The sequence below is a fragment of the Hippocampus bargibanti genome, linkage group LG08, assembly GCF_051943395.1.
Source record: "Hippocampus bargibanti isolate YZ-2025 linkage group LG08, ASM5194339v1, whole genome shotgun sequence".
Lineage (NCBI taxonomy): Eukaryota > Metazoa > Chordata > Actinopteri > Syngnathiformes > Syngnathidae > Hippocampus > Hippocampus bargibanti.
The window spans coordinates 13,394,957-13,467,045 of NC_142741.1; the positions used below are offsets into that span (position 1 = coordinate 13,394,957).

At 42.7% G+C, this 72,089-nt stretch overlaps 2 protein-coding genes across 3 annotated transcripts; one reads left to right on the forward strand and one right to left on the reverse strand.

The window, feature by feature from the left end:
- Positions 1 to 5,010: 5,010 nt before the first annotated feature.
- LOC148894582 (uncharacterized) lies at positions 5,011 to 37,398 on the reverse strand. Of its 2 annotated transcripts, XM_089002885.1 has the most exons (9): positions 37,296 to 37,398; positions 35,909 to 36,100; positions 20,488 to 20,766; positions 8,975 to 9,205; positions 8,724 to 8,894; positions 8,481 to 8,612; positions 8,235 to 8,401; positions 7,855 to 8,121; positions 5,011 to 7,464 (listed from the first exon to the last, which is right to left on the reverse strand). In XM_089002885.1, exons 1-9 carry the CDS (start codon positions 37,330 to 37,332, stop codon positions 7,288 to 7,290), a joined length of 1,653 nt encoding a protein of 550 aa, XP_088859011.1. In that variant the 5' UTR covers positions 37,333 to 37,398; the 3' UTR covers positions 5,011 to 7,287. The 2 variants fall into 2 exon arrangements, with proteins under 2 accessions (XP_088859011.1, XP_088859010.1); XM_089002884.1 differs by lacking the exon at positions 37,296 to 37,398 and having other exon boundaries at positions 35,909 to 36,739.
- Positions 37,399 to 38,082: 684 nt separating this feature from the next.
- On the forward strand, positions 38,083 to 56,487 carry ttll4 (tubulin tyrosine ligase-like family, member 4). Its single transcript, XM_089002715.1, is given in 22 exon segments — positions 38,083 to 38,206; positions 41,854 to 42,420; positions 43,540 to 43,555; positions 43,558 to 43,962; positions 44,037 to 44,163; positions 46,374 to 46,453; positions 46,562 to 46,625; positions 47,872 to 47,990; positions 48,877 to 48,987; positions 49,063 to 49,139; positions 49,224 to 49,415; positions 49,497 to 49,579; positions 50,264 to 50,392; positions 50,493 to 50,615; positions 51,492 to 51,590; positions 52,918 to 53,052; positions 53,296 to 53,433; positions 53,512 to 53,608; positions 54,158 to 54,368; positions 55,723 to 55,790; positions 55,873 to 55,943; positions 56,018 to 56,487. Coding segments are annotated over 21 exon segments (3,024 nt in total). The 5' UTR covers positions 38,083 to 38,206; positions 41,854 to 41,880; the 3' UTR covers positions 56,157 to 56,487.
- The last annotated feature ends 15,602 nt before the right edge of the window (positions 56,488 to 72,089 follow it).

Below are 72,089 nucleotides of genomic sequence, written 5' to 3' on the forward strand. Positions count from 1 at the left end.
AAAATATCATACTGCGTGTTTTGGGTATTTTAGATGCTATAAAACGTTTTTTTGATGTCAGTTAAGAAACAGTTGTCCTTTAAACTAGCACTATAAAAATCAGAATGTATTGTATATGAGATTGCAGTAACAAATTATCTAGATACGGAGACAAAGACACACTTCACTGATTGCGCTTGCTGATTAATCTACAGATCAAAACGCATCCCTTGTGTGTATGTTTTTGCATGTATACCAGAAAAGTAGCCGGTGTCTTTCAGACCCACAGGCTAAAACACACACACACACACACACACACACACACACACACACACACACACACACACACACACACACACACACACACACACACACACACACACACACACACACACACACACACACACACACACACACACACACACACACACAAATGCACACGCTCGCACACACGCACACACACACGCACACACACACACACACACACACACACAAATGCACACGCTCGCACACACGCACACACGCTCGCACACACACACACACACGAGCCACTTTAACTGGTGAGGCGTACAGTCCTTTGATATCAGAGATGAGTAGAGAGACTTCCTTTCTCACGACGAGGTGCCACACCCAAGTTCTTTGTTGTGCCGAACTTGTGACCATGCATGTAAACTTGATGTCAATAATCAGGACTTTCACCACCAAGTTTGATCAATTTACCCTGGTCAGGCCTCTGAAACAGTAAGTTAAACTAAAATAATCATAGTAGGGCTGCAGAATGTTGCCCTACCACTATATGTTCTCATCCTAGTACAGTGGTACCTCGGTTCTCAACTATAATTCGTTCCAGGACCCTGTTCGAAAAGCGATTTTTTTCCAACACCAAAACCATCTCTTTGCTCCAGTCACTTGTGAGTTGACAGCAGGGGAGGGGGGGCGGTGCTGCCTCTCCCGGTCGTTCTCCACCCGCTGGCAATTCTCTAATCACGGACACGGGGCATTTATACGGTTCACAATCACCTCGCCAATGCCAGGTGATTGACCCAACTCACCACCATAACCGGACTCTTCCTTTGATCAACGAGTGTATCCTGTCCCATAAATTTATGTCATCTTCCAGGATTGCATCATTTTGCACCCTCATATGCCATTTGCTTTTTGGCGTAGCAAGCAGGTAACAAATCGCTACAAGCCACGTCAACTCCACTTTCTCAGCGGGATTCAAAACTCTGAAGTACACTTTTGAGTCAGGGTGTAATCCGAAGCATGCTTCTGATTGGCTGCCGGTGCCGAGTATGCAAATTGCCAAACGAACATTCGTTTGGCTATTTGCGAGAGGATTTAACAAACATTATGTGTCATAACACATCTTTCGCGTCTTCGAACGTTCGTTTGGCAATTTGCGTACTCGGCACCGGCGGCCAATCAGAAGCCTGCTTCGGACTACACCCTGACTCAAAAGTGTACTTCAGAGTTTTGAAAGCCGCTGAGTCAGGCAGGCAACACAACGCAAATGTTGCATGCACGCATGCACGCACGCACGCACGCACGCACGCACGCACGCACGCACGCATTCATGCACGCGCGCACGCATTCATGCACGCGCGCACTCATTCGTGCACGCGCACACGCATTCATGCACGCGCGCACGCATTCATGCACGCGCGCACGCATTCATGCACGCGCGCACGCCTTCCCCCGCACGCGCCCACGCCTGCCCGCACGCCTGCCCGCGACAACAGTTGGGCACGGAGAGAGCAATACACCCTGCCCCACTCCCCTCTGCCCACCTTTGCGTATGCACTCATGCGCTTATTGGCGTTCGTGATGTTCGAACGCCAAAGCAAGAATATCTCGAACAATATTCGAACCCCGATTTGTTCGAACTGTGAGGCGTTCGAGAACCGAGGTACCACTGTATTAGTATGCATCCGCGTTCATGAAATACCTTAATAACATAATCTGGGTCACCGTCAGTGATTAGTTACCCTAGTCCCAATGGATAAGTAGGCTATGCGTGTGTCCATGTGAAAACCCTTCATCTTTTCATCGGCCGCTGTTGTAAACATAAGACAAAGCTCACTTCACCTCCAGTGTCAGAATACATCAGCTGCCACAGTCACATGTGAGTGTATGATCGCACATAGACTGGAAGTAACCGTCCTCAAACTGCCTTAAGACCGTTGTTAATCATGGCGAAAAATAGACAGGTGGTTAGACTTTTTTTATTCAAAAAAGTCCCTCTTGTTATTCTTGGCATCATCCATTTCTAAACATCTTCTTCGCCTTCATCCCGAGTGTTGGCCCAGACAGTGGCAGACTTCTGCTTTTATTAATTTATAATAAAATCGCTTGAAGTCTGCATGCGCAAAGCATTTTTGCCTGCACTTTTTTCTTTCCACTTTATTTGTTTGTTTGTTTGTTCTTTTTTTGTTTGCTTGTTTGTTTGTTTGTTTGTTTGTTTGTTTGTTTGTTTGTTTGTTTTTTAACCATTTCCTGGATAGCAGCTACTCCAGTGGATAGCCTATTATGTTATGAGGTTACACCAAGGGTGTCAGTAATTTTTTTGCCGCGGGCCACATCATAGTTACGGTTTACTCTTGAGGGCCGTTATGAATTTGGGGAAGCCATTAGAATGTTTAATCCCTTCCCAATATTACATATACACCGCACAATAAATTAATGATCACTAGTTTTCAAATTTGAAGTTAAAAATAATGACTTTTATTGTGGTTAACATATGACAATTTTAAATTTTGATTCGGACTTTAGCAAGCAGCATGGAACTTGACATGCTTGATTTGCTTTCGCGGACCGAATAAAATAATGTGGCGGGCCAGATATGGCCCCCGGGCCTTGACTTTGTCATCAGTGGGTTACACGGAGGATGAAAGGTTGAATACCTTCATACAAAATAAATGGATAATTGAACATGCACGTAATCATATCAGACCACAGCTGCAGATGGGTAATTATGGGGTAATTCGTGGCTCGTCCTTTAATTGACCATGCCACTTCTCTTACCCGTGTGCTTATTCTGTCGTTCTCGTCCTAATTGCTCACAATCTATTTTTTTTCTGAGGATGTTTCTCGTTTTCATTCATTATTCCTTGGAAAGGAGAATTGCAGACTTGGTAGTCTTGAGTTTTTTTCCCCTCATTGTCTTTTGTGCGCTGCCCGCTCGTGTGTGTTGTACAGGGAACTACAATTGACATCCAAAAATCCAAATTCATCAAAGCCACAAAATATTCATCAAAGCCACAAAACAAGGTTTCATATCTAGCATCGCCGCCTTTTGTTATTGTGTTCTTTTGCATTTTCCTGGTCTTAGTTTTGACCAGCACATTGGGTTTCTATTTTTGAGGGTGCGTTTTTTTTAAATAAACATTTTTGTAACAGAGCTCTTACTGGAGTCTGCTATTTTTGGGATCCAAAAACATTATTTGCTTCAATTGACAAGAAGCTAATAGTAATTGGCCTGTTCATATTAAATGTAAATATACAGCTTCATATTCCGTTCATTTTGGGTATGTGACAAATCATCTTTATCATACACTGTATATAATACAGTACAGTGAACCCTTGTTTATCGCGGGAGATAAGTTCCAAAAATAGCCCGCGATAGGTGAAATCCGCGAAGTACAAGGTAGTCAAAAAAAAAATAATATTTTTTTTTTACAATGCAAAACTGTACATACTGCAAAATGAAACAAAAAATAAAACCTGTTTTTTCATTGTTTAAAGAACGGTTTTGTAAAACAATATTTCGCGGCTGCGCCTATTTGCTGTAGCGTCTTTGTCTACTGAAAGAGTCTTTCTCTGAGAGAAGAACATTGTTATCGGCAGTTGTTGGCACTCTTTGTTTTTCTTTTTTTGGAGAATATAGAACAACCAGTGTGTTAGATTTTATTCTGCTTTGTTTGCAGTGTTGTATGCAGTGTGGTTTCTTTTGCGTTGTGTGTTTGCACATTTGCATTCCATTAATAAAAATAAAAATAAAAATAAAAATAAAAATAAAAATAAAAATAAAAATAAAAATAAAAATAAAAATAAAAAAGAAAAAGAAAAAGAAAAAGAAAAAGAAAAAGAAAAAGAAAAAGAAAAAGAAAAAGAAAAAGAAAAAGAAAAATAAGTGAACCGCGAAGTAGCGAGTGATCACGGTATACTGTTTGAGGCAGATATTGTTTGAGGCAATACCAATCTAATCGCAAATGGTATCGATCTGCAGTTTCAAGGATCTTTTCGGAATTTGGCAATCTCTTCTCTTCAAGATTTTGCATGAATTAGACTCACTAAATTTGGTAGCGTTGGTTCAAACAGTCAAGCCACTCATTATTTGCTGAGCTGGTTGTGTTACTTGGTCTTGTTTTGGTAAAAACATCATGGATGGGCCATGAGTGCTGGTGTCAAAGGTTAGTATTTGGAGTAAAACTATATGAGTGGCCTGAGGGTGGGTCTGACAGAGACAGATGGTGCGTTGCTGTGAGAACATTATCTCAAAGGGACCTCGCTAGAAAAACACAAGCAACAAAAAGTTTCCCTTTTTTGTGGTAATAACCGTATGCATGGCAATGGACCATCAGCCAATTTCTAATATGGTTTCCAAACCACAGTCTGTTATTACTTTAAGTTTATAAAACTGTAGTCTATAAAATGAGAGTGACCTAACAAGAGTGACCAAACAGTATTGTTGGAGAAGCCATGTTGGAATTGTGACCAGTTGAAGAACCACAAGCTCTTTCCAATAAACTCAATCATGAGTCCCTGACTGGAAGCTGTCAGATGCCAGTGGCCAGATCAAAGGGATTTGACTCAAGCAATTATGAGGAAAATAAAATAAAAAAAAATAAATGAAAAATCAGGACCAATTGAGTATGTACAAAACAAAAGTCCTGTGCCCAATCAGAAACAACCATCAACGTTCAGATGAGGTAATTCCATTAAGTTCCATGCTTGAAGGAGACGATGAAAAGAATGGATATTGAACAAGCCAAGCGCAGACATACAGGGTAAGTTTCTACCAGATCTTTATTGACTACATTCTGTGAAATACTACATGCCACTATAAACATTTCTGCAAATTTGTAATTTATAGTTTGTACGCGAATTTGTGAATTGCTTACACAGAAACTTTCTGGGCACACTCTTGGTGGATGGTCCAGTCTGTCAATCTACAGATTTGGGAATGTTTTCCGAAATGTTATGTAAACATACATCAACGCAAAACAGAGGAATGACTCTTAATCGATTAAATGTGCTAGGCGGTATGACCATCTCCCAGTGCACAGGGCAAGGTGCTTAGCCATCACAGATTGGGATGAAAACAAAATCTCATACAAACCTTCCCAAAGGACTTTTATACAAGTCGTTTTTTTTCCTTTTCATTTCTCATGTGTCATATCACTTTTGTATAGGTAGTGCATGTTGTTTCTTGTGGGTTGAAAGGTTGGCAGGTCAGGTCAGGTAGACAACAAAACGATTAGACAACACATTGTCAGTAATGAGTTATTTGCAGAATGTGTTCATGAGTGATTTGTCATTCACACACACACACGCACGCAAACACACACGCACACACGCACTTGCACAGACAGGAGCAGCGCCCTTATTAAAAAGCAATGGCCAGCCGGTGTAGAAGTGAGGGCAGTCTCAGTGCTTCATATCTTAATCATGATCATTGCAGGCCAATCTCAGCTTATCCTTCCATGTCCTTCGCATCCCCTCACACTTTTTATTTTATTCACAGAACCACTCCTCCATGTTTTCAAAATCTGAGATGCAAGATGCCTCAAATTATACGTTATTTTTGACTTATCACTGTTGTTTTTTTTAATAATTGATCAAACCGGAGGGAACTCTTTTTTTAGTTTTTTTGTTCCTCTTGATACATTCATATTTCAATTTCATTGAAAATTTATATTTTCATAACATGGTGAAACCAATCATCCAACTGATTTTTTTAACCACGGGATAGAGTGCACCTTTTTCTCTTGGCCAGCCAGCTCGAATTCGAGAACAACAAATTTCCTCCAGTCGTGGCGGTCCCACTGGATGCCATATCCCAAACATTCACGGCATGCTTCATCAACATAAAATAAATGACCCCGCTACAAAGGTGTTTTTTTTAACCGAAGAATACAAACAGGAAGTAATTTCTGAGAGGTCGTGACCAAAGAGCTCTATTACTGGCGTCACAAAAAATACATTTCAACTCAGCTGTTTTCTTCCCCTCCAGTGTTATCACTTTTCTATAAAGCATTCATACAGTGCTGTTGGGATTCATCACAGACATCTTCATGTCAAAACATGATGCCTTTTATATTGGTGAAGGGTTAAAACAATAAAAATAAAAATAAAAACACATGAAGTAGTACATTCAGGAAATGGGCAATGTGAGCAGCCATGTTGTCATGGCAAGTTGCCTTGCCCGAACTCTTACTTCTCTCACACACCCAACGACACCACTGTTTTTTTTTTGTTTTTTTTTTTGTAGACATGCTGGTTTGCTACAAATGAAAGATAAAAGTGAACGAGTGAAATCCAACTCCTGTAAACATGAGTTCCCCATGGATAGTAAAAAAATATCTTATGCAATGTGGAATCAGTGTTGCTGGGGAAGGTTAGGACCCATCCTCCCATCTGATTTTTGCAGTGTGTTCACCAGTGATTTGTCATTCACACAGGTACACCTAGGTACAATCCCTTTCAATAACATTGAAAAATTACAGGAATAATGAGCAGATGATTGTGCTGAGGTGAGTGTGCGATAAAAGGGTCACTGGATGAGGTTATGAGCGAGGGGTGAGTGATGAAGAAAAACAAGAAGCAATGAAATATAAAAGAATATGCAGACTAAAATAGGAGTGATGATTGTGAATGTTGAACACACGCACCCACACACACACAAGCTGTGACCCAAGTGGCTGTCCTTTTGCTGAACCTCCACACACAAATGGCGTTCAGGTTCAGGACGCTCCCTTGGGATGAGCTGTCATCGCCATGGTTGCAGTCCAAGTTCAACGTCAGGGCAGAAAATACACATACATACATACTCGTACGCAAAGACACATTAACACACACACACACACACACACACACACACACACACACACACACACACACACACACACACACACACACACACACACACACACACACACACACACACACACACACACACACAAACACACATTGCAACTACTGTCCATCTACACATGCATGTGATTAGCTCTAAAATGTATGGCGGAATGAGGTGTTTTCTTCTCTCGCCCCTTGTCTGGTCAGTCATTTTGTGTCTCTCTCCCTTTTTTAGTTGCTGCTTTGGTACTTCCTGTGCCAGAGTGCGGTCGGCAAGTTCTGGCATCCCTGGTACCATCGCCTCATCTCGCTGTCCGTTAGCGCAGGTGTGGCGTTGCACGGAGCTCCTGCCACAGTGATGTTTAAGAGGCCGGCCCACTGGTCCAACGGGTGGGAATCACCCCCACTCTGCAATACAGTAATAAGGTTGTTCCGATTTTTAGTTAGAAAAGTCAACATTGGAGTAGGGGTGCTTGAAATTGTTGCAAATTTTTGTGTTGTATATTGCAGGAATGCAGAGAGTCTGTCATCAGGCCAAACAAATGACTTAATGTTAATAGATCAATGAATATTATGTTGAGTAAAAACACAAATAAATAAATAAATAAAAAAGGTAGTCATCGGAGTTGGAACAGTAGAAAATGAGCTCCTGCGTCTTCTAACTCAGTGTTGTTAGTGTCTCAGGAGAGATTTAATTTCATGTATAAAACAATAAAAACAAACAAATGTTTTCCTTTACTAAATGTGAATTTGTTCAGAGACGGTGTAAAACTTTTAACAATTAAAAAATAACTTCACCAGGTAGTCCAACAAGCATGTTGATGGACCAATATGAGCCCAGCTGCTGTCCTCCAAGCTCCTGCTCACAGGCTGGTTCTGGTAGTTTTGAGTCAACAATATCTGGTTTGAGATTAGAACTACATTGAGATGTTTCTGGGAGCCTCTCAGCCGTTTGGACAGAACGCCACTGTAGCTCTGATCCACGAACAACAAAACACGAGTTGCCCTACAGCCGGCCAGGTCAGTCAAAAGTTCATTGACTGAGTAGCGCTCCTTCAGATCAGCCTAAAAGGAGAAACAACTCCTTTAGAATTGTATAGTCTTCACCCGATTTGCTCAGTGCTCAGCCTCAATCTGATCAACAACTGTATCTGGTTATGAGTTTCCCCCTATCTTACGATGCCATTGAGGTTGCCGTCCCACAGAAGCATAGTCCCATCATTGCGGGTGGGCGAATTAAGGTAGATGACCAGTGAGTCGGCGCAGTGTTGTTTCCTGCAGATATATGACACATGGTTACGGATCACCGCCTTCTCCGTGGCTGAGTAGGCGCCCTCCAACTCCTCTGCAGTGGAAGAAAATGGACAAAGAAGTTACCTACGCTGTCCAGTTTAGAATTGCCATATATCTTTTGGGAGTCCTACCTAGACCGTGCCCACTGCTGGCAAAGAAGGTCTTGATGTGATCTTTGTGAAAACCATTCAAACGCAGCATTCTGTAGAACATCTGCAGATTCTGCACATGTCGCTGAAATGTCATCTGCTGCCGCCAGCCGCCTGACGCAAACAAACAAAGCTGTTCAATAATCATGCTTCCGGCAACTGTTGGTCATTGAGACGAAAAACCGTTTGATTTTCCAGCAGTGTGTAGGCTAGTTTGCATCATACCAGAGATAAGCACTGCATGGTCACATGTCTGGTAAAGACGGCAGGAGAGGTGCGTGGCTAGTGGCTGCTGGTAACAGCGTCTCGTGTTTTTGTTCAGCTCACAACTCGAGATTGGCAAACTGGGGGACCCCATGGGCACCATTTGCGGACACCTGGAAAATTCGGTGTGATCTGTCGAAAGCAATCGTGTGAGATACCTACAGCATGACACATCAACATGTCCTCAAATTGGGCTCAGCTTTGAAACTTACCTACACATCTGAGTCTTTGGGTTCGGTTGCTGTCTCCGACTCCAACCACCAAGGGAAGAAAATGTACCTCGCAGGGCCGTCCACTGACCTGACTGCTAAAGGTACCTCTAGGTGGAGCTCCTCTCATTCGCCAGCTATCCCCGTGTTCCATAAGCCTAACGGGCCCGGCCTGCCAACGCTTCAGTTGGTTCTGACACCGACCTTTCAAGGCCTGAGTCAAACACTCCTCTCCTGAAGATGGAGATGTAGAGCACTGAATTGCCATCCAGAATTTCTCAAAATGATCTTAAAATATTTATAATAGGATGTGACAGTGGCGGTCCGTGCATTTCACACCTAGGCCTTCAGTGAAGTCCTACTTAGTCCGACTTGAACAAATATCCCTTGTAATACCATAATTTGTGACACAACGGCTGGAGATATCACTTACAAAAGCACGCGCATGCAGTACTAGGCGTGGCATCACCTTAATCGTCTACAACACAGGCTATTTTCCGGAGCAATTACACATCAATAAATCTGCATCAGCAATTAGAACTTGTCACTATACGTGATACTGCAAACACTTAAAAATAAAAGGAAATTTAAAATCATTTGTCCACAAAGTTTTATGAAGTCCACCAACAATATGCAATCTATAACAAGATTTTACGCTAAATTACAAAATGTCAGTTTAATATAAGAAAAACAACAAGACGTTCACAAAATGAACTATTTGTTGAAAATAAAAGTAAACAAATATTTTTCATTTGTTCTTGAGAATAGGCTTACCTACATGCGACAGCGAGTTGTCCTCTCCTTCAGCCATTGTGGGTTAAAAAAGCGAATAGATATACTTGGTTTTTCTGCTAAAGTTTCCGGGTCTGATCTGTTGTAGCTTGGTTGATTTGCATAGCGCTGCCTCCGCTGAGGGCTGAGGTAAAGTGAGTATCCAATCACAGGACGCGTACATGTCATGTTCAACGCGAGGCCCTCTAGCTGGCCTTACTGTGCCAACTCGTGATATCTGATTGGCTATCGCAACTATATATCAACTACATGTGCCCGTTCATGTACAGCGCACAGACGCCCTCACTGTTGATTCTGAAGGCGTCGGTCAGATTTCATACAGCCTGGCGACACAAGCTAGCTGAATTCTGATTGGATTAAAAACTCTGACCTAAAACTACAACAGTGAAAGGAGCATAACCAAATGGATATAATATAACATCAAGAAAACAGTATGTAGAATAATTACATATATATTTCGAAAAAATACTTTTTTAATGAAATTGACTTTTATTATAATTATGATAATGATGTCTGATTATGTTAGGCCAGCAGAGAAGGCCTTGCTGGCTCTGACTGCCCACCACTGGGATGTGAGAATAGGGGAGGCCCTGAGTCTTTTGCGTGTCAATCTCACAGTGCAAAGTCATGGATTCGATCCCGGCCCCGGCCTTCCTGTGTGGAGTTTGCATGTTCGCCCTGTCTCCGGTTTCCTCCCACATACCAAACACATGCATGGCAGGCTGATTGACCACTCCAAATATCCCCTTGGTGTGAGCGTGAATGGTTGTTTGCTTCTGTGAGGCCTACGATTAACTGGCCATTGGTCCAGGGTGTCGCCTACCTACTGCCAGAAGACAGCTGGGATAGGCTCCATCATGCCCTCGTGAGGATAAAGCAGCTGAATGGATGGATGGGTGGATGGATGGATGGTTGAAAGGATGGATGGAGGTATGTGAGAAGAGTTGGGTTTGAAAGATTGAATCTCACTAAGGACAAATGACTTTCTCGTCAAAGTCACACAGGTTCTTGTTGAAGTCTAGCGTGATACATCATTTCTTCTTTATTCTGAAAAGTTTGCACTGAGGAGCCGACATTAATTTCACTTGACATGCCACCAATGCATTCTAGTTGGTGATGATAGATGTACAGTACTTTGGCTTCGTCTTTCCATTCAATCACTTGTCCAATTTTCTTGCCCACTTATTCTGCTCAGGGGTACAGGAGCCTATCCCAGGTGACTTGAAACGGGTAAACCCCATTTCCAATCAGTTGGAGAATGCTTGTGAACCTACTTAGACAACCACTAGAACTACTGTACCTGGACTCTATAACCTTATCCAAGATCAAATTATTTTGGTCAAAGGTTGTACATTTTTCACTATCTGTATGAATTTGTTTCATTCAAGACTACAAAGGGACATTCTTCTGAAACCAAAACATTCACTTTTTGGTGATGTTTGCCTTGAAGACTTTTGTTTTGGACAATAATTGATCTTTATAATATGAAATCCAAAATCTATCATCACATTGTGTGTATGCATATGTGTGTGTGTGTGTGTGTGTGTGTGTGTGTGTGTGTGTGTGTGTGTGTGTGTGTGTGTGTGTGTGTGTGTGTGTGTGCGTGTGCGTGTGTGTGTGTGTGTGTGTGTGTGTGCGTGCGTGCGTGCGTGCATGCATGCGTGCGTGTGTGTGTGAATAATTGACTGATGTGGCACACAGGTAACCTTAACATCTGGTTGCAACCCGTTTTACAGTGGGGGTCAGCAATTTGCAGTTTACCACTTTCTTTTACTGGGATTGCGAGGATCGGGTGTTCACATCCTGTTCCCTCCGACTATTATATGCTTTGAAGCACTTTGTTCGTTGTCCCTGATCCCCCTTTACCTATCTTTCTTTTGCTGTGACGTGTTGTTTTTCAAACCCACAAAACGTTTGCAAGATGTCACCCCATCAGCGACTTTTCAACATGCCTCAAATGAACCAAGATGCTGTTGATGTTCACAGAATGTAATCAGTGCTTTGACATTGTTCGGAAAAAAATACTTTTACAGTGATAAGAGTCTTAATAATACTTGGTAACGACTAGTAACCGTTCGTTGTACAAGCTGCAAACTAAATGCTGTTGATGTGAAATTAAGACCTGTTTAAAGCTGCATTTTTGATGTCTTGCATCAATTGATGATCTATAAAAGGGCGCTTTCTGACATTTTCATTGTCTCTTCTGCTTCGGTTATAGACAAAATATACTGAGACACACAAAATAAAATAAACTTGCTAACCCGACCATGTTTGGAAAACCACAATTACTGCAACTATTCCAACAATTTAACACTCACAAGACTTAATGCATGACCTATCTTCACTAAGAAATAGCACCATTACACCAGAAAGTAGAACTTCAAAGTATTATTACTCAGAGTGGATGTATGATTTAGTCATGCAATTATGAGAGTTGGTCCCGCTCTTTCTTTTATTCGTATGATTTCATTCATTTTGATGACCAATGAAACCTCGAAAGTTGAAGACATTAAGCCCAATGTTCCTGCTCAGTACAAATCCAATGCAGGTTCACAGTGTGCATGTGTGAAATGTTATTTCTTTTGGTGTTTTCCTCGATTCGCACAGGTGGAAGATGCTCTATGCGCCATATGACGTGCGATTGTGAGATCAAAAGTAGACAAATTCTGTCTGATTGCGGAGGCTCCCCTCATGTTTCTTTAAATTAAGGGAGTTGATCGTCTAATTTTGCGAGATGCCCTTGGGGCATATGATCCAATACGCTAGATCAGTGGTGTCAAACATACGGCCTGCGGGCAGGAAACGGCCCCCAAGGAGGTTCGATCAGGCCCGCAGGATAATTTCAAAGTGGAAAAAAATGCATAAAAGACATGGAATTAATATTTTTAATTCGCTGCAATTCATGGATTATCCGCTAAGGGGCGCACTCTTTCCATAAGAGTAGAAGACAAGCCGCATCACTGAGACAGACTGAAAACAGCAGACGGTATCAATGCGCCATCTGCTCCTTGTTACGACATTGTTAATACCTTGATCTTTACCTCTTCACTACACCCTCATTAGCCAAAATGCCGTTATCCAAACGGAGAAAAGTAGATACGAAGTGTAGAATTTTCAAATAAAAAATGGACCACGTCCTATTTATTTACAGAGATGCGCGGAAAACCTTTGTGCTTGGTGTGTTTGCAACAAGTTTTGGTATTGAAGGAATATAAACAGCTTTTAACAGAATTTAAACAGCTTCTTCCCCCAAGCCATTAACTCTTTGAACTCTTTCAACAGTAGCCAAAATGGAACTGTATAGTGCCACTTAGCAGTTTTTTTGACGACGATACTAGTGCAGCGTGTTCTACCGGAAACAAATTCCTTGTGTGTCCTACATACTTGGCAATAAAGATGATTCTGATTCTGATTCTGATAATATTCGACGGCACTACGAGACTCATCACAGCGAAAAATATGACGGGTTGCAAGGACAACTGAGAAGAGTAAAGATTAACGAATTGCTGGCGGGTCTGAGGAAACAGCAGTCAACTTCCATCCGGAACTGAGAAGTCAGTGAAGCAGCGGTAAAAGCCAGCTACCTCTGCCCACCACTGGGATGTGAGAATAGGGGAGGCCCTGAGTCTTTTGCGTGTCAATCTCACAGTGCAAAGTCATGGATTCGATCCCGGCCCCGGCCTTCCTGTGTGGAGTTTGCATGTTCGCCCTGTCTCCGGTTTCCTCCCACATACCAAACACATGCATGGCAGGCTGATTGACCACTCCAAATATCCCCTTGGTGTGAGCGTGAATGGTTGTTTGCTTCTGTGAGGCCTACGATTAACTGGCCATTGGTCCAGGGTGTCGCCTACCTACTGCCAGAAGACAGCTGGGATAGGCTCCATCATGCCCTCGTGAGGATAAAGCAGCTGAATGGATGGATGGGTGGATGGATGGATGGTTGAAAGGATGGATGGAGGTATGTGAGAAGAGTTGGGTTTGAAAGATTGAATCTCACTAAGGACAAATGACTTTCTCGTCAAAGTCACACAGGTTCTTGTTGAAGTCTAGCGTGATACATCATTTCTTCTTTATTCTGAAAAGTTTGCACTGAGGAGCCGACATTAATTTCACTTGACATGCCACCAATGCATTCTAGTTGGTGATGATAGATGTACAGTACTTTGGCTTCGTCTTTCCATTCAATCACTTGTCCAATTTTCTTGCCCACTTATTCTGCTCAGGGGTACAGGAGCCTATCCCAGGTGACTTGAAACGGGTAAACCCCATTTCCAATCAGTTGGAGAATGCTTGTGAACCTACTTAGACAACCACTAGAACTACTGTACCTGGACTCTATAACCTTATCCAAGAGCAAATTATTTTGGTCAAAGGTTGTACATTTTTCACTATCTGTATGAATTTGTTTCATTCAAGACTACAAAGGGACATTCTTCTGAAACCAAAACATTCACTTTTTGGTGATGTTTGCCTTGAAGACTTTTGTTTTGGACAATAATTGATCTTTATAATATGAAATCCAAAATCTATCATCACATTGTGTGTATGCATATGTGTGTGTGTGTGTGTGTGTGTGTGTGTGTGTGTGTGTGTGTGTGTGTGTGTGTGTGTGTGTGTGTGTGTGTGCGTGTGCGTGTGTGTGTGTGTTTGTGTGTGTGCGTGCGTGCGTGCGTGCGTGCATGCATGCGTGCGTGTGTGTGTGTGTGAATAATTGACTGATGTGGCACACAGGTAACCTTAACATCTGGTTGCAACCCGTTTTACAGTGGAGGTCAGCAATTTGCAGTTTACCACTTTCTTTTACTGGGATTGCGAGGATCGGGTGTTCACATCCTGTTCCCTCCGACTATTATATGCTTTGAAGCACTTTGTTCGTTGTCCCTGATCCCCCTTTACCTATCTTTCTTTTGCTGTGACGTGTTGTTTTTCAAACCCACAAAACGTTTGCAAGATGTCACCCCATCAGCGACTTTTCAACATGCCTCAAATGAACCAAGATGCTGTTGATGTTCACAGAATGTAATCAGTGCTTTGACATTGTTCGGAAAAAAATACTTTTACAGTGATAAGAGTCTTAATAATACTTGGTAACGACTAGTAACCGTTCGTTGTACAAGCTGCAAACTAAATGCTGTTGATGTGAAATTAAGACCTGTTTAAAGCTGCATTTTTGATGTCTTGCATCAATTGATGATCTATAAAAGGGCGCTTTCTGACATTTTCATTGTCTCTTCTGCTTCGGTTATAGACAAAATATACTGAGACACACAAAATAAAATACACTTGCTAACCCGACCATGTTTGGAAAACCACAATTACTGCAACTATTCCAACAATTTAACACTCACAAGACTTAATGCATGACCTATCTTCACTAAGAAATAGCACCATTACACCAGAAAGTAGAACTTCAAAGTATTATTGCTCAGAGTGGATGTATGATTTAGTCATGCAATTATGAGAGTTGGTCCCGCTCTTTCTTTTATTCGTATGATTTCATTCATTTTGATGACCAATGAAACCTCGAAAGTTGAAGACATTAAGCCCAATGTTCCTGCTCAGTACAAATCCAATGCAGGTTCACAGTGTGCATGTGTGAAATGTTATTTCTTTTGGTGTTTTCCTCGATTCGCACAGGTGGAAGATGCTCTATGCGCCATATGACGTGCGATTGTGAGATCAAAAGTAGACAAATTCTGTCTGATTGCGGAGGCTCCCCTCATGTTTCTTTAAATTAAGGGAGTTGATCGTCTAATTTTGCGAGATGCCCTTGGGGCATATGATCCAATACGCTAGATCAGTGGTGTCAAACATACGGCCTGCGGGCAGGAAACGGCCCCCAAGGAGGTTCGATCAGGCCCGCAGGATAATTTCAAAGTGGAAAAAAATGCATAAAAGACATGGAATTAATATTTTTAATTCGCTGCAATTCATGGATTATCCGCTAAGGGGCGCACTCTTTCCATAAGAGTAGAAGACAAGCCGCATCACTGAGACAGACTGAAAACAGCAGACGGTATCAATGCGCCATCTGCTCCTTGTTACGACATTGTTAATACCTTGATCTTTACCTCTTCACTACACCCTCATTAGCCAAAATGCCGTTATCCAAACGGAGAAAAGTAGATACGAAGTGTAGAATTTTCAAATAAAAAATGGACCACGTCCTATTTATTTACAGAGATGCGCGGAAAACCTTTGTGCTTGGTGTGTTTGCAACAAGTTTTGGTATTGAAGGAATATAAACAGCTTTTAACAGAATTTAAACAGCTTCTTCCCCCAAGCCATTAACTCTTTGAACTCTTTCAACAGTAGCCAAAATGGAACTGTATAGTGCCACTTAGCAGTTTTTTTGACGACGATACTAGTGCAGCGTGTTCTACCGGAAACAAATTCCTTGTGTGTCCTACATACTTGGCAATAAAGATGATTCTGATTCTGATTCTGATAATATTCGACGGCACTACGAGACTCATCACAGCGAAAAATATGACGGGTTGCAAGGACAACTGAGAAGAGTAAAGATTAACGAATTGCTGGCGGGTCTGAGGAAACAGCAGTCAACTTCCATCCGGAACTGAGAAGTCAGTGAAGCAGCGGTAAAAGCCAGCTACCTAATTGCTAGCGAAATAGCATTAGCATCGAAGCCGTATTCCGACGGTGACTTTGTTAAACTTGTAACTAAACTTGCTAAGTCATTTATTGCATTTTCCGTGGCAATTGACGAGAGCACTGACATCACAGACGTGGCCCAACGGGTCATATTTATTCGAGGAGTTGATGAGACATTGACTGTTACTGAAGAGTTTCTTGAGTTGGTCCCAATGACTGCATTGGACAGAGTTGGAGTGGACTGGTCCCGCCCTGTCAGCCTGGCTACAGACTGCGCGCCATCCATGGTCGGAAAGAAAGCAGGTGTCGCGACAAAGTTCAAAGACAAAGTACAAGCCCTTAATGGAGGAGATCGTTTCTGGACATTTCACTGTATTTTGCACTAGGAGGCATTGTGTTACAAGTCGCTGAAAATGGACCACGTCATGGAGGTGGTTGTTCGCACTGTAAATTTCATCAACTTCTCAGCGACAGCAACATTACCCACAGCCTGCCATACCACACTGAAGTGAGATGGTTAAGCCGAGGCGCTGTGCTGAGGCATTTCTTTGATCTACAAGAGGAAATTGGACAGTTTATGGAGAAAAAAGGAAAACCGGTGTTGGAATTACAATCTCAGGAATGACTACGGGACCTTGCATTGGTTGATATTACTGAACACTTGAACAATCTGAACAAAATGTTGCAAGGCCGCAAAAAAGTTGTCACGTAGTTTTCTGACAACATACATGCATTTAAGTTGAAACTAACTTTGTGGGAGATGCAACTGGCAAATGGTAACCCTGCTCATGTCCCCTGTCTGAGAGATGTGTGTGTGTGACCAGACCTGATGCGGACATGAAACGGTACAAAGACAAAATTGCAGGACTACTGCGGGAGTTTGAGAAACGTTTTCAGGTATTTTGTGAACTTGAGACAGAATGTTCAGTTTTTCAATCACCTTTCAAAGTCAAAACTTCTGATCTGCTGGTCGAAATTCAGCTCGAGATAATTGATTTGCAGTGTGATGCAGATTTGAAGGGCAAATTTGCCTCTGTAGGTCTGGACAGATTTTATCAGTATCTACTACCAGCAGTGGCGGGCCGTGGATTTCATCACTAGGCCTTCAGTAGTGCTATGTCCTGTGACTGTAAAGTGTCCTAGAGAGTTTTGAAAGGCACTTAGAAATTCAATGTAATATTATTATTATTATTATTATTATTATTATACAAAAAATACAAAAAATACAAAAAAAAGTGGTGTGATTTACTACAAGTCCACTAGAGGGTACCATTAGCCAGGAAACAACTGATCGACCTTTCTTCATGAGGAAAATCATTACATATTTTTTTCTTGAAAAGTCTGTCTTGTAAATGACTTTAACTATAAATCTCCAACCAAATTTATTTCTTCTCCTCCTTCAGCCATTTTGGGTTGACAAAACTGCTATTAAATTAACACAATATATTTATGCAGCTCGCTGCCGATACAGTGTGCTAGCTCTTGCCAGTATGCTCTTATCACGAGCCGCTTGTGATCAGAGCAGTTTGATTGGCTAGTCTCGAGCCAATCATAGTTTGTGAAAACTCTGACGTTGATCAGCGCCTGGAAGAAAGCGTTCGTACCCCTTTTGGGTTGCCAACTCGAAATGGGATTGGTTAGACTAGAGCAACAGTTTGATCGACACCAGGGGCCTGCAGAAATGATTGTAAAGGCGTCCAAGAAGATTTCTGACCCTAGTAACAAATGATGGCTGGAATGTGATTGGTTAAATGCTTAAATACGAAAACACAGGTCAGGAAGCAGCACAACAGGGGAAAAGAAATGAAAAGAAACTGAGAGACAATTTGGAATTATTGAATTAGAATTTATGGGAAAAAATATAGTTAAAATCAGACTGTGATTCAGATATTTTTAGGCCAGCAGAGAAGGCCTTGCTGGCTTTGACGGTCCGCCACTGACTACCAGGGTACCCCAAATTAACAGGCCTGGCTGTTAAAATTTTGTGCATGTTTGGGACAACCTACCTTTGTGAACAAATTTTCTCAGTGATGAATACCAATAAAACAAAAATGTGTTCAATGCTCACAAACAAGCACTTAAATGACATTCTGAAAGTGACAGCTAGTCAGGACATGACACCTGGTATTGATGCACTTGTACAGGCCAAAAGATGCCAAGTTTCAGGAACAAATACAAGTCCAGACTAGAGTAACACCTTTCAAATGCTGCCTTAGAAACGGTTTGCATTGAAAGAATACAGCTCTGCGAAGATGAATCCTTACTGTTGCGATTTAAAAAATGTGCACTTTCATGTTAGTCAGCAGCTTCAAAACAAAAGTTGTGTGATGGAATTTTACTGTTCATACAACTCCATAAATTTTCAGTATGTATTGTATGTGTATGTATGTTTCATTTATGAAGTTTACAGATTTACAGGACGGGCGAACACTTTCTTCATTACACATTTAAAACCACTCTCCTTAGTTTGTAAGATGTACGGAGGGATTACATTTACATGCGTATGTGTAAGTGGTTTAAAAATTCGTTTCTTTAAAAGTCTCATTTAATCTTAAAGTGCATTACTATATTTTTCAGTACCAATTAAAGTTTTGTGCCTTTGTACAATCAGTGGGATCAGTTGCAATGCATATTTGTGAATGATAAAAGTAAATTGCACATTTGTCTAAGGAAATATGAGGTGTTTCATGAAATGTTTTGTAAAAGGATAGTTCATTAAATTTCAATATTTTCCTAATGTTCTTGTGCTTCTTTACACCAAAACAAAGCAAAGACATGATATTTTTGTTATTTTTAGCAGAGTATGGTATAATTTTAATGGTCCGGCCCACTTGACATCTCCCGAGGCCATATGTGGCCCGCGAAGCGAAATGAGTTTGACACCCCTGCGCTAGATCGTCTCCCGAGGCGCAGCGCAGTCTCCCAAATCCACAAAAAAATGCTAATAAATTATTGCCCCAACTTGAAAATTAAGATACACCTATTTTTCCATTGAGTGCAGTCTGCTTTGTGTCACCAAATATTTTGGTTTGCTTGTTGGCGGAGATGCTCCTTCCACTCAATGTTGTGCACCTATGAAAAAAGACTCACTCTGTTTTCTGTAATTCTTTGATCAATCTCATTTGAAATCTCATGCCAAAAAGTTAGCACCCGGGCAGACAACTCTGAAAAGTTGCCTGCCCCATTTTTCACAACTTGAAACACAAAGACGACTAATCACAAAACAAACAAAAAATATTGTTGCGGAAGTATAAAGGGTTTTTTTAAATTAAGGAAGTATCTACCACAAATGCTCCCTTGCTTAATTTATGGTAAATATCCCTTGCTGAAGATTTTGCTCCAGTTGTCATTTGTCGTCGTAATGCACAATGCAATGTTTGCGTTGCGTTGTCTGCTCAAAGCCACGTGGACTTCAAAACTCTCAAGTACACTTTTCAGTCACAGTATAGTCCGAAGCTTGTCCACTTGGCTTGTCGTGGGTTGCGTGTAGCTTTTTCTTAATTGAATAAAACAAATGTTTGATTTGAAAAAAATCGCTTTTTTTCTTGAAGAAGTTGACGGCCACCCAGGCCGAGACGTTTTGAAAGTTGTACACCCCGGGCCACCGGGCAGACGCTATTTCAAACACTGATTATACCCAACCACCAGTATACATTAACTTACCCATGTATCATAAAAAAAAAACACACCCACACAAAAAAGCTGGTCACTCTTTGAACAAGCCTGACAAACATAGTGGAGAGGGTAGTTGCAGTCATCTCATAGCATTTCGTAAGGAATTTGAGATGAATGGAGCACTGTCATACACACCAAATGATCCTAGCATGTTTTATGTCAATTATTTTTTTTCTTTTTCATTGTACAAATCATTTTTGGCATTCCTTGACTAGTTCTCTTTTCTGATGGTACAAAAAGACATGAACATGAAAATCACATTGGTGTAAGTCAGACAAGGCTTCAAAGCAGACGGTGGTGAGCCGATATTTTCTTTTTTTGCAAATGTGTTTGAGTATATTTTTGGGTATCTGTGAAAGTTCTTGCTTTGGTGAATGCCATTGTCGTGTTTATTACAAACCAGGTGCATCCGAAACACAATCAACCAGACTCACCCAAATAAATGCCATCCACGTGGGAACACCTCTTCTTTGTTACATTGAAGTCCACATAGAAGAGGGCAACTGGGTGTCCAAAGTTCTCGCTGGGACTCGGGTCCAGCACCAGCACCACATCATGGCTCACGGAGGCAAGAAAAGGCGCTTGGTACCTGTGTCGGCTCTCCCTCCCATTTGCCAATCGGCCAATCCCGAAACCACTTCGAAATTTGGAGCTGATCAACCCACTGGATGAGTAAGAATCTGGAAGAATGGCCAGCACTTTGTCTGAGGCACCTGGGTCACAACATACAAAAGGCACCAATTACCGACAAACATCCTTCCATTTTCAATGCTGTATTTTCTGTATTGAATCGAACTGCCAGTTGCGTACGATATTGTTCCATTGCAGTCATATTTTTTAAATTAGGTGAATTCAATGGAAATGTGTATTTGAATGACACCCAATCACTGAAATGAAAATGATTAAATTAAAAAGTGTCCCAATTCATGAAAACTGAGTTTGTGTGAGGACATAGCAAGTATTGTTGCAATCACTAACACGCTCAGAGTGAGTAATCAAGCCTGTTAATCCACTTTGAAATCTAAATATAAGACATTTGCACCTTTTAAAACAACTGTACACACACGAACACATTACAACTATATTATATTTCATAAAGCACTGATTGCATTTCCTTTATATTTCGTCTTAAAAGATGCAACTTTGTTATTGTTTTTTTTTACTTTAAGATGGCGCCGCGAGAGTGGCTGCCTTTCCAGCAGCTCCTATATTTTGTTTTCTACTTCTTTCTTTCCTTTCCTCTTCCTTTCATAACTTTACCGCTGTAAAATGTAAATTTCTCCACTGCAAGACGAATAAAGGCTAATCCAATCGAATCCAATAATTAATAAAGGACTAGAAACAACACCACCGTTAGTATGTTACACTCAGTTTGTACGCAATACAGGCCACGTTAAAGGTTAAGTGAAAAGACAGTGCTAATCCGCTTAATTCTGTTATGTTCGCTTTCTGGTTGCACATACAGATAGTGAGTGCTTAAAGTGGTTTACTACATTGACTTTTGTCAGAGCAACAGGTCTTCAAATGAGCCCCCGACAGTACCATCTCTTGATCAACTTCTCTCTTCATTCTTTTTTTTCAGTGTGCATTGGTACATGCCATTCACTTGTCCCTGGCGAGGCGGTCTCTCACAAGTCGAGTGTGTGGCAGAAAAACAACAACGAGAAGAATGAAGAGCTGAGAGTGGGCGGAAATTTTGAAAGAGGTAAATTTTCCAGTCATTGGTTGAAAACAGTCCACACCATAAATGAACCCAGACTTAAACCCAGACTATGCAGTGATGAGGACACTTTGTTAGGAATGGATCAAATGACCACACAAGGCATTAAAGGACAACCGACGTCTCCGGACAAGTTGTGTCCATAATTTGTAAAATGGCTTCAAATGACAAATGAGCGTATTTTACAAAGATTCCACCGCATATAGCTATATTTTACGTTTTAAGACTTGCACTGAATATTCCGGAAGTCTTGTTTTTGAGTTGGTGACGAGTCCGTATGTGACGTCACTGAAGGAACGCCCCTGACCGAAAAAAAGGACACATTGTAGCAGTCCTTCCATCACGTCAATGCATTTTGCTGTGCTTGTTTGGTCTGAAAACGTCATGTTGCACCAAAAAGAGCCAGAAGAGGGCAACCAAGCCCCATCTAAGAAATTTATCAAACTGCGGAAACGGGCTGATTAATTCCTCACAGGGAGCTTGGTCGCCATTTTCTGCCTCGTTTCTGGGACGCTACATTGCAGTCCAGATGCCTCAAAATGACACGGAAGGACTTCTTTAATCAATTACAAACATGTATGCTTTCCTCTTCAGAACTATTTGAATCGTATTCATAACTGGATGTGTAACAAGAATATTCTCCGAATCTGAAGCCATTGTTTTGATTCTCCAGCAATGCAAGACGTCTTGGCGTGATGTCATGAACTGGGGGCGGGACTTTCTGAAAATGCCCAATTCGCAGCTCAATTTTTAGCAGATTTTGGCCACTTTAAGTAATTTTTATTGGTGTTTTGCATTTGGCTAAAAATATCATACTGTTTTGGGTATTTTACATGCTATAAAACGTTTTTCTGATGACAGTTAAAAAACAAAAAAGTGACGTCGGTTGTCCTTTAAAGGACAACCAACATCATTTTTTTGTTTCCTAACGGACATCAGAAAAACGTTTTATCGCATCTAAAATACCCAAAACACGCTGGCTCATATTTTTAGTCAAATGCAAAACAAAAATAAAGATGAGGTGACGTGTCCTAAAACTACTTCAAAATGACCTGCGTGTTTTGGGTATTTTAGATGCTATAAAATGTTTTTCTGATGTCAGTTAAGAAACAAAAAAGTGACGTCGGTTGTCCTTTACGTAACATGTTTATTAATGGATTTGACATATATGATCAATTATAATTTAGATGGTCATGAACGTGGTAACTTTTATGATTCTTCTCACTTGAAACCAAAAACACATGATGAATGAATGAATGAATGAATGAATGAATGAATGAATGAATGAATGAATGAATGAATAATCAATTCCCCTCATGACGTCCTGTTACACACCGCCTAAGTCACCTGGCAATTGTCAAATAAGTGGAATAACAATTCTGACTTCCCCCTGCCTCACTTAGAGCACTGTTAATACAGGTACCATCTAACTTACGACCGGGGTCTGTTCCGACCAACCGGTCATAAATTAAATTGGTCGTAAATCAAAATTCATTCAAAATGGCCGACGCGAGGGTTATATTACAGGATAGTAGACAATGTTGATCTGTTGTTTTTAAGCAACTTTTTCAATTGAATACGATTAGATACCAAACTGCTTCCAGTTCATTTCTAAGTTTTATACCTTTTAGTGTAATATTTATCATTTTATATTTTATATTATCAATTTTTATTACTGTATATACCAAACTCTTTACAGTTTATTTATAAAGGTTATTTGTTTTAGTGTCATTTTTATCATTTTATATTTCATATTATCAATGTATATTTTATATTTAGATTTTATATGGTGGGTTAAAGAAAACGTAAAGAATACAGCATGATTATTAAGACAAAATATGCTGTTGGTACAAAAAACAACAACAAACAATTTAAAGTCCACTGGCGTTTGGCTGTAAATCATCCACGTTGTCCTCGTGCGTACGAAAGTTCAGGCAGCTCTGGTGAAGCAGGAGAGGAGGCGGCATGGATGATGGTTGATACACGGGGGAGGATGCCTGATGAAAAGTGGTGGGTGGCGCAGAGCGGGTAGAGGCGACACTGAATGAAGCAGGACGAGAGGTTTCCGCGCTGGGGGTAACAGTCCGTTTTGATACACATGCTCATCATGGAAAAGGCTTCAGATCAACCTTTTATCGTAAACTTTCTTTCAGGCACTTTTTCAACAACTTCCCTTTCTTGTTCTCTTCTTTCTTCTTCAGCATTTCTTTCTTCATCTATTGCGAACAACTCTTCAATGCTTAATTCTTCAGGCTATTCATTTATGAGTTCATCAATTTATTTTTTGTTGGGGCCTAATTCCAGCTGGGGCCTAACGTCGCTTATCTCCTCTTCGCTATCGAACCCTACAAAATCTCGGAGGAAACGCTTTCTGCAATGCTTCCACACGCCGTGCTTTATACAGTGGTCGATATTGTATGTCTTCCAATAAACTCGGAAATCCATATCAGGGTTAGCATCCATGGTTTTGATGGGTTGTTCGAAGGAAATGCGCAAGGAGTGCGCCTTGAATGTTGAAATAACCGCTTGGTCCATGGGTTGGATTAGGAGGGTTGGATTAGGGGGCAGGTAAACAACTTTTACGTTGGGGTGAATAACATCCGAGTAAGAAGGACGGCCACAGGCATTATCAAGCACTAACAAAACCTTGAATGGAACTCATTTGTTGTTATATTATATATCCCCATATTATCCCCAGTGGGCAATAACTAAAGGGGCAGAGCAGGTCAAAAACAAAAACAACACAAGACAGGGAAGAAAGAAAAAGCAAACAAACAAACAAGAACACAGAGCAATGGTAACACTACCGTACATAAGAGGAATCACAGAACGCATACAAAGGGCACTGAGGAAACACAACATAAACACACCGGTCAAACCACACACAACTCTCCGTCAAACCTTGGTACACCCAAAGGACAAAATACTCCCGGAAAACAAATGTAACTCAATATATGAAATCCCATGCAAGTCATGCAATAAATCATACATCGGGGAGACAGGAAGGAGTTTCAATACAAGAAAAAAAGAGCACAAGAACGAGTGCGAGAAGGAGACGGCAACAATCCAAACAAGAGCAATAAAAGAACAAGCACAACAGGAGCACCATAAATCAGCCATCACGGACCACTGCAAAAGAGAGAACCACATCATGGACTGGGAGAAGGCCAGAGTCATCCGCACCGAAGACAAAAAACATCAGCGCTGGATCAGGGAGGCCATTGAAATCCGAAAGCGAGGACCAAGGACCATCAACAGGGATGAGGGAGCTTACATGCTCTCTACTACCTGGAGCAGCATCCTGGAGGGACGAGCGGACAGCGGGGGGCGTGGCTTGCCTGTCAGTTCTGACAGGTAGGTCACGCCCTCATAGCAACACCAGCTGAAAATGGCGCGTCACAGCAACATCCGTGACACTCTGACGAAGGCGGAAGTAGTCGCCGAAACATGTCAGGTATTTGAACACCGACAATACACTGTCTGTAAGTAAGGAATCTGCTTAACATTAGTTATCAAGTAGACAGGATGAATTTAGTACAACGATATATTATATAATATTCCCGCACTTCAGGAATAAAAGAATTTTGGAACCAGTCCTCAAAAGGGCCATAGTCATCCACGCCTTGCGGTTACTACGATCGTAAACAGGAAGTGCCTGTTTGTACACATTTTTACGTGCACATGGGTTTTCTGAGAGCGATGAGAAACGTTTTCAATTTACGGCCAGCAATATTACTACCCAACAACAACATGAATCTTTCTTTTATGGCATTGTCATGATCTGGTTGGCGACCAACAGGTGGCGCTGTCGGCCTCGCTTGCACCTGCACAGGTGCTGGTCGTCCTGATCAGTGGCAGACTCCCACGTTCGGATTGGCGACCAACGGGTAGCGCTGTCAGCCCTGCCTGCAGCCTCGCAGGTGCTGGTCGTTCCAATCAGTCGCAGTCAAAAGGACTCCCGGCACGACCGTTCGGGGTCGGGTCATTGTGTGCTTTGTATGCAATTGTATGCATTGTGCATTGTATATGCATTGTGTGCTGTGCACTGTTAGGTTCATCTTGGCAGACTTTTACTCTTGGTTTTTATTTGATACTTTGTAGTTTTCTGTTTGAATGACTTTGATGTTTTAGATTTTGTTCCTATTGACTTTATTTTAATACAATTTCTCAAATACAACCTGCTGCTCCCCCCTGCCTGCTTTTTGGGATCCACAACTGCCATCACCACTGTTGAGATCTTCAGCACTTTCGCGATACATTTGGGAGAATAAAGAGTCGAGAAGGTCCTCTTGTTTAGATCATACAAGCAGGATATTTATTTGCCGAAGCACAGACAGCAACCGCTGCGTTCACCGTCGTACGAGAAGTCCAAAACATAGACACACAAACTGGCTTTTATCGCTGTCAAGTCATGTGATGTCGCGTCGTGGCTAGGTTGCCAGATCAGTTCAGTATTACAGCGTTACATAAAATGAGGATACAATCCAACTTCCTCAACACCCCCACTTATACTCAGTTTGCTGTAATGTAAACCAAGATAAACAGAACAATGTGAACTCTGTCTTACACAGGTGAACTCTGTCTTACACATTTCACATTTAAACACAATTGTTTTTGCGTATTGGTAGTCATCAATAATGAAATCACTGTCCCATATGATTATGATTACCTTGTCACTTCTTGACTCTTTGGCATACATACAATAATCACCTGGGTTTTGCTTATACTCATTATCGGTTAAATAATCATGTAAGACCTTGTTCCCTTTTCGGCCAGATTGCTTGAAACCGTAAAGTGATTTTTCTAGTTTGTAAACTAGACCATCATCCTTTTCTCCATTTTCCAGAGCTGCTTTTTGAAGCACCACTCTTATACCTGTTTGATTGGCTGTTGGTGAAAATGTCTCTCCATAGTCTATGTTTTCCACCTGGCTCTTGCCCTTTGCTACAAATCGTCCTTTATATTTGTCTCTGACATCTACATCACGTTTGATAGCATATACCCATTTACCCCCCACTGTTTTCTTGCCCGCAGGTAGGGTTGTCACAGTAAATGTGTTGTTGTCATTTAACGACTGAATTTCCTCATCCATGGCTTTTGCCCATTCTTGTGAATAAGTTGATCTCTTAGCCTCTGCATATATTTGCGGAGCACCACACACAGCTCTGTAACAGTAATCTACTGTGGTGTGTGCCCCATCGTTATCGCTATATTCAATCACAAAATCACCAAAGTGACTAGGTTTCTTTCTTTCCCTAGTAGGATACCTTCCATTTTCAGGTTCATCATTTGTGTCACTTTGTTGTGTGAGTTTATGTTCATTTGGCTCTGTGACTGCACTTTCGCGTGCATCCCTGTCTTGTACACATGACTCTTGGGCTCTTTTATTAGGCTCCTGAAAGACCTCACTAGTCTTAGGCTGTCTCATGCCGTAATATGTGTTTTCATCTGTTTCATTTGTCTGCGTCTCTTTCTCCACAGCTACCTTGTTCACAAACTTCACAAGCCTATGTTTTAGCACTCTATTTGTGTTTGAATTGTAAACCAGGTGTGCAGGGCTATATTTATCAAACCCCACAAAAAGTCCTGGATCACATTTGGGATCACGTTTTCCCCTTTCCTGTCTGTATGTATAACATGAAGATCCAAATTTTTGCAGTTTGGATACATTAGGTTTCTTACCCGTTATCATCTGATAAGAAGTTTGCCCTGTACGCCTGCTAAAGCATCTGTTGCGTACATGTGCGGCCATTTGTAGTGCATAGTGCCAAAGCTCTCTTGGAAGCTTGCTTTCAACTAGCATACAATTTGCCATTTCAAGAAGAGTACGCCAGCCCCTCTCTGCTGTCCCGTTCTGGTGCGGCGAATAGGGCGCTGACATCTCATGTCTTATTTTGTTTTGCCTCATCAGTGTTTGGAAATCACTGCTTGTGTACTCTGTTCCTCCATCTGACCTCAAACGCTTGACTGTCCCATATGGGGATACATCTGCGAGGAACTTTTCTGTCGCGATTACCGTGTCGTTTTTCTTCTTTAGAAAATAGACAAACATTGCACCGGAGTAATCATCAGTAAATGATATTGCATATTTATGCCCATCAATGGATTCGGTGCGCATAGGGCCTGTAAGGTCAGTGTGTATCAACTCGAGAGGGTTCTTGGCTCTTCTATCAGGATTCCTGCTTCTATTCTGAGTGAATTTCCCCTGAATACACACCTCACACTCTTGCTCAGGTTTACATGCTTTACCGTTAATCTGCATGCCATTAACCACATTCTGCAATTTAAGAATATCATCGTAATTGCAGTGGCCTAATACCTCGTGCCATTCTCGTATATCACGACACGTGTTACATTTGTCATTAGGCTTATTTTCAGTATGTAAGTAGTACAACTTTCCATACACATGTATACCATATTTTGTCCCACCTTTCGTAATCAGTGAATCTTTACCTTCTTTAAATATCGCTGTTGCCCCGTTGGTGGTTGCCTTCTTTACAGAGAAAACGTCATGGGGGTATGAAGGAATGTATAAAGCGTCTCTCAGGGTTGCTTTATGTCTTTGTCCTTTGATATCTATCAAAAAGACCTCAGCATCTCCTCTTTTATGTGCGACTCCGCTGCATTGTGTGCCGTCCGCCAGCTCCACGCGGTGTCTTTCCGGTTTGAACGTGCTGTCGAAATTCTTGAACATGGTCACGTCGGTGATGATATGCGAAGTGGCTCCCGTGTCCACCATCAATCCTCGCTCTCTGATGTCGTGACCCAACTGCTCCCTGGATCTGGCCTCGCCGTCCTTCATCTTGAGCGTGTTGTCGGTGTCGCCATCTTCTGACGCTTTACTGGCGTCATCTCGTCTGTCCTTGTCCTTACGCCTGCATGTTGCGTCTTTATGTGTCTTGCTTTTTCTGTCGACATTCTCTTGCTTTGTGGCCTTTGATCCCACACTTGAAACACACTATGCTTGTGTCATCACTGTGCTGGTCACGGGTGTTGGTTTTGGTGGTTTGTCGTCCACTCCGACCCTGTGTCTTCATCACACTGTCCCCTGACTCTGTTCACTTTCTCAGTGGCTTCAAAACTCCGTAGCTTCGTCTTGAAATCTGCAAACTTGATTTCATCATTTGAATGCGCTACATGGATTGCAAATGGCTTGAAACTTGCTGGTAGTCCTTTTAATACAATGGCAACAAGTAGTCCATCTCCCAAAGTTTCACCTGCATTTCGGAGTGCTGTAATGGCGGTTTCGGCTTTGATGATATAGTCTGTAACACTTTCATCGTTCCTCTTTTGAAGCGACGTGAGCGTGGTGTACAGATTTATTATCCGCGGTTTTCCTTTCCCGGCATAATATTCTCTCAATATCTTCAAAGATTTTCTTCCATCATCAGGTGCATCTCTCATTATTAGTGAGAGGCTCTTGTCATCAAGCATATTTATCAATTCGGCATACGCATCGGCATTTTTCTCTGCATCCGTAGCCATATCGGAAGTCGTCGCCGGCTCGCTTAGCACGGTCTTCTTTAGTCCCAATAAATGAAAATGTCCGAGCATTTTTGTTTCCCATATCTCGTACTCCTCTTCATCTCCGTCGAATGCCAGTCGAAGGTGCCTGCTTGCCCTTCCTTGATCCATCTTGACCGCTGTTTAGCCGGTTAGCGATAGCCTCGTTTGCTCACCACTCTTTCAAGTCTGGATACACTTCTGGCTTCACTTTATCTCCCAAACGTCTCCTGGGCCCATAACACGTTGAGATCTTCACCACTTTCGCGATGCATTTGGGAGAATAAAGAGTCGAGAAGGTCCTCTTGTTTAGATCATACAAGTAGGATATTTATTTGCCGAAGCACAGACAGCAACCGCTGCGTTCACCGTCGTACGAGAAGTCCAAAACATAGACACACAAACTGGCTTTTATCGCTGTCAAGTCATGTGATGTCGCGTCGTGGCTAGGTTACTAGATCAGTTCAGTATTACAGCGTTACATAAAATGAGGATACAATCTAACTTTCTCAACAACCACCTTGCAAACCGTGACAAGCATATGTCCTGGTGCACTTTAAAATTCCTTGCTGATATACGACCCTTTTGGCATTTTCTTGCAAAATAACACTGTTTCATCAATGTTGAAAATTTGCTCTGGCAAATACCCTTCATCTACAATTAACTTACCTAGTCACCTACGAATGCTTCATAACTTCTAGCAGCCTCACCTTTCGATATCATGTTATAGACCTGGTCATATTCACAAAAGCGACAAAACCATCCGTCACTTGCTATAAATTCAAGAGAAGCACTTTCTTTACCCGCACACTCTTACAACATTTTAAATAAACTCGTTGCTTTACTTTGCACTCCTCGCAACATAATTTTTACATTCCTTTGTCCATTATCCTCTAATCACAGGCAGAGCATCTTTTCCATCTCGGCGATTGGTCCTTCACGCTGCTTCGTTATAATTGTCGACTTGATTGTGGCTCCTGCTTTCACGGCGTCCTTGATGCGGTCCTTATCCTTTAAGATGGTCGATACTGTTGAATGGGAAAACTAATGATCTGTGATAGTGTGGCGAGCACTAGGACCAGACATCTCACCCAGCAGGTGTACGGGAGGGGGCGGGTTTATATCACATATATTTCACTGCAGTTTCCGTTTTGTCTCTCTTTCTACTTGTTAGCAGTTGGAATAAAGACGTACTCCAATCGACCGTGTGTTCTCATTCCTCAACTGCTACACTGGTAACCCCGACGTTCGAAATGTTCATGGCAGCAGACGAAGAGATATCTTCCACGGCCATGCCGCCACAACCGGCGCCTCAGCTCGCAGCTGCCGCCTACGCCGCGAAGCTGCCCGAGTTTTGGAACAGCGACCCGGCTTCGTGGTTCCAACATGTGGAAGCGCTTTTCCACCTACGAGGCGTCACGACAGATGAGCCGAAATATCTGGTCGTGGCGTCTCTCAACGAACAGACGACTCGTCGTGTGCTGCCTCTCTTGCGTGAACCTCCACCGAGCGAAAAATACGCAGCGCTCAAACACCTGCTGCTCCGACGGTTCACGTTATCGGCCTCTGAGAGAGCAGACAGGCTTCTTTCTCTTCCCGGACTCGGCGACGGAACAGCAGTGGACCTGATGGACAAAATGTTGTCGCTACTAGGTTCGGATGACGGCGGATTCCTGTTCCCCCATGTGTTCCTTCGCCAGCTACCGGCCTCTGTGCGCGCCGTGCTAGCCAACTCGACGTGCCTAGCCACCGGCGACTACCGAGGTTTGGCTGAAGAAGCGGACCGGGTGCTTCTGGCGACACGGAGGTTCGCCGTGCAAGGCGTGACGGCCGAACCCCTCGGCGGAGCGGCAGCGAACATCTACCCGACCCTAGTAGCCGGAGTGGTCACGCGGAAGCGACACGAGAAAGCCCTCTGTTTTTTCCACCAGCGGTTTGGCGCCAAGGCCCGACGCTGCACACCACCCTGCACCAACGAGGCTCCGGGAAACGCCAGCGCCGGCACCCAATAGCGGCCGTGGGTGCCGGCAACGAAAGCGAGCTGCTTTTTATCACAGACTCCTCGTCAGGTAGACGTTTTCTGGTGGACAGCGGGGCACAAGTAAGCCTGCTGACGCCCACGGCCTCGGACAAGACGGCAGGTGGATGTGGGCCTCCCCTGCGCGCAGCTAACGGCTCGCCCATCGCCAGCTTTGGCACCAGGTCGGTAACTGTGTGTTTCCACGAACGAAAATTCGAGTGGGACTTTATTGTGGCCTCGATTACAGTTCCGATAATCGGCGCGGATTTTTTATGCGCTCATGGACTGCTTGTGGACATTGCTAACCGTCGTTTGATCGACGCCATCTCTTTCGCCACTTTCCCATGTGAGGCTGGAGGGCTTGGAGCATTGACGCACGCAAATTATTTAACGTCAGGTAACGTTTATGAACGCCTGCTGACCGATTATCCGTCGTTAACCACACCCGCCTTTTCCAATGCTGATACAAAACACGGGGTACAACATTTCATTCCCACGGTTGGCCCGCCAGTTTTTGCCCGCGCTCGTCGCCTCGACGCGGCAAAATTGGCAATGGCGAAAGGGGAGTTCGCGACGATGGAGCGTTTGGGCATCGTGAGGCGTTCCAACAGCCCGTGGGCCTCACCATTACACATGGTGCCCAAAAGTGACGGTTCTTGGCGGCCGTGCGGTGATTTTCGTCGGCTTAATAATGTAACCACACACGACCGTTACCCAATTCCGCACATCCAGGACTTTTCCGCACGTTTGGCCGGAGCCGTGATCTTTTCCAAAGTTGATCTCGTTCGCGGTTATCACCAGGTTCCGGTACGGGCAGAAGATGTGCCCAAAACTTCAGTAATAACCCCTTTTGGCCTCTTTGAATTCCTCCGTATGCCTTTTGGCCTGAAGGGGGCGGCACAGACCTTTCAGAGACTGATGGACTCAGTCTTGCGAGGCCTAGATTTTGTGTTCGTCTACCTCGACGACATTCCTGTGGCCAGCCCTTCACCAGAGGAACACCTGTCGCACTTAAGGATGGTTTTCAAGCGTCTTGATGCGCATGGCCTCATCGTCAACCCTGTGAAGTGCCAATTTGGTTTGCCCAAGATCGATTTCTTGGGGCACCGCATTTCTCCACAGAGTGCCATCCCCTTACCCGCCAAAGTGCAGGCTGTGGTGAGTTTCCCCCGCCCAGCCACAGTTAAAGCTTTGCAGGAGTTTTTGGGCATGATAAATTTTTACAACCGTTTTCTTCCTCACGCAGCCGACCTCCTACAACCCCTCTACGGCGCCTTGAGAAAAAAGAAGGCTAATGAGCCAAGGAAGCTCTTGCGGGTGCAACTCTTCTGGTCCACCCGATCTCAACCGCACAGGTGGCCTTGACTACCGACGCGTTTGATGTTGCCGTAGGGGCGGTGGTTAAGCAGCTTGTGGAGAACGAATGGCAGCCCCTTGCATTTTTCAGTCGGAAGCTGCAAGATAACGAACGCAAGTATAGTGTTTTCGACAGAGAGTTGTTAGCACTCTATCTTGCAACGCGCCATTTTCGTTTCCTCCTCAAGGGGCGCCGGTTCACCGCCTACGTAGATCATAAACCCCTTACATTCGCCATGTCCAAGGTGACCGAACCGTGGTCGGCCCGACAGCAACGGCATCTAGCGGCTATTTCCGAATTCACAACAGACATTCGGCATGTGGCCGGCAAATGTAACCCTGTGGCCGATTGCCTGTCACGCACGATCGTTTGTCCAGTCCAGCTCGGGGTGGATTTCTCAGAGATGGCCACGGCCCAATCTGAGGATCTGGACATCCACGAACTCAAGGCAGCAGGCACGGCCCTGAAACTGGAGGAGGTGGCAGTGTGTGAAGGGGGTCCCGCTCTCCTCTGCGATGTGTCTACGGGTCGCACTCGTCCCGTGGTTCCGCAGGAGTGGCGTCGGCAAATTTTTGATTCAATTCATTCCCTTTCACACCCTGGCGTCCGGGCGTCAGTCAAACTACTTGGGGCCAAGTTTGTCTGGCCTGGGTTAAGAAAGGACGTCAGAAAGTGGGCAGCTGCATGCGTGGCATGTCAGCGCGCCAAAGTCCACAGGCACACCTGGGCGAACCTAGAAACTTTTCCGATTCCGGCCAGGAGATTTGACCACGTCCATGTGGACCTGGTCGGGCCCCTCCCTCCTTCGCAGGGTTGCACACATCTCCTCACTATGGTCGATCAGACCACTAGGTGGCCGGAAGCTGTCCCCCTGTCCTCCACAACCTCGACAGACATTGCCCGCGCATTTCTGTCATCCTGGGTCGCACGTTTCGGCACGCCGTCTGATATCACTTCGGACAGAGGCCCCCAGTTTGTGTCCGAGCTCTGGTCGGCCATGGCGCAGTCCTTGGGTGTGCAGGTACACCGCACTATGGCCTACCACCCACAGGCTAACGGGATGTGTGAACGTTTCCACCGGTCACTTAACGCCGCGCTACGGGCCGCACTATCGGACGGTAACTGGGTTGACCGGCTTCCGTGGGTCCTGCTCGGGTTACGTTCAGCTCCTAAAGAAGACCTTAACGCCACTCCGGCAGAGTTAGTACTCGGTCAGCCACTCCGCATCCCTGGTGAATTTCTGCCTGAAGCTTCGGGTGCACCTTCTTTCCCCCTTTTGCCAGGGGAGCCCCTGGCTCCAGCACCATTTCACCACGGCGTCCCCAAAATATTCGTTCCGTCTGCTCTTAGGTCAGCCCGTTTCGTCTTCGTGCGTCATGATGCCCACCGCTCTCCCCTCCCGCCGCCGTATGATGGCCCGTTTAGAGTGCTCGAACACGGGGAAAAGAGTTTTGTGCTCGATATGGGTGGGAGAAGGGAGGGCATTTCAATAGACACACTCAAGCCGGCTCACATAATTGCAGGCGAGGACGTTTCGCCGGCCCAGGTCCCACGTCGCGGACGCCCTCCAAAACCTCCAGCCTCTCCGCGGCATGCCAGGGTTGAGTGTCGTTCTCACCCGGATCACCTGCCCGAGCAATTTCACCTTCACCACCGAACGACGGACTGCATAGTCGTTGTGGCAGGCTGATCAAGCCCCCTGCAAGATTTTCGCCTTGACTGTCCTTCTGGGTGTTCTGGGGGGGGCTGTGTGGCGGGCACTAGGACCAGACATCTCACCCAGCAGGTGAGGGGGCGGGTTTATATCACATATATTTCACTGCAGTTTCCGTTTTGTCTCTCTTTCTACTTGTTAGCAGTTGGAATAAAGACGTACTCCAATCGACCGTGTGTTCTCATTCCTCAACTGCTACAATAGAACGATTTTAGAGACACATCCTCAAACATCCTATGTTTCTTCATCTCTCGGCATCCTATTTTTATGTTAGTTTAGTCTATATATGTATGTCGTTTATTTTATAACCTTGCATATCTGTAGTGTGTACCGTTACTCAACCATTTTTATTTCAGTCTGATATTATATTTCACCCTTCTATCTCGTAGCTGATAGGCCCCTTTGAAAGGATGTCATTCCTGCCCTCTGTATATGTATATATATGCTGTCCAGAGATTAAAATAATCTTTTTGTTCATCACCTTGATTTGTGCTGATTTTACTACCATCTTCTAACACCGTGAAGAGCCATGAACCAGAGAGAAAGATCTATCAATCTTGAGCGATGAAATTCACTTTTTCCCTCTTTCAAATTATTTTATCACTTTCATTTTAATCTCCAACGTGGAGCGGCTGGAGAAAAATGTCTGGTGTTATGTGTGATAGGAGGGTTTCCGCTAGGATGAAAGGAAAAGTGTATAAAACAGAGGTGAGACCAGCCATGATGTTTGGACTGGAGACAGTGCCACTGAAGAAAAGACAGGAAGCAGAGCTGGAGGTAGCAGAGCTGAAGATGTTGAGGTTTTATTTGGGAGTGACCAGGTTGGATAGGATCAGGAGTGAGTACATTAGATGGACAACTCATATTAGAGGCTTTGGAGACAAAGTCAGAGAAGCCAGACTGAGATGGTTTGGACATGTCCAGAGGAGAGAGACCGACTATATCGGGAGAAGGATGCTAAATCTTGAACTGCCAGGCAGGAGACCGAGAGGAAGACCGAAGAGGAGGTTTATGGATGTGGTCAAACAGGACATGAAGGTAGCTGGTGTGAGAGAAAAGGATGCACAAAACCGGGATAGATGGAGGACATTGATTCGCTGTGGCGACCCCTGAAGGGAAAGGCCGAAAGGAAAAGAACATTTTAATCTCCAACGTCAGTGCTTTCCCTGCTTTCTTGGCAGGATTTCCATCGCATGAAGTGGATTTTCTCTTTGGGGCCATAGTTACGGTCTTGGGTAAAAAAATAAATACAGTATGCGTTGCCGGGCTGCTAACGCGTTGTAGGGCCAGGCGTATAATTAAATTGAAAAGAATACGGTCTGGCGGTCGTGGTCGTAAGTCGGGTGGTCATCAGTCGAGCCGGTCATAAATCGGATGGTCCTGGTACCTGTACAACTTACAAACCTGGAGCAACACACACCTCTCACAACAGTCTCTCAATTTTCTCCTCGATATCCTCTGTTTTACCTGAGATTTTTTTTCACATTTGACCAAAATTGAGATGACAGATTATGGTCCTCATAAATCCTTTCATCACTCACCAGTGCGCGGTTCAGAGATGTAGACAACCACGGAGGAAGGAGACAAGTGGGCGAGTCGCCGGCACTCGGCTTCGGAGTGAGAAGAGATGCGGAGACAGTGGTGCAGCCGGTCCCACTGCAGAGATTGCAGGCCTGATCGCACCCAGCGTGCCAGCTGCACCTGAGGCACGCCTTTTGCCATCAACGTTGGCGCTGCCAAGTGGAGGATGAAGATGAGAAGAGAATGTTTCATTGTGCCAGTCAGCTTCTCCCGGTTCTTCGTTTGTTCTGTTGTCCTTGAGCTTTTTCAGATCAATTTTTATTGTCTCTTTATCTTTTTAGTTGTTGTCTCTTGTCCACCCTTCCTCACTTTAAACTTTTTAATTGCCTTTCCTTTTCCCTTGAAATATGACGATTTTCAATCATCCACTTCAAAGTTGGTTCCTTGGGATTTTGACTCCGTTTCCAGACTGTCTAAACTTTCTAAAGTGGGATTCCTGCATCACTTTTGCTCCTTGTATATATCCCGTTTCCCCTCCGTTTTTTTTACCTCTGTAGGCAATGCAAATATAGTTAATATTTGATATTTTGATACTTTTTAGTAATTGTCCTTCTTTGGGAAAACACCTAAGCTTTTATTCCATCTTTCCTTTCCTTAAGGTCTTTGTTTTTATTCTTCTTCTAGATGTTGAAGACAAAATTAGGTTCCACAGTAATTCCAGAACAGAAAAAAAAACTCTTCTGTTGTATTCCTGCCAGGTTCACAAGTAAAGAGGTCATCCGGCAGGAGGATGGTAAAATATTACTTCACCTTCTCTTTGTTTGTTTTTTATCCCAAGCACTTTACTCTTAGTGACTGGACTGTCGCAGCTCTTCAGTTGCCTCTTTATCTCCTCTCCTTCCCTCCCTCTCTCCTCCACTCCCTCTCTCCTTGTCTCTCTCTCTCTCTCTCTCTCACACACACACACACACACACACACACACACACACACACACACACACACACACACACACACACACACACACACACACACACACACACACACACTGTCTCTCTCTCAAGGTTGGACATGATTGAGAAAGAGGAAGAGGGGATCTGATAAGAGAAAGAGAATAGAGGTAGGAAAGGGGCAATAGGTAGATATGAAAATGCATAGGCGGAACAAAGTAAAGTGGTAAATTGACCATATGAAATGAAAGACAGATTAGGGGACAAAGAAATAGACAGTTGTGAGAAAACCAACTTCTTAGGTTAATTGAAGACTCAGAATTATTCTAATGTTTGAATGTGAATGTTTTTTTATTTATACAGTATTTCCCTTGCGATTCACTGGTAACTAGTCCACAGTGTACACCTCTTGGTCAAAATTTCTGTGATAAAGTCAACTGTATACTGTATAATATATACCTTCACGTCTTTGATAAGGTGAGGAGACAGTTGACATTAATCAACAGTCCCTTAGCCAATGAAGATGAGCAATACAATTCTCTCTTAGCAAATAGCAAAGCCGCGAAGGATGAACACTGTTGTCGGGATTAAAATCGAAAAATGTGAATGCGCATGTGCTGAACAAACGATCTTGGACTGTGAATGAAAGCCAAGTGAGACACCGGTAACAGAGAGTGACCATCCTCGTCTCTCGAGAGTCCTCTGCTGGTGAAATTACAGCGGCAGCCACATGCGCCAGCGTTCGTTCACCCAATCCGCAAGTAACTCAAATAGATTAAAAAAATAGTTACTACATAGCTAATAGAGCCAGCCAGCGAACAGATACCGTAAAGCATCACATAAATCTATGGGACTTACAGTTTATTCTTGTGTTGATTAATGTACACTGCCTCGGTGATATAAATAAACGAATGAATGAATGAATGAATGAATGAATGAATGAATGAATGAATGAATGAATGAATGAATGAATGAATGAACTGACGGATGGATGGATGGAAGAATGAAATACTTTTACATAATTTTCTGCCCTTATACTTTTTTGACTAAACAGTTTATTTTCTTTATAATTCGGCTGAACATTTTTGATAGGAACAATCCATAAAAAAAATTAACATCCACACATACATATTTTTTTCTTTTCAAATTTCTGACGTGAGTTGACGTTCGACTAATGGCCGACAGCGCGCCACCGGAAGTCGGATGTAATCATAGCTGCTCCATCACCGTGATGCGTCACTCCGTACCCGGATACATCGGTCAGCCCCTGTCAGAGCCTTGCCATGTAAAAGTGGAGCGAGTCACTCCTCTTGGGGACGAAAGGGGAACTGCCATACAACGTGCTGGCCTCTTTCTCCACGTCCAAGCCGGTAAGTTTGCTCTGATTTTCCCAACCTTTAGAAACGGTCGTGTTTTGCCATTGAATCTTTCTAACGGAGTGACGCTTGTTGCCATGGCGTAACATTGATAAACACACGACTGAATGCTACTACCAAGTGGCCAGCTATCTCCTGATTCTCCTCGAAAAAAAGTCTAATGTACTGGAGTCCGACAAATCTTGCCATTAAATACGACATCTCGTTCATTTTTAGTATATTTGTGCGTCGCAAAGACAAAGCGACATATTCGCCACAAATCAATTGAAGCAAACACCGGGCTAACAAGTCGTTACTTAATGCTAAATTTGTCTTTTGAACTTGTGCTTGGTGCTTTTATTCAGCGAGAGTAAAAATTCGTGTGACTGAACCTGTTTTTATTGCTGCTAAGGCTCTCGTTTATGTTGTATCTGATGTACTCTTAGCAATGTAGTACGTACTGTGCATTTGATGCTTTGTAGTCATCACATGGGATGTGCTCGAACATCGGTGTTTCGTGTAGTTTTTATTCATTGAACACGTGTGTTTGAAATTTGAAATTGGATTGGATTTGCCTTTATTAGTCTCTCAGTGGAGAAATTTACATTTCACAGCAGCAAAGTTATGAAAGAAATGAAAGTAGAAAAGCAAAACATAGGAGCTGCTGGAAAGGCAGCCACTCTCGCGGCGCCGTCTTGAATTCAAAAGAATAAAAAAAACTAAATAACAAATAACATGACAACACAAAGACACAGAGAGGCATTCATTCTTAAGCACTTTCTGTACCCTCTTTGTTACATAAAGCAGTTCCAGATGAAAGAGGAGAGGATCAAAGCGTCTCTTCACCAGTGGATCAGGGACATCATCATGCACGTCGACTACAAGCTAAATGTTGAAAGCAAACACGCAGCTGTGGCATCCATTGACGAAAAGAGATTGTCTCACATCTCCTGTCCCCCATAAATCAGCTTCAATTCCAAGCCGCAACATTTCCACATACGCATCGGCGCTCTGCGCTTACGCTCCTTCCTTCTTATCGCGGGCTCCTCAAGCCATGTATCCATCCAGCCGCAGACTGTCCAACAGCATCGACCTTCCGCTGAACAAAGCGAGGCTGTGAAGATGCTGCCCATTACAGGCGCAAAAAAACCACAATGGCCCCTTTGGTGTCCAGCGATGACATACGAATGGCACCGACATTCCTCCCATTCAAAAACAACACTGGCATATTCATGCTGCCGAAAAGGCGCAACCGCTCAGCACAGTGTCCTCCTTGATGAATGTCACGGTCAAAAATGCTGAAAAACAATCCGTATCCGTTCCACACGACGCATAACAACACAAAGTGACAAAAGAAAACACAAAAACAAGACAAAAACAACAAAAAAAGCAAGGCTCATCAGAGCACCTGCTGACGGCTGCCTACTCGGGCGCCATCTTGGACTCCTTTGCACTGTCAGATGAGCAATAGGTAGAGACAGAGATTAGTTCAATACGATTTTCACCAAATCCAAATGTCCCCAGTTCAAACAAAGACAAACGTGACCTTACTGTTCCAATAGTTTTTGAGCGGGCGAAGTAAACAAACACGCGTGTCGAGGTAAATGACAATTTAGCAATGGTGGTGTAACTGTGTTCGATTGGTTTCAACATCAGCCTCAAGAATTCCATCCAGTTCTCCCCAGAACTGGATGGGTTTCCTCCGTGTATTCCAGTTTGAGGTAAAGTCAACGTTATAGTCAAATATGCTCAATGTGCAACAAACAGCACAGAGAAATTTCTTTCCTCAACCATGGTGCAACGACAGGAGAGAGTAGCCCGTGCGGGTACGCACTACCATCTACGCAACGGTTAACATAAAATGACAAAATAATACTACACAACATGTGAGACACACAGTCATGCAATTTTAACCACCTTTTCTGCATACTTTTTGTTATATGAAGTGCAGTGACGTGCGGCGAGGTTCATTGCTGGTGAGGCACTGACGTCATCAATGACGTCACCGCTCGTCTCTACTTAGTATTTGAACGGTAAATGTGAAAATTCAGCGATTTTGAAAAAAATCCCAAAACGGTGAAGTTAAATGGACAAGAACTTTAAAGTACAAATCACTAAATACATCTAACTGTTTAATTTATTTTTTCATTTGATATTTCCATGACAGCTTTCCATGATGACAGGTGAGGCACTGCCTCACCTGCCTCCACTGACTGCACGTCACTGATGAAGTGGTTATAGATAAAAGAGGTGATAATCGGTGTCCTTTTACCAGTGGATCAGAGAGGTCATGCCGAAAATGTGCACACTTCTGCTACGAGCTAAGTTCGAAAGCAAACAAGAAGCTGTAGCATTTGATGAGAAAAGAGATTGGCTCACATCTCCTGTCCCAGGTATATCTGTTTCAATTCCAAGCAGCAACTCCCATTTCCACATGCGCATCTGCGTTCCGGTGATCCTTTTTTCCTCGTCAGCTCCACAAGCCATCCTTCTATCCAGTCTCAGACTGTCCAACAACACCGACATTTCTGCTCCACAAAATGGGGCCGTGCAAAATGCTAAACTCAAAAACACAAGCACTCCAGGCTGTCCAGTCAAATGATGCCAGCATACACCCAATCAAGATCAGATCTGGTGCACACATGCTGCAGAGAAGACGCAACCACCAAGCACAGATTGTTCTCCTTTGACAAAGGTTGTGGCCCAATAAATAAATATAACAAACTGAAAACAATACAGAAGAGGTCCACATAACGATGTGCATGGCAGGTTAATGGAACACTTGAAATTGTCCATCGGTATAATTGTGAGCACAAATGGTTGTTCCTTTCTGTGTGCTGTGCGATTGGCTGGCAACCAGTTCAGGTTGCCCAAAGTCGGGATAGGCTCCAGTACATCCATGACCCTTGTGAACATAAATGGATTAGAAAATGGATAGATGGAAAAGTGGCCAAGTCAAAGCCTAGATTTGACTCGAAAACAGATCCTCTGGAGTAACTTAAATCGGGCAGTTCAAGCAAGAAAGCCCTTTAATAGGACAGAGTAGAAGCAATTCTGCCAACAAAAGGATGTAAAGGACTCCTCACCAATATCGCTCATGGCTCATATTACTTTTTGCTGCTCGGGGTAAAACAACTTTTTCACAGAGGAACAGGTAGATTTAGGATTTTTGGGGGGTCTTAATAATTTCAATTGGCATTTAAAAACTACATTTAGTATTTCCTTGAGTTGTTTCTGTGTGATTTTTAAAATGGGTTTGATGAACTGAATGATTGTAACATTCAGTGTTTTATTGTTACCGTGTCCAAAGTTGTTTTATTCAATTATTTATTTTTAAATAGCAATCCTGAGAAATATGTCTGTGTAAGCTCTCAGTCGTACAGGAGTGGTTCATCGATGAAAAGGTTTGTTCAGCCGTCATCTGTACTTCTTTCAAAGAAGTACAGATGACGGCTGAAGAAACCTTTCCATCGACTCCTGAGAAATGCTCTGGAAACCATAATACATATTTTATATATATATATATATTACATAATGATGAATTTGGAGTATGTGATTTCGAATCACTTTTGACAGAAAAAAAACGCATTATTTCTTGCCAGTGTATGCAAGGCATGCAAGGATACATCACCTCCACACATCACTCGACTTTGTCTTTGCAGGCATCTGAGCTTGGTTCGCAGTGATGAATGCTGTCGCTCAGCAACACCAAGCAAGAAGTCCATGTCCAAAACAATCTAGGAAGTGCCCAAGTTTATCCAGTTTGGCTGACATCTCCAAAAACCTCAAGTGTATTTTCAAAGGGGAAGAATTTGTCATCATCTCATTTTTGTAGTGCCATGCCGAGCAATAAGTCTCCACCCTAGGACAACGGAACCGCACAAGCCTGCTGTGACATGGCCATGTCAAACAGCGTGTCGGTCCACCTCGACTCAGAGACTGTTGCGGCTGCTCAAGTGCCTTTTCCTAACCAAGAGTACGCCAAACTGCATGTTTCTTCATCTGTTCAGGCGCAAGGGAATGAAACCAAGAGTCAATCCACAGCTGTACCTGTTCATACATTGATGTTTAATGGCATTCCAAGTGCAATCAGGCCAATTGGCAGCAGCTCCCTGGACACAGGTGACCATTCTTCTTCGACTCTCAAAAGGGAAAACATCAATGCCCCGACAGGTGGTACCTTGCAACAAATCCAAGGACATCCTTCTATGCCGATGAACGTTCTTAAGGTACAAAATATCTTTAGCAAAAACTCATTTGCTAGATCCGCACGAATGAATGAGAAAAAGTTCTCCCTTTCGAAGGATCAAAATGATAATTTTCAGCTGACAGTCAGAGCGGTAATAGTCATATGGCTACAAATGGCAAAATAACAAACAACATGCCCCTAACAAAAACGATACCTTTTTAAAGTACCTTATTTTCCTCAATATAAAGCACTTCAGAGTACAAGGCGCATCTTCAACGAATGGCCTATTTTAAAATGTTTTATCTGTAGGGCTCACCGCATTATAAGGCACATTGAATAGATGAGGTGGCCTGCGACTCGCAAGACGGCTCTTGGGCTGGTTCAATGCGGCTCCGAGTTTATCACATGACAAGCGACAATGCTACCTTAGTGGTGCTGACATTCAAACAGGTGTACTGTGTACAGCAGAACTTACAATGTCAGCTTATCATCAATCCTGTTACTTGATTGGCAAAAAGGCAGCCAGTCAGATGACAAATGAATCACCGCGCATGCGCCAACAATGGCGATACGCGCTAAACGAGTCTGCAAAATATCTCAGATTTTAAGCCATGGGTGCCCAGGATATCAATAAGATTTTTCTTTTTACCTTTCCGAAACACTGCAGCTGTAACAAAGCGATTTGCCCAACATTTAAAATACAGTAAAGTCTCGTTATATCGATATCGGATATATCGATAGTCCCGGTTATATCGATACTATTTCTGTGCACGCATGGAGAAAATTACATGCAAACAGGGTCGGATATATCGATAGTCCCGGTTATATCGATATTTTTTCGGACTCCCTTGAATATCGATATAACGAGACTTTACTGTACTACATCCAGAAATCTAAAAATTGATGATTGATCCATGGATAAGGCGCTGCCCAATGCTGTCACGGTGGCCTTGAGTGGGTGGGAGGGTCTGCTCATCATAGCTTTTAGCTTTTTACTAAGATGAAGTCAAGACCTTGGGAAATTATGATGTTATTTGTCTCCTTGCAGGAGAAAATCGAACTGCAAAAAATGCTGAGGTTTATTGAACATATTGAACATAAAAATGTGAAAGAGACATTTCTGGTACAAGAACTCATTTTGGTTGTTTTGTCTTCTTAGCTTGAAACTGCAGAACTCCCTCCACGCTTTCAGTGCCTTTGGTCTGCCTTACTCCTTTTGAAGACCCAGGAACAACAAATATGGGAAAGGATATCTCTTGCCTTGACACCAAAGTGGAAATGAGCAAGACTTTTCCGTTGACTTACTGTAACCAGCGGAACTCTGCAGCAAAGTTCAGTCACATGAACAGCCATGCTAAATCAGCTAGAGTCAACAATCCCATTCAAGTTATTGATGTTTGTCCGCCAACGATTAGTATTAAGCCTCTAACATTAGTGGCTTTGGATTCAAACATGAAATCCCCACAAAGTGCACAGGATGGAAAGAGAACCGTATTGAGGAACCTCAGTGGTTACTTGCCAAATGGCCTAAATGCAAGTGCCACACCAAGTGATCTGCCCGGACCGCAGGACAACCTCCCAGGTAATCAAAATCACACCAGCTTTGTAGATTTAATTCATGTGGATAATATTCTTCACCTCTGCCCTGTTCCTCAGGTGCTCTGATGGGCTCTGTGACCACCAAGATCTCCGCCATCCACCTGACCAAGCAGTCACCAACCGCCTCTGTTTCAACTTTGAGCTTGTCCTCCACTCCCTCTCAATGTGAAGCCAGAGATGTCAGGTAATATCATAAGATCAACACATATTTTGTCTTCCACATTCGTCACAACACCCTGGACTGTTCTTATTTATTTTTTAGTGTATCTCACAAATATGCCATGTATCAAATTACGCTTCCTTTTACGCATCCTTGAATTTACCAGTTCAAATTGCTCTTTGAAGCAAACATCAGGGATGAGAATTTTCCGCCGATCGACGGATTTCCGACTTTTTCAGACCAAAATGACCGTTCTCCAGAAAATGTGTGCGCAGTGTTCCAATCGCCTGCCTTCCGTAGAGTCTCGGTTGCCGTGTGTGTGTGTGTGTGTGTGTGTGTGTGTGTGTGTGTGTGTGTGTGTGTGTGTGTGTGTGTGTGTGTGTGTGTGTGTTTGAGGGGGGGCACAATCACAAGCAAATACTGGCACAAGCACGACTATCATATACTGTACTTGAGCTCCTCCCTCGTAGTGTAAATATCTGCGTTTTGCAACATAAACATTAAAACGTGTTTGCGGCAGATGACTCGATTGTACAACCGAGTTTTGCTGTATAATGACACTATTGGTTTAGCAGTAAATTGCCATGCTTTCCCCATCAGTTTTCACAAGCCCCTTAGCATCGTAGTGTAACTCAACAGTTAGCTGGTAGTAATGGCGCGTGAGTCATAGGTAGACAGCGTGAACTACTCAAGCGACATTGTGTATGATAGCGAAAGTGTTAGAAAAGAAGGATGAAGATCGAGCGAGGGAAATTAACAAGAGTGCTGGGATCCAAAACTGTTTTGGATGGGCATGGTTGGAAAGAAGTTGGAAATGAAGGATGAAGCATGAAGAAGACATCAGCAAACCTTACTCACAGCAAAAGCATAAAGCTAGACTGACTGTTCTGGAGATGATGGTGAAGAAAAGGAAGCAAACAATTGAACATTTTGAATGACAATCGCATTGTACATATGTATATATTTGTATATAAATTATTCTTAGAAATGCTAAAAACTTTGATTTTATTACATTATTGAAGAGAAATATGGATATGGCAGCCTAGAGCATATGTGGTAAGGTATTTTTATTCTGAAACTGTGCTTTATCTGTACACTTTCAAGCATTTACATCCTAGATCCTATGATACTATATTATGTTTAAATTGATAATATAATGATGTATACATATTGAAGAATAAAAATTCATTCAGAAGTGTGGCAAATGGTGAAACTATTTCATAAACTTTACAACGCACAAATGCAATATTTGAAGCATGGCAAAAAATGAAACGGATATAACAATTTTGCCATACTGATAGCCCACCAAACAAAGGACTTTATTTTTTCCAAATACAGTTGAATTTCAGTGATGAAGGTAATGGTTTTGTGGTTATTAAATTGCTAAAGTCCCCCCAGACCCCTGCCTTTTTTGCAGACTATTTCTCATTTGTCATTCTCATCCCTGAAACATGCGAATGCAGAAAAAAATCAGTTTTGATAAATATAATTTACCATATTTTCCATACAGTCAGGCACACCTATAAGCATTCCATTTTCTCAGTGCGCCTTATTCATCTATCCATCTATAAGCCACATCGGCTTATAGCTGATTTCTTGGATGCAGTATTTAAAATGTTCTGTAAAGCTCTTTGTTATAGCTGCCACATTTGTGAAAGCTCTGTTTAAATAACTTAATTATTTACTTTTTTGTAGCTCCACCTCGTGTATGCAGAATGCAACGCAGCCATTTTGAAACTTCTATACACCTCATAATGTGATGCACAGTTTTGATAATGGGTCAATCTTTGATTGTGCACCTTACCATGCAAAAAATACAACTATCGGCTACGAGATGTTAAAATTGGATTTTAGCATCTCGGAAGCAAACAAAACATGTTTGGCTACTGTACAGTGTTGGAGTTTTCAAGACCTCTGCAAAATATGTGGAGTTTTAACATTTCTTCTCATAGGGATGAAAAAAATGGAGCGTCATCAAACAATTCTTTGTACAAGAACATGGAACCTTCAACACGGAAAAATTACTGTTGAAGATTCAGCGACTATGGATTGAGAAAAAAATAATACTATGGCCCATCCATCCATTGAAATCAGCCTTATTTGCTTCCTATGTTGCATTCTTAAAAGCATGATTATTGCCAACACTAGAACATCAGAACTATTCCCCACGAAAAGCAAAAAGTCACTGGCTCCCATTAAAATTTGTTTATCAAAACTGTACTTTTGTCTTCCAGCTCCAACTGTGACATGCAGGTGGATTGCAGCGTTGAGGAGGAGCTGCCTTACGAGTTGGAGATTGCGTGTAGCGATGATGGTAAAGTCGTTGCTGCTCAAATGCTTGTGATGGAATTGCTTGTCTTTTCTCAAGTAGCGCCATCATATCACCTACAATCTGCTGACTGATTTTAAGTTTCTTTTCCAGATTGTTCCGAGTCGGCTTTTGTCAACAGTACTTCATCCACTCCATTGCAAGTGCATCTGTCTGGGTGAGGTGTTCCAAATGCATAAACACACAGTCACACAGGATTACAAAAGTTTGGTATTTTTCATTGTCGTTTGTTTTATTTACATTTTACATTTTTCTTTTTTATTATTATTCAGTTTTACTTTTTAATAGCAAGTTTGTTATTCTTATTCGGTATCTGCTGTTACTGTATCTGTACCATAGTTATTTTCAAGGTATTGCATACAACAAAACCAATACCACGGCCCCCCTCTTGTCCAGAACTCTGGACACTTCCAAGGACATATCTGTTGTTTTGAAATAGTTGTTTTTGAAGTACATTTCAAAACAATTATTTTGATATGATGCAGTGGGACATTAGGGCAATTCCAGATTAAACATGATTTGCAGCATGAGAAAAAAGTATTGATTAATCACATTAATCTGTGGATTTTAATGCCCATTTTACTTCTAAAACTAAGAAACAGCTTGCACTCCGTCTTTCTTTGAAAAGAGCAAACGTCCTTGAGGATCCTTTTGAATTACGGTGTGGTCATTGAACAGACACTTGTTTGTAGTATCTAATTGGCACTTACGGATATGTGTACATGTCATTGAAAGGGGGGGCTTCGATAACAAATCCACGCATCCATCAGTTCCCGTGTCCATTCTCTTTGCCGGCATTGTTTGATGAAAGCAGCAGAGTGCAGTGGAAAGCTCTACTGCATTGTGCCCTACATTGTTGTCACTTGACTGTACAAGTGTCCACCAAACACTCGTAGGTGCTTCTCCCCAAATTGGCTCACCCTCCATTGTCGGCTTTGTGGCCATTTAGTAAACCCGCAGGCCACTGCGCTCGCCCGAGAGCAGGATCTCATGCAGGTGTAGCAAATGTACTTTAGCTGCCTCGAGAGCGAGAAGCGAAAATCCACTCTTCCTTCTTCCGTTCATTTAACTTCACCTTCTATATGACTGTCATGTGAGTACTTTCTCTTTCGATTTCATTTTTGATTGGATACCTTTCTCTTGTTGGCGCATATCGCTCTTTTGATGGGATTGCAAGTTTGTGCCTAATTGATTTGCATTCCCACATTATATTTCGCTTGGGGCACATCTTCTCATCAGCCGTCACATTTCAGTACATTCAATGAGATCCAATAGAAGTGCATGTATCCATAAATTCCGGCTATTGACATTGCTTAACAATGTCACTTAATTGTCATTTTCCACTGAATATTTTCAGACTATAAATAAAATGTTATTTTTTAATGTTCTTCTCTGTCTTACAGTGTTGAAGAGCCAATGTTGTTGGAGGTGGAGGGAAATGAAGTGAAGAAACCGGCTCTCATTCCGAGCCTGTTCTCACTCTTTCCTGCCACACTGTATTTCAGTACTGCCAATGAACAAGGTATGCGTTCACACTCAAATGCACATTCTAAACCCAAAACTGAAATGTCCCACTTGATGACCTCACCACTTTAAAGCGCATACATGAACTATTTTAAAGCCGTGAATTTCTATGTTCAACAAGTGACTCTACTAACATTTTACCACAGTTTGCTGAATTGTTCACCCTTGGAAAATGTCCCTTGTGTCTTGTATGAGTGTACTCCTACCATTTCCATTTGTAAAGACATTCTGATTTTTTTTTTAATGCTGAAAACCTCTTAATGCACCCTGTAACCTGAGAACATACGCTGTCCACTGTAATAACCGGCATCCCTAAAATTGTGTTGGTTTTTTTAAGAGCGGTTGTCATTTATTAGCATAAAGTATTCTGTAACTTTGTTTTTCAGCCTTCAAATTCAAGTTTCTTTGCATAGTTTTTATCATCATGAAATTGGTCTCTTGTCCCAAAATTGACGAATGCCATGAAATCTGGCATAAAATGGAAAACTGAAAATTTTCAAATGCAAGGCTTAGAATAAAACCCATTTACCCCAAATGTGTATGATTCAAGTACATAGAGTATTTTTTAAAATTATTTTGTGCAATTCCAACTGGCCCAATAGTGGCCATAGTAGCACCAAAAGCACCTATCATGACATGAAAACAATCTCTCAATGAAGTTTTTGTACTGACTGCATGCCTCTAAGGAGGTTCTTGCACGCTATTCAAGATACATTTGCTTTTATCGAGTTTTGACGAGGACTATGATTCCTGGAGACACTGACCTGATGTCACCACACTGTTTTCTGTGACTCTGTTTATATGTTTCACAGAGTGACTTATTTGTTTGCACCTTGTTTCTCCCATCACTATAGTCTTTATTTTATTGTTGTTGTGTCATGCAGTTGAAATGCTGCCTAAAGAGCAAGCGCGACTTTTAAAGTGGAAGATTACCACCGTGACGCCCAATGTTGTGAAAAATGCAATCGCTAGGTCACACTTCGTCCACACCAAGAGTAAGTTATCTAAAGTGCATTTGTTGTGTAATTTTTTTCACAAGATCAAAATACTTAGCGGTGAATATCTGATAGAAAGCCATGATTGGTTGGGCTGCTGGGGCCACCACATGAAGTCTCCTTGTTTCAAGACTCTTCAAGAGCACCAGAAGGTGAAAACGTGACAGAGTCATTCACTGAAAAAGGTTTTGTTTTTACCACTCAACTCAATTTTGCTTCTTTCTGGCGATTCCTAGTTGAACCATTTCCCCGGAACATTCCAGATTGGCAGGAAGGACCGACTGTGGAAAAATCTGTCCAAGATGCAGAATCGCTTCGGCAAGCAGGAGTTCAACTTTATCCCACGCACCTTTGTCCTTCCTCAGGACATCCTGCAACTACGCAAGGTCTGGAAGGACGGGTCCAGACAAAAGTGGATCATCAAACCGGTAAATTCACACTTCATTTTGATCAAGTCTTTCCCCCGCAACTGTGGACATTTTTTAACGGGATTTCTTATTTCCCGATAGCCTGCCTCAGCAAGAGGAGTGGGAATTCAGGTCATTCACAAATGGAGCCAGATGCCACGCAAGAAGTCACTACTGGTCCAGAAGTAATGAGTCGTGAAGTCATGGGGTTGACAAAAGTCTTGGGATACTGATTTTAAGTAGTTATTTCAGGGTTTGCATGACAAACTCCCTATAATCCAATCCAATCCAATAAATGCCTCGAAATGGGCTGCGCAACTACCTACACAAAGCGATTCGATACGATTCTCGAGACATGGGCTATGATACGATGTAAACATTTTCTGATTTGAAAATGTTCCAATTCGTTTCAATTTAGTGGGATTACAATTCTATTTGATATGGTATGGCTGAAACTTTTGTCATGTTTCGTCATGTGTGAAGTTTTCCAAAGCCCGAACGAATCAATGAATTAATTAATTTCAAAGAAACTAAGACAACACTAAGAACCAACAAAATCAAATACATTCAATGTGTACATCTCTCAAAGAAGACAATACTGTACCTCTGTTGCTCAATGGATGAGGCAGGATGTGACTTAAGGATGCAACGATTTTAGTGTCACAATTGGACCTGTCAAATCAAAACCCATTTTACAAATCAAATTGAATTTTGTTGCACCACTGATCATCAGAATAATGAGAATTATTTTGCTATTCTCATTTATAATTAAATCTGGAGAGCCTTTACGTATTTCCCATTACTATTGTCCATTTTAAAAAAGTGTCCCTGTTTTTCTTCCAATGACAAACATAAGTGTTTTTTCCCAGGTATCTTCACAAGCCCTACCTCATCAGTGGTAACAAGTTTGACCTGCGCATCTATGTCTATGTGACATGTTATGACCCGCTCAGAATCTACATCTTCTCAGATGGATTGGTCCGCTTTGCTAGCTGCAAGTCAGTCTTCATAAACCATTTACAGTGACATTTTACTGATATCTGGAAATTGTACAGCAGACGACAAATTATTGACACTTGACGTTTTCTCCCTCCGTAGATATTCATCCTCCATGAAGACGCTGAGTAACAAGTTCATGCATCTGACCAACTACAGCGTCAATAAGAAGAATTCGGATTACCAGGCAAACAGCGACGACAAAGCCTGCCAGGGACACAAATGGTAACTCAAAATGGCAGTCGAGTTGAAAGTTACTATTAGGGCAATTCGCTCATTAATAATGACCCTAACAGTTACGTCTGGGACACCAAACTAATTCTAATCAGGTCAAAAAGTTTCCATTAATTCTGTTATTTGGAACAGAGATCTAGAAAAAAAAAACATTGTTTTCTCCTTTTACGTCTTAACGCACTTTAGACTGATATGAAATCATATATTCTAATTTAATTTGTGTGTGCATTTTATTGCAGATCTACTTGACTAATTTTATGCCCGCAAAAATGTATTTTTGTTTGCAATGGAAATGGTTAAAATAGTTTTGGTGTCTCTTTCAACCTTGAGCATGGGTGCCCAATTGTTTTAGACCAGAGAGCTACTTTTCAAGCTGCCAACCTCCCACCATTTTTTACGCACACACAAACGCACGCGCTAAGCTGTCCAAAAGCCATCACGGACCCGAGCATGAATGAAACTACAAAACTAAGCTAGACACAACAAAACGGAGTTCATAAAAAGGAAATCAATGCCTATCTTAGTGGGACAGCTGACACAGGGAGCCAGCGACACACTTTCTGTAGCATAAGTGCAGAAACTTTACCATCGTAGCTGACGTGCACTGTGGTGCTGCAGATTCCCATTCTGTGACAGTGCCAACAGCAAATTGCAAATTAAACAAACTTTGAAGGAGAATGAGTGAAAGAAGAGAAATATCTTAATAGCTCTGATAATACTTAATATATAATAGCAATAACACGACCACACCTCGCGGTTGACCACAATCGGCTGGTTGGGTGCTCTTTCCCTAGATGAAATAAGAAAAAAAAGTATTATTTCCTGTATATTTTGGGAAATAACATGAGTGAACTTGTATATTTTCAGGACTGTGAAGGCCTTGTGGCAGTATCTTGGCTCCAGGGGAGTTAACACCACCTTGATTTGGGAGAAGATTAAGGACATTGTTATCAAAACAGTAATTGCGTAAGAATGAATTTTTGTTTTGTTTTACTTGAGTTTGTAGTGTATAATACACAGTGACTATCTATCCTACGTACCTCCGCCGTTGCATTTTCCATCCTCCTATACATTATACACACCCTACAATTGCGTGTAGAAAATTGACGTACTATTCGCATGGTAATTTCAGAGGGGAAATCATAGGCTCCAGCACTTTCCGCGACCCTAATGAGGATTAAGCGGCCGGGAAAATGGATGGATGGAAGTCATAGTTCCCTTTCTTTGTTTTGCTTTGAGACTAAGTCACAAAGACAACCCTGGATCACAATAGATCTCACAAAAACAAGAAGAATGGAAAATACCACGTTTCCTCATAGATTTCGAAGATGACAGAGGCGAGAGTACTGTAATGTCCTTAATGGCCTTACATCAACAATCACTTGCTTTGGAATATATTTCTTGCCTCATGGGACACCCAGTTTTTAAAAATGGGGGTGAGGGGGTATTATTTCCGGCTGTTTTTAGAAAACTCACACTGTTGCGATAGTTGTTGTCAAGGCATTTTTCTGTGTGAGTTTGAAATGTGCTAGTCTGCATTTTAACAGCACAAATTTATGTTTTCTCATTTACAACAGATTATTTTCTTACAGACAGTGGCGCTTTTAGGTGTTCAATTACCTTACATGTCTCGGCGTGTACCTCCGCCTTCGTCACAGTTTCACGGATGTTGTTGTGACGCGCCTTTTTATGTTTTTCCTTGCCTTATCCCTATGTAAATAATAACAGTGAAAATAATCAAACCATGCAACATGCATTGCCTCTATTTGCACACATTTGCTGTCGTGTAATAAATACAGAGAGAGAGAGTATATGGTTGCTAGGGGACCGGGCCCGATGAATGAACCAATCAATCTGCATACCTGTCGCATCACCGGATACATACCCCTTCTGTATCTTGCCATTCAAACTTGAAGCCGCCATTATAGACATCAGATTCCCTTTCCTTTACCCAACACTGCACCTGCATAGAAATGAATGGGGGAATATCCTGCCATTCAAAATGAATGGGACGAGCGCCACCTAGGCGGACGGACGAGGTACTGCAACACTTTTAATTAATTTTTTTAGCACCTGCATAGAAATGAATGGGGGAATACCCTGCCACCCCTTACAATTTGACAATAATTCATCGTTTTCCTTCCTCCAAAGTCAAATATGCCAAGTCTGACATACATTGGTCGATTTTTGATGAGATTTTAATTTAACATAGTTTACATGAGAAATGACTTGACTTTAAAGATTGCTGTGTTGCATTTGGATGACTTACTGGCTTCCTCGTGTATCTCTTCAGGTCAGAACCATACGTGAACTCTCTGCTCAGAATGCATCTGCGTACACCTTATAGCTGCCACGAGCTGTTTGGCTTCGACATCATGCTAGATGAAAACCTCAAACCCTGGATCCTAGAGGTCAACATTTCACCAAGGTAACCAGGGCACTGTATTTATGTCACGTGCGCGCACGCACACACACACACACACACACACACACACACACACACACACACACACACACACACACACACACACACACACACACACACACACACACACACACACACACACACACACACACACACAAAGTGCCATTGTGACTATACAAAGAGTGCACAGGTTCATCAATGAATTACCAAGCTTCTGTGCTGAACATTTTTGTTTCCGTCGTGCAGCCTCCATTCCAACACAGCACTGGATGTTTCCGTCAAGGGTCAAATGGTTCGGGACCTCTTGAACCTGGCAGGCTTTCGTATCCCTCATCAAGAGGATGTTGTCGCTGCCAGTGGAAGCACCTCCAGCTCCAACAGCAGGTACGGGGAGGGGAACACGCAACAAAAAGGACTTGTTCAAGTTAAAATGTAGACTGATAATTTTGCCTTTGTGTATAGCCTGTGTGGCGTTACCAAGGACACGAGCAATGTAGAGGTGTCCGTTGACGAAAAGGTTAAACGGGCCTTTTACCTCAAACAGCGCTTTGCTGACCAGGTACACAACAACACTAAGCGTTACATGAAAACAAGAAAGAGGAAAACAGCTCAACATTTGTGTACCAAAGCATCCAATCATACACAGCATATAACCACTGAAAAGTTTGGAAACACATTGAAATTCAAATGTTCAACACATTAATAGATCAACAAATTCAAGCCATTAACTGATTGTTACTATGATAAAACATATTCTGCTCAATCAATATTGCATTACAATGTCAATGACTTAAGTATTCATCTACAATTTAGGAAGTGTTTAATGATCAAAAACACTGAATTGTTCGTGCTTCCAAACTTTTGATTTGGACTATTTTGGTGCCAAATAATTTCATCTATGTTGACATCTCTTTTTATTTTATTTTGTATTTGTGTGTGTGTATGCGCACACGTGTGTGCCTGTTTTGAGACCAAAGGTGTCAAACTCAAGACATTCGAACCACAAGCCATCGTGAATGTGCTAAGCACTAATCATGCGGCAAATGTGCTAAGCAGTTGTAAATTGCAACTCTCCAATAGTGTATTTAAATGTTCTTTCTTCCGCTAGAGCATCCTGGCGACAGTGTTGGATGTTTTGACTCCCAATGATGTCCGTGTGATCGCCGAGAGCGAAGACGAGTTGAGCCGTCGTGGAGAGTTTGAACGCATTTTTCCGTCAGCATCGTCATCCAGATACCTGCCCTTCTTTGAGTTTCCGCGGTACCTCAGTATCGTCTTGGACCATTGGGAACGCAAGTACTGCAACAACAGGACAAAAGGTTTGTTAGTGCATTTTATGATGAACCATCAATTGTGAAAGCTTTGCTTGTTTGAGTCAAGAGAATTGAAAATCAACATTTTGCCCCCCAAAAAACAAATACAAATAGAAATAATCAGCTATGGGGTTGCCACCATCATGAAATCATGTACTGTATAACGTAAGAAGACGCTCTTCTCAGAAATGGAGATATAACCGGGACTATCGATATATCCGACCCTGTTTGCATGTAATTTTCTCTGTGCGTGCATAGAAATAGTATCGATATAACCGGGACTATCGATATATCCGATATCGATATAACGAGACTTTACTGTGTGTATATATATATATATATATATATATATATATATATATATATATATATATATATATATATTATGTTTTGATATAAAGCTTACGTGCATGTGTTCTGTGTGATTGCTCGCTCTGGAGAGCACACGACTTTTCACATTGTAAAGATGCTGTGGAAGAGAGATATCCTACACAAGAGTGACAGTGGAACGGTGACGTCTCTGGATGGAGGGATAAAGAATTCGTGGAATTGGGCATGCTTAGAAAAACAGGTCGACGGATGCCCGCTTTCAGATTTCATATTGAAACATAAAAATCCAGGGAAAGCCCTTTACAGTCTTTGCGGTGGAAAAGTGATCAAGTATGGTGGCAAGGGTTGGCTGTCACTCAAACAGCATTGTGGGGGAAGCAAACATGCAGAGAAAAAAAGCTTTTTTAAAGGACAACCGACGTCTCAGGACAAGTTGTGTCCATAATTTGTAAAATGGCTTCAAATGACTTCTACTGAGCGTATTTTACAAAGATTCCGCCACATATAGCTATATTTTACGTTTTAAGACTTGCGCTGAATATTCAGGAGTCTTGTTTTTGAGTTGGTGACGAGTCCGTACGTGACGTCACTAAAGGACCACCCTTTACCGTAAAAAAGACGCATTGTAGCGGTCCTTCCATCACGTCAATGTATTTTGCTGTACATGTTTGGTCTGAGGACCTCGTGTTGCACCAAAAGTCACCAGAAGGCCAGAAGACGGCGTCCAAGCGCCATATAAGGAATGTATCAGCCTGTGTAAACGGAGGTGGCCACAGGATGTCGCCTATTGTGCCTCTTTTTTTGGGTGAGAGATTTTTCCCCAATGTTGCCTCAAAATGGCACAAATAAATTCTTTAATCGATTGCAAACATGTATGCTTTCCTCTTCAAACTATTTGAATCATATTCCTAACTGGATGTGTAACAAGAAAGCATATTCTCCGAATCTGAAGCCAATTTTTTGATTCACTAGCAATGCAAGACGTCTTTAACTGAAAAAAGTCTGGGTTGATGTCACGGGCTGTGTACAGGTATCGATCTGCTCAGGCCTTTGTGTCAGAAAGGAGTCCACCTTGGCACCAATGATCCTGCTCACATGGTAAAGAACCCGACCGCGTTGATCTCTCTGAACACACGCTGAATCTCAAATGCTAAACCTCCGCATTCGTTTACCTACCCAGTGGTCCAGGTGTAACTACATTTCCAAATTGGAACACCACATAGAAGCACCAGTCAACCTTTCGAAATCCAGGTGTGTACATTGACAGACGTGTCCTCCCCACAATTGAAAACTGCAATTGAAAGGTAAATGCTCTCATCTTCCAGGGTGGAGGTCATCCATCCGCACCAGTCAGACCACATGAACATGGATGAAGATTCAGACGGCGATGTCTTTGTTCCTAGTCCACCCGATTTGCAAACTCCCAGATCCAGCGCCAGTGCCAGTCCTCAACTCGGTTTGTGAGGCCTCCTCACGTCCACAACACACTCAGGGTCTTCGACTGTCTACTGTTAATGACTTCACCATGGATAATCTCATAACAATTCTGACCAATTGATGATAACTGTTGGTTGATGGTACCTTCAAATCAATAAATAACATTCTATTTTGACAGGCTATTACAGACATGGGCAACTCTGGTCATTCATGTTTTTCTTCTCCAACAGAGCAGATTCAAATTAACAGGATTTGTGTCATCAGGTAGCTTGCTGACTGTAAAGTGTCCTTGACAGTTTTGAAAGGTGCTTATAAATGAAATGTATTCTTATTATAAAATAGATTATTATTATTTGAATCCTGTGTGTTGTATGAAGGCAACCTCGAAAACAGTCATTGAACCTGCTACTTGAACGACTATGTCAACTTGTTGGAGTAATGCTTGACTTTAAAGGACGACCAACACCTTTTTTGTTACCTAACTGACATCAGAAAAACGTTTAGGACGTTTAGTTATAGGATCTAAAATACCCAAAACACGCAGGCTGATATTTTTAGTCAAATGCAAAACACCAATAAAAATGGGTTAAGGTGTCCCAAAACTACTTCAAAATGACCTTGGAGATGCAGAGTTTCAGAAGGTCCCGCTCCCTTGTTCATGACGTCACGCCAGGACGTCTTGCCTTGCTCTAGAATCAAAACAATGGCTTCAGATTCGGACAAGATGCTTTCTTGTTACTCATCCAGTTATGAATATGATTCAAATAGTTCTGAAGAGGAAAGCATAAATGTTTGCAATTGATTAAAGAAGTCCTTCCGTATCAATTCGAGCCGTCAGGACTCCAATGTAGAGTCTCAGAAAATACACAAGATGGCGCCCAAGCTCTGTTGGAAATGGGCTGATTTGTCTGCTGGGAATTTGCGTGAACTAGTCTCGAATAGTAGTGGTGCAAACCATAATGATTTACCATCGCGTTATTTATGTTTTCCTTTTAAGTTCACCATCAACACGGATCAACACAAAGTTTTCAGACCAAACAAAGTACCCAAAATGTATTGTGTGTCGCTTTCTAGGTCAGGGGCGTTCCAGACGTGACGTCACGTCAGGCATCGTCATCAACTCGAAAACAAGACTTCCTGAATATTCAGCGCGAGTCTTAAAACGTAAAATATAGCTATATGCGATGGAATCTTTGTAAAATACACTCAGTAGAAGTCATTTGAAGTGATTTTACAAATTATGGACACAACTTGTCCGGAGGCATCGGTTGTCCTTTAAGGTTTGTGTAACGACACAAAATGCAGTCTGTCGAATGCATTGATGAACCAACTGCATGGTTCCCTTCCGACCACTTTTTAGTGTGTGCTATCAGGAGTAAGATGTTTACATTTGATATGATTTGCTGACACCAAGGCAGGTTCCTGCGGGAATTACTTTTGTAACTGGCCTGTTGCGACTTTTAATTATACTGTATCCCTTAAAGGACAACCGACACCATTTTTTTTTTCCTAACTGACATCACAAAAACATTTTATAGCATCTAAAATACCCAAAACACGCAGGCTGATATTTTTAGTCAAATGCAAAACACCAATAAAAACGACTTAGTCTGGTAAAACTGCAAAAAATTGAGCTGTGAATTGGGGATTTTCAGAAAGTCTCGCCCCCAGTTCGTGACGCCACGCCAAGACGTCTTGCCTTGCTCGAGAATCAAAACAATGGTTTCAGATTCGGAGAAGATGCTTTCTTGTTACTCATCCAGTTATGAATATGATTCAAATAGTTCTGAAGAGGATAGCATACATGTTTGCAATCGATTAAAGAAGTTCTTCTGTATCGATTCGAGTCGTCTGGACTCCAATGTAGCGCCCAGAAAATGCACAACATGGCGCCCAAGCTCTTTTGGAAAAGGGCTGATATGTCTGCTGGGAATTTGTGTCAACTCCTGTATGGTGTTACCGCAATTGGTAGTCTTGGTGCAACACACAATGATTGTTGCGTTATTTATGTGTTTTCCTTCTAATTTCGCCATCAACACGATTTTTTCAGACAAAACAAAGTACCTAAAATGCATTGTGTGTCGCTTTCTTGGTCAGGGGCGCTCCTGACCTGACTTCACGTCAGAAATTGTCATCAACTCGAAAACAAGACTTCCTGAATATCCAGCGCGAGTCTTAAAACGTAAAATATAGCTATATGCGGTGGAATCTTTATAAAATGTGCTCAGTAGAAGTCATTTGAAGTCATTTTACAAATTATGGACAGAACTTGTCCAGAGGTGTCGGTGTCCTTTAACTATCATCTCCAGAAATTAGCGGTTGAGGGCAAGGATCGACTCTACTTTCAACCAAGGCAGGTTCCTGCGGAAATGACTTTTGTAACTGGCCTTTTGACACTTTTAATTGTACTGTAGTCCTTAACTGTCATCTCCAGAAATGAGCAGTGCTTGTTTATTAAGGGTTATAGGTAGTTTAATGAATGTTGAATGGACACCCTGTTACTGAGATACGATGGACATTGGTTGCTTTTGGAACGGAACTGGGAGATATTTAATAACATTAACCTTCTACGCCATAATTATGCTTTTGGATGCTGCTGTAATAAATCCTCCATTAGCTGGCTAGTTAGATTTCTATGAGTGGGTTGAGTGAACACTGGTGCGTGTGGCATTCGCTGATCACACACAGAAAAAAACTTATCCTGTGACTGTAAAGTGACCTTGAGAGTTTTGAAAGGCACTTATAAATGACTATTATTATTATTATCATTATCATTATTATTATTATTATCCATAGAAGCCAGATGCAAACTCACCCGAAGTACACTTTTATTTCTAACTTAGTGCATAAGACCTACTGGCCGTTATTGGCTAGCATTATTTTGTCCTGAGTAAGGCAGTCAGAAAGCCACACGCATTTACACCGAAAGTAAGAAGGTAAATTCACGTGTATTTGCATAAAGGTGTATTGGCACCCTTTGATTTCCAAAAATCCCATCGTGTGTACTCTCCAGAATCGCAATAGCATCAGTAGTCTCCTGGTTGCTAAAAACAAATGGCCCATAAAAAATCAAAAACATTTTCACATATGTTTAACAACTTCTCTTTGGCGGAAGTCTGCTTTAAACATCTTATGCTTTCAAACAAACACATTTTTTGTGCTGTATTTTTCTTGGGCAATAATTGCCCAAACAAAAAAAAAACTAATGATACAAGGGCTTGGACTGTGAGTCTGCAGAAAGGGCTTTTACTGGATTGTGGATTTATCAACTAACTCTCAGATAAATCTTGATTGATTTTCCAAATAAAACACATACTAACACATCTCAATTGCATGAAACCTAGTTTGTCAGCACTTCCGCATTGCCACACAATTGTCTCTCATGATGCTGATCTGTGTCGGTGCCACTTGACAGTGCTTTTATTGGCCGCTTTGTGGGTGGTGTACAATGTTTCTTTCAAACCTATGGAAATCTACTGCCCGACAATATGTTTTACAAACTGGACAAATGTGGCATCTTTAAAGGACAACCGACACCATTTTTTTGTTTCCTAACTGACATCAGAAAAAACATTTCATAGCATCTAAAATACCCAAAACACGCGGGCTGATATTTTTAGTCGAATGCAAAACACCAATAAAAATGAGTTAAATTGTCCCAAATCTACTTCAAAATGACCTCAGAGATAGCGAGTTTCAGAAGGTCCCGCCCCCTTGTTCGTCGCCAGGATGTCTTACCTTGCTCTAAAATCAAAACAATGGCTTCAGATTCTGAGAAGATGCTTTCTTGTTACTCATCCAGTTAGTTATGAATATGATTCAAATAGTTCTGAAGAGGAAAGCATAAATGTTTGCAATTGATTAAAGAAGTCTTCCCGTATCAATTCGAGCCATCAGGACTCCAATGTAGCATCCTAGAAAATGCACAAGATGGCGCCCAAGCTCCGTTGGAAATGGGCTGATTTGTCTCCTCCGAATTTGTGTCAAATAGTAGTCTTGGTGCAACACACAACCATTCACCACAGCGTTATTTATGTGTTTTCCTTCCAATTTCGCCATCAACACGAAGTTTTCAGACCAAACAAAGTACCCAAAATGCATTGTGTCAGGGGCGTTCCTGACGTGTAGTCATGTCAGGACTCGTCACCAACTCGAAAACAAGACTTCCTGAATATTCAGCACGAGTCTTAAAACATACACTATAGCTACAGGTATATGCGGTGGAATCTTTGTAAAATACGCTGAGTAGAAGTCATTTGAAGTGATTTTTACAAATTATGGACACAACTTGTCCGGAGGCATCGGTTGTCCTTTAAGGGCTTGCAAATACTGTACTGCTCACCATCTTCTTTTCCTTTCGGCCTTTCCCTTCAAGGGGTCGCCACAGTCAATCTGTGTCCTCCATCTTCAGAGGTTTGATTCGCATGTTTGCTTTGACCAAGCTTTTACATAGCCTTCCTGACACAACCCTCTGTATTAATCCGGGTTTGGGACCGGCACAAGAAGACACTGGCTTATGTCCCCTTGTGGCTACAGAACAAGCAACTCTATGAACTTAATAAAGGTCAAGATGCTCAGTAAAAGGCTCCCAAACACAAAACGGTCATCAGCACAGCGACATTCAAAAAGCAAAACTATACTCACCATCTTCTTCTTATGGTGTATTTTGCGCACTACGAGGTGAACCGAAATTCATTAATTCAAAACCGACTTATGATCCGATACGCTTTCTATAAGGTGTTACTTCTTCTTTTCCTTTCGGCTTTTCCCTTCAAGGGGTCGCCACAGCAAATCAGTGTCCTCCATCTAATACTTTCAAAATAAAAGTTATGTTTGAAGTAGTGTGTGTTTGTGTGTGTATGTGTGTGTCTTTGTATGACTAGTCTTGTGAAGACCACTAACATTTTGTACCATACGTAGTGACGGCTTAAGAAACCTTTTCATCGATGGACCATTCCTATATGACTGAGAGCTTACACAGACACATACGTAGTGAGGACATTTTTGACAACTGAGGACCTTTTGGCCGGTCCTCACAAGTTTTTCATTCTAAAGGCTTCTAGAAGGTATATATATGCATCTGTTAAAGTTTCATAGAGGTCCTCACAATTTCACCCCAAATTAATTTTTGGTGTCTATTTTCATTTCACTTGGATACACACACTTTTTACTCACTGTGTGTGTATATGTTTGTGTGTGCGTGTTTAATGAAAGGAAAAAAAAAAAAAAATCGGACCACAAAAAGTCAAACGATATTTTAATCAAATTCACTACAAGGGTGAGGACTTTGAATGTACCCATTCAGAAACCTCACTCCTGCTGTTATTTCAGTTTCAAGTCCACTTTTTGTTTCTTTGTTTTTAAAGAAGTTGAAGTGGGAAATCTACACTAGTTCTCTAAACTTATCAGCAACCGTGGTCCTCACTCCTTATCTGGAGTTGTCCGGACCTCACAAAACCATTGAAACAGGAATGCGTGTGTGTGTGTGTGTGAGCGCGCGTGTGTCTTTGTGTGTGGTGCTGTTCCCGTTCATTTGCATGATTGTTGAAGTCCCCTCTGTAAAATAATGATCACTTTAAATGGGGGCCGCTCAGTGTTTGCAACAAGACACAGTTGTAAACTATTAATAGCTTGGCTTTTCACTCTTGAGTGGCAAGCACGTTTAGATCACCACATGTATTTATAGTGGGATACTAGAAAATAGCTGTCCTTGGCTTCTGCTTTCTGTATGAAACATGAATGTCCGGTCGGATAATGTTTTTCTTTGAAAAAAGCTTTTGTGGTGATTTCATTATTTGACTCACTTTAGATTGGTGGTGATTTGAAAAACATTTGATGAACCCCAATCCCAACGATTTTACGGTATACAGTGAGACCTCAACTTACAAACACCTTATCTTACAAACTTTTCGTCTTACAAACGTCAAATTTATGAAAATTAAACCTTGTAATAAGCACTATTTTCATAATACACACCCACCACGGCTGGCGGAGTGATCTTCGGCGGAAGCACACGACCGAACAGCACCAGAGGTTAAGTTACCAACAGTCAATATGGAAGGTGACTCTCCTTCCATAAGCCATCAACGACCATCAAAAAGGTAAATAAAACTTTATTTTACAGCAGTTTATTTCTTTAATTACAGTCCTCATGTAATGCGCCTCTCTTTCCAAACAGCAATTCCCTTTGACCTTCGACCTCCAACGCCATTCCATCAAGCCATAAATGACCATCACAAATGTAAATAAAGTGACATTTATGATACAATGCAGTGTATTTCATTACAATACAATAGCACATTTATTATACATAGAATAAGGTATGTTGTGTGTAGTTTTTTAGGCTTATTTAGTTGAAAAGTATATTTTATGGAAACCCGGGAACGGATTATTCCCATTTTAATGGTTTCCTATGGGAATTTGTTTTTTGAGATACACACTTTTCGCCTTACACACTCTGTCTGGGAACCAATTAAGTTCGTAAGTTGAGGTCTCACTGTATGTCCAAATTAAACCAAAATTCAATGATTTGCAAATCCTTTTGTAGCGTATTTTCCGCACTATGAGGTGAACCGAAATTCATTAATTCAAAACCGACTTATGATCCGATACGCTTTCTATAAGGTGTTACTTCTTCTTTTCCTTTCGGCTTTTCCCTTTAGGGGCCGCCACAGTGAATCATTGTCCTCCATCTTTCCCGGTTTTGTGCATCCTCTTCTCTCACACCAGCTACCTTCATGTCCTCTTTGACCACATACATAAACCTCCTCTTCGGTCTTCCTCTCGGTCTCCTGCCTGGCAGTTTAAGGCTCAGCATCCTTCTCCCGATATAGTCGGCTTCTCTCCTCTGGACATGTCCAAACCATCTCAGTCTGGCTTCTCTGACTTTCTCTCCAAAGCCTCTAATATGAGTTGTCCCTCTAATGTACTCATTCCTGATCCTATCCAACCTGCATGAGCCGGGCGTGCCTGTGCGGGTCTTTGGATTGGATTGGATTGGATTTGCCTTTAATAGTCTCGCAGTGGAGAAATTTACATTTCACAGCAGCAAAGTTCTGAAAGAAATGAAAGTAGAAAGCAAAACACAGGAGCTGCTGGAAAGGCAGCCACTCTCGCGGCGCCGTCTTGAAGTCAAAAGGACAAAAAAAAAACTAAATAACAAATAACATGACAACACAAAGACACAGAGAGACATTCATTCTTAAGCACTTTCTGTACCCTCTTTGTTACATAAATCAGTTCCAGATGAAAGAGGAGAGGATCAAAGCGTCTCTTCACCAGTGGATCAGGGACATCATGGTGGAATGTGCACGTCGACTACAAGCTAAATGTTGAAAGAAAACACGCAGCTGTAGCATCCATTGACGAAAAGAGATTGTCTCACATCTCCTGTCCCACATAAAGCAGCTTCAATTCTATCCCGCGACAGTTCCATATACGCATCGGCGCTCTGCGCTGACGCTCCTTCCTTCTTATCGCGGGCTCCTCAAGCCATGTATCCATCCAGCCGCAGACTGTCCAACAGCACCGACCTTCCACTGAACAAAGCGGGGCTATGAAGATGCTGCCCATTACAGGCGAAAAAAAAGCACAATGGCCCCAGAGCTGTCCAGCGATGACAGTCGAATGGCACCGACATTCCTCCCATTCAACACAGTACTGTCATATCCATGCTGCCGCAAAGACGCAACCGCTCAGCACAGTCTCCTCTTTGATGAATGTCGTGGTCAAAAATGCTGAATAACAATCCGTATCCGTATTTGCAAGTCTCTTTGAGTCTGTGAGTCCGAGATGAGTCTGAGATGATTCTGCCCAATCTCTCTGTCCCGCGACAGCTCCTTTTATCCCATTTTCAAGCGTGTGCTATGCGTCAGGGTGAGACGCACATCAAGGAGATCAAGGAATTGAAAGACATGAAAGGGTTGAAAGGCGCACTTCAAAATCATACACACGTGTGACAATTGGTGGTTCTCTTCATTTGTAAGTAGGTTCGTTGTCAGATCTCCCAGGCAGGTGACGCGCAGAGCTTGATCGTGGCGTGGAATCGAGAAGGTCGTGCCATGATGTCCGTCCGACGCCCGGCATGAGCCGGGCGTGCCTGTGCGGGTCTTTGCAAGTCTCTTTGAGGCTGTGAGTCCGAGATGAGTCTGAGATGATTCTGCCCCATCTCTCTGTCCTGCGACAGCTCCTTGTATACCATTTTCAAGCGTGTGCTATGCGTCAGGGTGAGACGCACATCAAGGAGATCAAGGAATTGAAAGACATGAAAGGGTTGAAAGGCACACTTCAAAATCATACACACGTGTGACGCCACACTACCTCCAGCTCTGCTTCCTGTCTTTTATTCAGTGGCACCGTCTCCAGTCCAAACATCATGGCTGGTATCACCACTGTTTTACACACTTTTCCTTTCATCCTAGCTGAAACACTCCTATCACACATCACACCTGCCATTTTCTCCAGCCGCTCCAGCCTGCCTGGACACGCTTCTTCACCTCTTTTCCACACTCTCTGTTGCTCTGGACAGTTGACCCCCAAGTACTTAAAATCCTCCACCTTCTTTATCTCTTCTCCCTGTAACATCACTCTTGCACTGGGATCCCTCTCATTCACACACATATATTCGGTCTTGCTGCGACTGATCTTCATTCCTCTCCTTTCCAGGGCATATCTCCACATCTCTAGTTTCTCCGCCACCTGTTCCCCGTTCTCGCTACAGATCACAATGTCATCTGCAAACATCATGGTCCAAGGAGATTCTTGTCTAACATCGTCTGTCAGCCTGTCCATCACATAGCAAATAAGAAGGGGCTCAGAGCTGACCCCTTGTGACCTCCACCTTGAATTCCTCCGTCACACCGACAGCACACCTCATAACTGTCTTACAGTCATGATGCATGTCTTGCACCGCTCTGACATACTTTTCTGTCACTCCAGACTTCCTCATGCAATACCACATCTCTTCTCTGGGCACCCTGTCGTACGCTTTCTCCAGATCTACAAAGACACTATGCAATTACTTCTGACCTTCTCTGTACTTCTCTGTACTTCTCTTAAAGCAAACACTGCATCTGCCGTACTCTTTTTTTTTGGCATGAAGCCATACTGCTGCTCACAAATGTTCACTTCTGCTCTTAGTCTAGCTTCAACTACTCTTTTCCAGTGTTTCATTGTATGGCTCATCAACTTTATTCCTCTGTAGTTAGTACAACTTTGCACATCTCCTTTGTTCTTAAAAATGGGCACGAGTACACTTCGTCTCCATTCTTCAGGCATCTGTTCACCATCTAAGATCTTGTTGAATAACCCAGTCAGGAACACCACCGCCACCTCTCCAAGACACTTCCATACCTCGATTGGTAAATCATCAGGCCCCAGTGCCTTTCCCCCCTTAATCCTCTTCAGCGCCTTCCTCACTTCATCCTTGCTAATGTTTGCTACGTCTTGGTCCACAACAGTCACGTCTTCTACTCTTTGTTCCTTCTCATTTTCCTCATTCATCAATTCTTCAAAGTACTCTTTCCATCTTGCCATCACACTACTGGCACCTGTTAATACATTGCCATCTCTATCCTTCATCACCCGAACCTGCTGCAGGTCCTTACCATCTTTGTCTCTCTGTCTCGCAAGCCTGTAAACATCATTCTCGCCTTCCTTGCTGTCCAACCGAGCATACAAGTCATCATAGGCCTCTTTTTTGGCCTTTGCCACCTTTGCTTTAACCGTGCGCTGCATCTCCTTGTACTGCTGTCTACTCTCGTCTGTCCTCTCAGTGTCCCATTTCTTCTTTGCTAACCTCTTTCTCTGTATACACTCCTGCACCTCCCCAATCCACCACCAAGTCTTCTTATCTACCTTTCTCCCACTCGATACACCAAGTACTTTTCGACCCGTGTCTCTGATTTTGTTCGCTTCTTTTCAGAGGTTTGATTCGCATATTTGTTTTGGGAAAAATGTTTACGTCGATGCCCTTTCTGACACAACCCTCTGTATTTATCCGGGCTTGGGACCGGCACAACAAGACACTGGCTTGTGCCCCCTTGTGGCTACATTTTTCTATAAGGTGTTACCATATCTTTATATTCCTCATTGAGTTTATTCCTTTGATACCTCGGCTTACGAACGCTTTAGCTCACGAACTTTTCGCTTTACGAACATTAAATTTGTGAGAATATAATCTTGGCATACAAACTAGTTTGCGGCGGACGAACCAAACCACATAGCGCCACAGTGGCTGGTGGACTAGTTTTCGGCGGATGAACACCGAACCACATGGTCGAACAACGCCACGGAGGCTGGCAGACTAGTTTTCCACACTGTTGGGTTAAATGTTGTTCTTTCTGGTTCAGCTCTCCATTTGTATAGTCTAAATATGAAATCAGCACGAAGCAAGGTGATATACAAAAAATGAATATTTCTTATCAGGCAGCTAGAGGATGTTCTCCAGCGGAGAAGCTAGGCCAAGGGACAGAGAGGCAAGAGCGCGCGTCTCAAACATTTTTAACAACAGGAGTGATGTCACTTTGGAAAATCGTCTGCTAGATACAATCATGAATATTTATTATTAGACTGAAACTTGATAGCTAGATTTCTATACTAAGTACAAGCTGAGTACATGTATACTCATTCACATATACAGAAAACTAAACTACATACATATATGGACTTACTAATTGATAAGTATAAGTAGAAATGAAATCACATAGGATGTTTTTAGCATGTGTATATAACCAATTCTAACATTCCCTCCTGTTTACACATTTAAAAACATCAGTACATGCATCTCGAAAACGGTTTTCATGCATCCACGTCATAACTAACGGCACAGTTGCCATTTGTAAGTCAGCTTCAATTTAAATGCATGTATGTTGTCAGAAAACTGTGTCACAACTTTTTTGCGGCCTTGCAACTTTTTGTTCTATTGTTCAAGTGTTTGTTCAGTAATATCAACCAAGAATGCAAGGTCCCGTAGCCATTCCTGAGATTGTAATTCCAACACCGGTTTTCCGGCACAGGGAACCATTCTATACCATGGAGAAGGCGAAAAACCTCTGTCATAACTTTACTGCTGTGATATGCAACCTCTCCATTTGCGAGAGTCTTAAAGGTAAATCCAATTCAATCAAAATTTTGACGAGGAAAAAGTCTGGTCACACACACATCTCTCAGACAGGGTAAATGAGCAAGGTTGCCAGTTGCCATTTGTAAGTCAGCTTCAATTTAAATGAATGTATGTTGTCAGAAAACTGTGTCACAACTTTTTTGCGGCCTTGCAACTTTTTGTTCTATTGTTCAAGTGTTTGTTCAGTAATATCAACCAAGAATGCAAGGTCCCGTAGCCATTCCTGAGATTGTAATTCCAACACCAGTTTTCCGGCACAGGGAACCATTCTATACCATGGAGAAGGCGAAAAACCTCTGTCATAACTTTACTGCTGTGATATGCAACCTCTCCATTTGCGAGAGTCTTAAAGGTAAATCCAATTCAATCAAAATTTTGACGAGGAAAAAGTCTGATCACACACACATCTCTCAGACAGGGTAAATGAGCAAGGTTGCCAGTTGCCATTTGTAAGTCAGCTTCAATTTAAATGCATGTATGTTGTCAGAAAACTGTGTCACAACTTTTTTGCAGCCTTGCAACTTTTTGTTCTATTGTTCAAGTGTTTGTTCAGTAATATCAACCAAGAATGCAAGGTCCCGTAGCCATTCCTGAGATTGTAATTCCAACACCGGTTTTCCGGCACAGGGAACCATTCTATACCATGGAGAAGGCGAAAAACCTCTGTCATAACTTTCCTGCTGTGATATGCAATCTCTCCATTTGCAAGAATCTTAAAGGTAAATCCAATTCAATCAAAATTTTGACGAGGAAAATTCCTTCTCGGCCCTCCGTATTGGCGGGAGCAACCACACTCTGGCCATGGTGTACAATTCCAAGCTACAACACAGGGTCCCCTTCACGAATTTATTGTTACAAAACATTTGCGTAGTTCACCTGAGAATTAGTTATCATATTAATTAGCGTTGCTCTTAAGCATGGAATAATACAACCAATGACTTGAAAATAAGTACAATCATGATCGGGATAGGCACAAACAGTCTAAGCCAGGGGTGTCAAACTCATTTCGCATCGTGGGCGCTAAAAATGAAAAAAATATCATGTCTTTCCTTTCTTTTGGTGTAAAGAAGCACAAGAACATTAGGAAAATATTGAAATTTAATGAACTATCCTTTTACAAAACATTTCATGAAACACCTCATATTTCCTTAGACAAATGTGCAATTTACTTTTATCATTCACAAATATGCATTGCAACTGATCCAAGTGCATCAACGCCAGGTGTCATGTCCTGACTAGCTGTCACTTTCAGAATGTCATTTAAGTGCTTGTTTGTGAGCCTTGAACGCATTTTTGTTTCATTGATATTCATCACTGAGAAAATGTGTTCACAAAGGTAGGTTGTCCCAAACATGCACAAAATTTTAGCAGCCAGGGCTGTTAATTTGGGGTATCCTGGTAGTCGATACTGATAAAATCTGTCCAGACCTACAGAGGCAAATTTGCCCTTCAAATTTGCATCACACTGCAAATCAATTATCTCTAGCTGAATTTCGACCGGCAGATCAGAAGCTTTAACTGTGAAAGGTGAGCGAAAAACAGAAAATTCTGTCTCAAGTTCACCAAATACCTGAAAACGTTTCTCAAATTCCCGCAGTAGTCCTGCAATTTTGTCCTTGTACGCATTTTCATGTCCGCATCAGGTCTGGTCACACACACACATCTCTCAGACAGGGTAAATGAACAAGGTTGCCAGTTGCCATTTGTAAGTCAGCTTCAATTTAAATGCATGTATGTTGTCAGAAAACTGTGTCACAACTTTTTTGCGGCCTTGCAACTTTTTGTTCTATTGTTCAAGTGTTTGTTCAGTAATATCAACCAAGAATGCAAGGTCCCGTAGCCATTCCTGAGATTGCAATTCCAACACCGGTTTTCCTTTTTTCTCCATGAACTGTCCAATTTCCTCTCGTAGATCAAAGAAATGCCTCAGCACAGCGCCTCGGCTTAACCATCTCACTTCAGTGTGGTATGGCAGGCTGTGGGTAATGTAGCTGTTGCTGAGAAGTTTGTCAAACTGATGATGGTTCAGACCTCTGGACCAGATGAAATTTACAGTGCAAACAACCACCTCCCTGAAGTGGTCCATTTTCAGCGACTTGCAACACAATGCCTCCTGGTGCAAAACACAGTGAAATGTCCAGATGTCTTTGAACTTTGTCCCGACACCTGCTTTCTTTCCGACCATGGATGGCGCGCCGTCTGTAGCCGGGCTGACAGCGCGGGACCAGTCCACTCCAACTCTGTCCAATGCAGCAACGACAGAGCTGAAAATGTTTTCGGCTGTTGTGGTGTTCATCATTGGCACCAACTCAAGAAACTCTTCAGTAACAGTCAATGTCTCATCAACTCCTCGAATAAATATGGCCAGTTGGGCCACATCTGTCATGTCAGTGCTCTCGTTAATTGCCACGGAAAATGCAATAAATGACTTCACTCTCTGTTTCAAATGACTGTCTAAATCTGCCGATAGTTCCGAAATCCTCTCTGCTATAGTATTCCTCGTCAGGCTAATATTGGCAAAAGCTTGTCGCTTCTCGGCACATACAAGTTCAGCCACCTCCATCATGCATCGTTTAACAAAGTCACCGTCGGAATACGACTTCCCCGTAAGGCATGCCCCGCCTCTGCCCGCGGGAAGGTCTCCCATCAACCCCCGGCGGGACTTCTCCAGCCGGTACCGGTCCCCTCCCGACCCTGGTCCCATATCTCCCTGGACTTTGTCAAGGGCCTCCCCCCTTCCCATGGCAAGACGGTCGTCCTCACTGCGGTGGACCGCTTCTCCAAGTCGGCCCACTTCATCCCGTTAACCAGGTTGCTGCCAAGGTATGGAAACGTTTCTGTCGGTCCCTAGGGGCGTCGGCGAGCTTGTCTTCTGGCTACCATCCCCAGTCCAACGGCCAGACGGAGCGCAAGAACCAGGCCCTTGAAGCGGCTCTCCGGTGTGTGTGCCTCCACCGTCCTGTGTCGTGGGCTCTCCACTTGCCGTGGGTGGAGTATGCACACAACACCCTGGTCTCCTCAGCCACAGGTCGGTCTCCTTTCATGTACGCCTGTGGTTATCAGCCGCCGCGGTTCCCCACCCTGGTGGGCCAGGTGGAGGTCCCGTCCATCCAACACCACCTGAGACGGGCCCATCGCGTGCGGAAGGAGACCAGAGCGCCCTGTCGCGCATGGCATCCCGTAACAAACACATCGCGGATCGGCGTTGCCGCGAGGCGCCACGAGGGACCTCCGGTTGGCCGGGACATCGGCCAAACTGGGTCCAAGGTTCACGGGTCCCTTCCCCATCGAGGCCATCCTCAGCCCGGTCTCGGTTAGGCTCCGGCTGCCACCCACGATGAGGATCCACCATCCATCCATGGTCTTCCACGTATCCCTCCTCAAGCCGGTGGAGACCAGCCCCCTAGCTCCGGCACCCGCCCCCCGCCCCCTCCCCGGATGGTGGACGGCGACCCTGTCTACACAGTGCGGGAGATATTGAACTCAAGGCGCATGGGCAGGGGATTGCAATACCTGGTCGATTGGGAGGGTAACGGGCCCGAAGAACGTCAATGGGTTCCCCTCTCTTGGATCCTTGACCCATCTCTCACCCGAGCGTTCCACTCGGCTCACCCCTCCACACCGGGTGGGCCACCAGGGGGCGACCGTTGAGGGGGGGCACTGTCACATCCTCCTCAGCGCCAGGAGCGTGCCACTCCCCTCCCTGCTCTCTGGACTCACTCACCTGTTGCTCATTTCCTTGATTATGCCTTCTGGCTATAAAAGCCCGCTCGGTTGTGCCGGTGTATTCTCTGTTGTTCCGCTGTCTTCCATCAGTACGCAGGTTGGTCCCGTTTGTCCACGCAGTTGTCTTACTCCCTGTTTTGCCCTACATGTCTCAGTAAAGACCTTTTCTTGAACTTGCCATCTCCACCGTGTAGTTTGGATCCAACTCCTTACAATTTTTCCTCGTCCCTCGAGTCCTGTCACCACTCCTCGAGCAAGACGTGACATTACGTAGCTGGCTTTTACCGCTGCTTCACTGACTTCTTGGCTCAAGATGAAAGTTAACTGCTGTTTCCTCAGACCCGCCAGCAATCCGTTAATCTTTTCTCTTCTCAATTGTCCTTGCAACCCGTCATATTTTTCGCTATGATGAGTTCTGTAGTGGCGTCAAATATTATATTCCTTCAATACCGAAACTTGTTGCAAACGCACCAAGCACAAAGGTTTTCCGTGCATCTCTGTAAATAAATAGGACGTGGTCCATTTTTCTTTGAAAATTCTACACTCCTTATCTACTTTTCTCCGCTTGGATAACAACATTTTGGCTAATGAGGGTGTAGCGGAGAGGTAGAGACCAAGGTATTAACAACGTCGTAACAAGCAGCAGATGGCGCATTGATACCATCTGCTGTCTTTAGCCTGTCTTAGTGATGCGGCTTGTTGAGTGTGCCCCTTAGCGAATAATCCATGAATTGCAGCAAATTAAAAATATTAATTCAATGTCTTTTATGCATATTTTCCACTTTCAAATTATCCTGCGGGCCTGATCGAACCTCCTTGGGGGCCGGTTCCGGCCCGCGGGCCGTATGTTTGACACCACCGATCTAGTCGATGCACAGTGCAACTGCTCTTACTATTGTAGCTTCTATTCAATGTGCCTTATAATGGATTGGATTAGATTGGATTGGATTTGCCTTTATTAGTCTCGCAGTGGATACATTTACATTTTACAGCGGCAAAGTTATGAAAGTAGAAAAACAAAATACAGGAGCTGCTGGAAATGCAGTGAGAATACAGTTTTAAATGGCCCATTCATTGTGGTGCATCTTAGACTCCAGAGCACCTTTTTGTGT

Coding starts and splice junctions, on each gene's coding strand:
- LOC148894582 (XM_089002884.1), bottom strand. CDS start 36,140: ATGAAACATTCTCTTCTCATCTTCATCCTCCACTTGGCAGCGCCAACG. Junction 8,895..8,974: donor CCAAAGACTCAGATGTGTAG/GTAAGTTTCAAA, acceptor TGCTTTCGACAG/ATCACACCGAATTTTCCAGG. Junction 8,402..8,480: donor CAGCAGTGGGCACGGTCTAG/GTAGGACTCCCA, acceptor CTTCCACTGCAG/AGGAGTTGGAGGGCGCCTAC.